Genomic DNA, 72089 nt, shown 5'->3' with positions numbered 1-72089 from the left:
CGAAAGCCCATATCGATGATGTTTCGTTGAATGGTTCGCACGCTGACATTTGTTGATGGCCCAGCATTGAAATCGTCAGCAATTTGTGGAAGGGTTGCACTTCTGTCACGTTGAAAGTTCCTCTTCAGTCGTCGTTGTTCCCGTCCTTGCAAGATCTTTTTCCGGCAGCAGCGATACCGGATATTTGATGTTTTACCGGATTCCTGATATTCACGGTACACTCGTGAAATGGTCGTGTGAGTAAATCCCCAGTTCATCGATATCTCGGAGATGATGTGTCCCATCGGTCGTACGCCGACTGTAGCACCACATTCTAACTCACTTAAATCTTGATAACCTACCACTGTAGCAGCAGTAAGCGATCTAACAACTGCGGCAGTCAGTTGGTATCTTATATAGGCGTTGCCTACCGCAGTGCCGTATTCTGTCTGTTTACATACCTGTACATTTGAATACACCTGCCTGTACCAGTTCCTTTGGCGTTTCAATGTGTTAGTAATAGTCAAGCTTTGCAGTTAATGTGATGATACGCTAAGAGCAAGTAACGGATTTTAATTAATAAACGTTGCAAACAGAGGCTGTGTGTCATTTGAAACATGAGAAATAACTCTTAGAATTTGCTGCTCCATTGTTAGTGTCAACCTGTTTACTTGCTTCGTAAAAATAAGCTGTCTCGGGGAGGCGACGCTATTAGAAGCCAAGAAGAGGTGTCCTCTTTGGAGCAGATCTACGGCCCCAGAGTGCTGCGGCCACGTTTCGCAGCAGCGCAGCTTGTTCGGCGTTCCAGTGAGGGAAGGCGTGGGGTGGGTTGGGGGTGGAGAGTGGGTGGGGCCGCTCCAGACTGGTGTTTACTCAGGCAGCCCTCCAGCCGCCAACTTTGGTCCGCCTCCCTCCGCTCCCCAGACCGAAGCGCCAGAGTAGAAAGTTTTCTGCACAGCCCTCTGCTGGATTTACAGTGGCGCAGGCAGCGCCCTCAGAAAACGATGCTTGTACGCCTGTGTGTGCGTGTGTGTGAGAGAGAAGTGTTTGTTTTTCGGTTTTGGTTTGTCACACACAAGCCGCACTGTGTGAGATGAAAAAGGCAAGTTAGCTCTTTGTCTCGATATGAATTTCTGACAAAAAAAGGGAAAGCGGTGGGCTGAATGTTTTTGTCTATTTCCAGCGTAGCTATCCCGGCCAGCGAGTTACATGGCAGTATCACTCGCAAATTTTTCGGTGCTTGGATGTATACAAGATGTAATGGACGTAAGTGCCGATTTTTCTGTTGGTGTCTGACGACATTGTACTGAACAACATTACATCGGTGCTGAAATCATTGCAGACTAGTAATTGAAGTCATAACAAATAATATGTTTTTAGGTTGGCTGGTACATCTAAAAACACTTGTCAGGTGTAAGCCATTAAACCTTATTTTCCCCTGGATAGCAGGCTAGATGTTGAAGTGTGGACGCAAAACTATTCTGAGAGACATAGTCCACTTACTGGTGCAATACAACCGCAGAGATAGCGTTAGGTCGTAAAGCATATGAATTGTTTGTGAGAAGAATGTTCGATGCAGAGAAAAAATAACCAACACACTGATGTGAGTACACATTAAGGAGGGATACCACATTAGGAGTTTCAAGAAATCCGAATTTTTTTATAACATAAATCGGTAGCTTAACTATCAAAGTATACGCTGTCAAAATTTCAAAGCGAAATTCGTATTCGTTTAGATTTTATGAGCATAGAACAGATGGAAATTCTTCCAATATATGACGATTTATCAAGACATGAATTACTGGAGAGATGTTTAGGTGGCCACACACAAAATGCTAATGAAAGTTTTATTTCCACTATTTGGCGATTAGCTCCTAAACACTCCGGACTAAAAGTCGATGAACTGGCACCGAATTTAGCAGCCAGCTTATTCAATGAAGGAAGTTAATCCCTTCTAATAGTCATGAACGAGGCAGGAATTGTAGTAGGCACGCAAAACTTCAATTATGCCGAACAAATGGATAAACAGCACGTGAGCCGGTAGAATCGACGTAGTTCATTGGAATCGAAGGAAACTCAGGAAGATCGGAATGGTTGGAAAGCACTGCTGCAAGCGCAAAACAAAGCCCAAGAAGAAGGATTTCTATATAGTGCTGGAATCGCAGATTAATCAATAAGCATTTTACATTATTGTTAACTTCCTTTGGACCCAGGAATCAACCTGGGAGGAGTCCTTGTGACGGCCAGTGGGAGTGAAACGCGTCGTTGCCGGTCACCTGCAACCATGACATACTGGATGCAGCGAGAGCATCCAACTAGCCTCTTGCGCTCCAACTCCAGCACGTAATTATAAAAGGTGCCCGTGTTAAGCCGAGCAACCCAGTGGAAGGTTGGGTAACCAATCCCACCGAGAAGCTGGGTTGGCGAGCCGATCAGTGCTGGGGGCTCCAAGGCTCACAACCTTGGCAGGATCTTGGTCGGTGCGAAACATCGTCGACCCCGAAAAACGGGTTTTCAACTGACAAAAGCATGGAAGAAAGCTCAGCTAATGCTACTACCCCAGATGGTACCAAATTAACCATCGTTTTGGACGATGCATACAGGCCTTCGGAGTCTGGGGCGCTGCACCAACAAGCTTGGAGGTATCGGAGATTCCTGCAGTGATTAAGCACAAAGACCCCAATTACTTTGTCACCTTTAATGCTAACTTACTTCTGAAGGCTGGTAAACTGAAAGAACTTACAGATACCCTGCAGAAAGATAAGATACTAATTGTAGCAATTCAAGAAACAAGATTCACAAAAATGGTTCAAATGGCTCTGAGCACTATGGGACTTAACTTCTGAGGTCATCAGTCCCCTAGAACTCAGAACTACTTAAACCTAACTAACCCAAGGCCATCACACACATCCATGCCCGACGCAGGATTCGAACCTGCGACCATAGCGGTCGCACGGATCCGGACTGTAGCGCCTAGAACCGCTAGGCCACTCCGGCCGGCAAACAAGATTCACGGATGAACATACCTTTGAGTCACAGGGCTACAGAATATTTATAGGTAAAACTGGTAAAAGCGTTATAAAATCTATTCCTCATCTTGGCACGGGATTTATAATCAACAAGAAAATTCTAGATTCCATCATAGACTTTAGCTCACCTAATAGCCGAGTATCTATTATTTCCTTCCGAAGCGCAAACAAAATTTGCAGTATTGAGAATGTTCACGCACCTACCAACCAAACAAACAAAGGAGATCCGAAAGGAACAGATGAAATATGAAAAGAACTAGAAGACCTCCTATCCAAGATCCCAGACAAACACATCATCATCCTTGTCAGAGATTTCAATGCGCAACTTGGCAAGGAGAGAAAATTACAAGTCATTGGTGGAAATTACCCATCACAGAAAAGAACCAACCACAATGGAGAGAGACCCGTGGAATTGTGGAAAGCTTTTAACCTAGTCATGAAATCAACCCTTGCCAACAAAATAGAAAACTTAGTCATTCCCAAATCCGAAACCTGGAGAATATCCAACTGATCACGTTGCCATCACCCGAAAAGCACAACGAGAGATCCAGAATGTTAAAGTTCTGACGAATGCCAATCTGGATTCAGATCACTGTCTTTCAAAGACTAAAATTAAGCTAATTCCAAGAAATTCCAGGAAAACACAGGCAAAGAAGATAAACAGATTTGACGTGGAAAAGCTGATGTTCAATTGAGAATTCACTTATGAACTTGAATCCTTAGACCAGACTGCTGGGAAGAATTGCAACAAGCCCTGGGCAGAAATGTAAAGGAAACTGTTCCGCTTCTGAATCTGAAGAAGTATGCTTGGTGGAACAGTGATTGTGAGGCAGCAGTGAAGCAAAGACAACATGCGTGGTATAGATAGAATGGCAAGAAAAGTGAAGCTAACAAAACTAACTTCCTGAATGCTAGAAAACACGCTGCAAAGATCATACGGGGAGTGAAGCGTACATTTGAGAAAATGCAGGTGGCACAAATTGAACAAGACTCCCAGAAGACAAATACACGAAACTTCTATAGAACCTTTAAGGCCAATCTCACCAGGTACAATCCTCCAAGACTATACTTCAAAGCTCCAAACGGAAAGCTAGCTCACGATGATAAAGACAACTGCCAAGATGTTAGCGAATTACTTTACAGCTCTTCTAAATTGTGAACCTCCAAACTCCACATTTCCCTTTACCGACTATGTGAAAGTACACCCAAATTCATCACCACCCACGAAAGAGGAAAGCTAGCTAATTATTTACTCGCTTAAAAACAACAAGGCACCAGGATAAGATTCTATAATTGCTGAGCTTTAAAAGTATGCAAGGGATAAGGCTGTACATAAGGTAACAGAAATTATCAGCCAGATTCGGGAAACTGAAAGACTCTCACATGGCTGGGATTCTGCTCTAATTCATCCTCTTCATAAGAAAGGCAACAAAACACAAGAAAATAACTCTCGTGGTATCTCTCTCATATGAACAACCTATAAGATTCTGTCGAAAGTTCTGCAAACTAGGACAGAAGAATAGCTAGACCCACAGCTGGGAGAGTATCAAGGTAGTTTCAGGAAGGGGAGATCATGCATCGAACAGATAATGAACGTCAAATCCATTGAAACCTGGTGGTAGACAAAGGAAGGCAGGATTCGATTACGATTTTGGACAAGGCAGTAATCAATTATTATTGGTTGCCTATTACAGTTACACATAATTTATTTTACACTAGTTTTTCTCGACTCAACAATAAATTAAATACCACACGTTATTAATGAAGGAATAAACACCTGTGTAAATAACAGTGTTTTCAGTGAGATACAATTCAGCAAATCACCATTAAAATACAGATACAACAGATAATGTTTTAAAAACGAAAAGAAAACTAAATGGGCCTGGTTCACAGAGGTGGAGAAAGATCTTGAAGAAGTAGGGATCACCCATGATGACATCTTGGAGCGTGTCCCACCCAAGGAGAAACTTGCGGCATGGCAGGGTTTCCAAGAAAAGCCAAAACTAAAAACAGGAAAGGCTTGGACCCAGGAGAGGAAGGAGCAACACCGAGAACGAATGCGGGAGCACTGGACAAAAATCAGAACACGTGAAGCAAGACAGTTGAAATAATGTGGTCCATATATGGCCTATAAGAAATGAATGAATGAATGAATGTTAACTTCCTTGAATTTATAGTTTCCGAGAATTTATTTTTCAAACGCGTTTATCTCGAAATGCCTTTTTTCACATTTGCGTGCACTCTAACTCAAGAAGTACAGAACCGATCATTATGAGAATTGATACTATGATTCATTATAAAATTACGAATTATATGACGCAACGTGTGAGAATAAATCTGATTTTAAGGGCATTTTTCTTTTCATAATTAGAGAAAAATGGTGAAAGTGGAAGTAAACTGTTCCAAGGCCAGCAAAATTTTTAATTCTCATTATTTTCACGATATTCTTGGAAAATAAGTTATTAATGTAAAATGAGAACTTTTGTTTTCAGATTATAATCGGAATGGCTACATTGCACACAGCAGAACTATACTCAAAAACTTCAGTAGACATCACAACGTAACGTTGTTAGTTTTGGCAGGAATTATTCAAAAAAATTCGCAGAAACTGTTAGAAATATGAATGAAATGATGTCAAAATTTGATTAAATCCTAATTAATTCTTTTTACCCAAAATATCCTGAAAATTCAGTGTCAAACAGCATCCTAATGTGATTTCCTCACTTAAGGTACCATATATAAAAATGTCTGCATTTCTTTGTATTGAATGACTGTTCCGTCTTTCTTGGTAGAGTATTTTACGCATCATGAATGAAAACATACACAGCACTGGTATAATATTCTACATTATTTGTTATTTATTTCAAAAATCGTGTTTTTATTTGTTACATTATTATCAAGTACAATATGTTGTGCAGTGAAATTTTGTAGGCTCACAGATTTTAATCTGGTACATCTACAGAAAACCTCCGTTTCCAAAGATGAAAAAAAACTAATCTTGGATTTAGGAATAAAACAAGGGGATTTATTTCAATATAAATGACATGTGAGATTATTCGACTAGGATAAAATATGTAACACATTATCTAATGAACTATATACAGATTGCAACAAGTGTTCACGGAAGAAAACAAATTGAACAATAAACTTTGGTGACAAGTTCCAAGCGTGTGCCTGAAGAGAATAATATTGTTAATTAGATGAGATGTACTAGCTAGATTACTCAGGAAAGTGAAGCAGCTGTGACTATACAAAGTATTTTTTTAAGATGACAGTGTAATTTTAGTAACAGAAATAAAGGATAACGGCGGCATATGAGTAAGAGGGGTAACTTGTATAGAGGCCCGGATGGGATTACGTGTAGAACAAGCAGTTATAAAAGGCGAGTAAGGGATCTGTCTCTGGTCATTCAGTATAAGCTTGGACAGATGGACATACGTTCATCAATATCCCTTACTTGAATGTAGTTCATCTTCCTCTCTTTATGTACGTGAATTACTACTTCGTGTTGCGCCTCGTAACTATGTCCTTCTTCAACAAGGTGGTCTGCAAAAGTAAGAGTTTCCTTATCTAATTTTCCAGCGTCTGCAGGTGTATACATATTGCCCTCTCAGACTGATGTACATATAACTTAGAACAATAATCTTTTCCAAAGATCGAGTGCTGTCTTATCCACTGAGCAAAACGTGTTCACCAGTGTTGCTCACATAAAATTATGTTTTATAAGTTCTTTAATATAAAGGGTCTGGCTAGAGTCAGTAAGACATTTCATAAATGTGGAATTGTGCTCCATTTGTTGCGTTATCCAGGTGGCTGGTCGAGAACAGGGTACAGAAGACACTATATATGTTGTTTCTACTGTTTGCACATTAAGTTATGGTGCCCAGCAAAGTACGAGGGTAGCCGTTGTTTGATGCTATTTGTTTGATTTCATTTAGTTCCATTTGGAAGTTGTCTTCACTCATGAACGTTGATGTTAGTCGATGTATCATTGAATGAAAGACAGTATGCTTACGGGTCACTGGGTGTTGAGAATTTATAGGTACTTCAAGATCTGTGGTGGTAGGTTTCCTATAAACCTTGAAAGCATGAATCAGCATTTACAACCATTACACCCTGTAGGCATTTCTGTAAGACTAATATTTACTAAGTGAAGAAATAGTCAACAGTGTGATTCTAGTCATACTTTCAGTACTGCTGTGTAACATATTGCACAATTAGAAATATGAATTTTCATTGCGTAAAGTATTTTTCGTCGTAATATACATAATTACACTCGACTAAGGAAGAAAATTCTGTTGTACAAGAAACAGTTTGGATTTCTTACTGATTTGTGATTTCCTGTTACCTTTTGGAAGCACTGAAAACAGTACAATTAAGGAGTGGAGTGCAGTGCAAGCTTAGGAACTAATGAGTAGTTATTTTCATAATGAAGCAGTTCTGTTTTAAGTGTTGAGTTGCAAAGTCTGGCGAAGTAAGTACTCAGAATTGCATTGAGGGCTCAGAGAATATTATATATTGTTATCATATGATTTGTAAAGACAAAAAACAATGCCAGTAATGTATTCAGAGACAGCCAAAAAATACTTATGAAGTTTGCAGCTGTGTGAGCAAGAAAATGTCTTGTAAATCCAACGTCAAGGTGAATGTATTTTTAATCAGAAATTAGTTTTTCGTCTAAACCTAGTTTCCCAAGGAGGAATCTTTTACTACTGGTATTGTTTGGCACAGATAAGTTCCATGCTACAATATCTTTAAAAACACGCAGTCAAGCATAAAGTGTGTATGTGTGAGGAAAAAATAGAATTGACGAAAACAAGGGAAATAAGGTGTGCCGATGGTAGAGCACAAAAGTGGGTTTTATTTTTAAATGTGGTACTTGAGAAGTTCCTTGTTCTGCCATTATACAAAATAGTCGTCACGCGCTATTGCCGTCAGTAGTACAGTACTTTGTGCGGTCGTCAGTAAAGAAAACTGTCACAGTTGAAACTTGCTGGCAGACTAAAATTTTTTGTCGGGCTGTGACTCCAATTACATATGAGTCTCGGTCCTGTACACATTTTAATCTACTAGTAAGTGCTGCAGGGTTCATTCTACAGTTAGTGTGAAAGAAGGACCACGGATGCTGTACGAAGACTGATTAACAGCATCTGCATACTTCACCGTTGAATGTATGAAAAATAATATCAGTTTTACTGAAATTGTATTACATAATCACTTCATTACATATGAGTCGTTTTTGTAGATAGACTAATAGAAACGGAAGCAATACTGCAGAAGGAATCTAATCTGGTGAAGAAGTTGACTGATCTGGGAAAGAACAAAACATAATATGTCAAAGCTAGCAGATGAGGTGGAAGAAAGGAAACAAAAATATTTGCGATGCGACAAGCGTGGATAGCATTCATACTGAGACTCAAGTACCGGTTCGCTAGTAGTCAGAAAGAAAACTGGTGCGATTTGCCGAAATGGATGCAACTGCAGCTGCTGGCTAGTTTTTCCTTTTTCTGAGTCGTAAAGCTGAAATGTAGCCTAGAACGATAGATACAGTCCTGAAGCTGTACGCCTCCTCAGATTTTGTATTCGTAAAGTTTCAGACAGCTGTCCCGGTCACTCGACTGTTTACTTTAGCTGAGCTAGCTGGGGGACAAGATTCTCAACTACATGTATTTCCAGCACTAGGGAAATTAATCTCTCGGGAGAAAGTTCTCATCACTGATAAATACACTCCTGGAAATGGAAAAAAGAACACATTGACACCGGTGTGTCAGACCCACCATACTTGCTCCGGACACTGCGAGAGGGCTGTACAAGCAATGATCACACGCACGGCACAGCGGACACACCAGGAACCGCGGTGTTGGCCGTCGAATGGCGCTAGCTGCGCAGTATTTGTGCACCGCCGCCGTCAGTGTCAGCCAGTTTGCCGTGGCATACGGAGCTCCATCGCAGTCTTTAACACTGGTAGCATGCCGCGACATCGTGGACGTGAACCGTATGTGCAGTTGACGCACTTTGAGCGAGGGCGTATAGTGGGCATGCGGGAGGCCGGGTGGACGTACCGCCGAATTGCTCAACACGTGGGGCGTGAGGTCTCCACAGTACATCGATGTTGTCGCCAGTGGTCGGCGGAAGGTGCACGTGCCCGTCGACCTGGGACCGGACCGCAGCGACGCACGGATGCACGCCAAGACCGTAGGATCCTACGCAGTGCCGTAGGGGACCGCACCGCCACTTCCCAGCAAATTAGGGACACTGTTGCTCCTGGGGTATCGGCGAGGACCATTCGCAACCGTCTCCATGAAGCGGGGCTACGGTCCCGCACACCGTTAGGCAGTCTTCCGCTCACGCCCTAACATCGTGCAGCCTGCCTCCAGTGGTGTCGCGACAGGCGTGAATGGAGGGACGAATGGAGACGTGTCGTCTTCAGCGATGAGAGTCGCTTCTGCCTTGGTGCCAATGATGGTGGTATGCGTGTTTGGCGCCGTGCAGGTGAGCGCCACAATCAGGACTGCATACGACCGAGGCACACAGGGCCAACACCCGGCATCATGGTGTGGGGAGCGATCTCCTACACTGGCCGTACACCACTGGTGATCGTCGAGGGGACACTGAATAGTGCACGGTACATCCAAACCGTCATCGAACCCATCGTTCTACCATTCCTAGACCGGCAAGGGAACTTGCTGTTCCAACAGGACAATGCACGTCCGCATGTATCCCGTGCCACCCAACGTGTTCTAGAAGGTGTAAGTCAACTACCCTGGCCAGCAAGATCTCCGGATCTGTCCCCCATTGAGCATGTTTGGGACTGGATGAAGCGTCGTCTCACGCGGTCTGCACGTCCAGCACGAACGCTGGTCCAACTGAGCCGCCAGGTGGAAATGGCATGGCAAGCCGTTCCACAGGACTACATCCAGCATCTCTACGATCGTCTCCATGGGAGAATAGCAGCCTGCATTGCTGCGAAAGGTGGATATACACTGTACTAGTGCCGACATTGTGCATGCTCTGTTGCCTGTGTCTATGTGCCTGTGGTTCTGTCAGTGTGATCATGTGATGTATCTGACCCCAGGAATGTGTCAATAAAGTTTCCCCTTCCTGGGACAATGAATTCACGGTGTTCTTATTTCAGTTTCCAGGAGTGTAAATTTAAGACGTAAGGTTACGTCCAGAGGCATTAGTAGATCTGTAGAAAACAAATAGGTTTATGCTTGAAAGCAAGCAACCAAAATATAATATTGTTTAACAATACAACGGAAAAACGTATAAAGTTGAAAATTTCGCTTTTATTAACTTGATGACTAGTTTCTGATCCAGCTCTATTTTCACATCATTCCGGATAGTCAAAAGTGTTTCTCAAAATATAAGGATTATGTCAAGATAGCAAACAGGCATGTATAACTAAGTGCAGATAAGGAGTTAAATAGTTATCTGCATGCTCTGTAACGGCTCTTTTGCACTTGTCATACACCTACGTTTGTCAACTTGACATGGTTATTGTATTTCGGAAAATTTCATTTTCATTATCTGGCGTTATTTAAAAATGGGTTGGACCCATTCATCAAGTACATGAAAAGTGATATTGACAACTGTGGCTATTTTCTGTTGTATCGGTAAAACTATTTGCTGCCCTGAAATTACTGCAGCATGCTGAAAGTTCGTAAATGTTATTTACTCTTGACAATGAATAATAGATGCAATGACACGATTCAAAGATTTTTAAAGTGCTCAAGAAAACGTAATTGACGTGTGTGCCGTCCCAGCGACAACGGTGCCGTAATTACCTTAAAAAAAAAAGAAAAAAAAACTTAGAGCGAGTTGTATCTCGCGACGAAATAAATGTACACGAACCTTCCGTGTTTCACCGACCACATAGCCGTAAAATTTTCCTGTTTTATGGTAAATATTAAATTTAATCTTAGTATCAAGGAGTAAACTCATGAAACACAATAACTTATATGCAATTAATAAGGGCGAAGAACGCTCCTAGGTGGTTCTTACTCTCTCTCTCTCTCTCTCTCTTCGCTTGTTTCTAGTAATAGGAAGCAGACATATTGTACTAAGAAAATCATGTAAGCATTTGTACAGTTAACCTTGTTAATACAGTACGTTAAATCATACAATGTAGGCTTTCACGGCCGGTGGTGTCTTCAGTTTAAACTTCCGGGCTGAGAGGCCGTGGTCGATGCATAAAATTTCCAACTACTGCCGGACGACCTCAGAAGATGTCTCCCGCAGATGGAGACGAAACGTTAGGTGGAAATTTTATGCATCGACCACGGCCTCTCAGCACGGAAGTTTAAACTGAAGACAGTTCGTTGAAGTTTATATGTGAGTTATTTCGATGTACAGTGAACCCTCTGTTGTGTTCCTTGCATTTAATTAATTTTTCTTAAGACGTTTCCAGCTTCACAGTTTTAGTGTTGTCCTACAAAGCGAAAGCATAGCGGAAGCGCAGAGATCGCCCTCTTTAACGAACGTATTTTTTACAGCAATGAGCCGCAGCGAAGAGCAACATTAGTTTTCAGATTTTACTTTTCAGCTTGGAAGTAAGTCAGTCCATTATGTTTGATGATTTTAATGCTCAGTTGCGAGTTACGTAAAAGTAATTTTGTAAAATAGTTAAATAACTCAAAAGTCAAAAATCAAAGTGTATATTTAAATCTCTTTGAATGATAGAGTTCAAATAAAACACCATTTAAATTTTTTTGCGTACTGGACCAGACAGTTACATTCACGCGTGTTTTTTAAATTACCTACCAAATAAGAAAAATATAAATAAATAAATAAATATACTCCTCTCGAAGAGTCACTTCACATGGTCAAGAGTCCTAAGAGATTGAGCAAACAGGAAACAGTAGTCCTTCAGCACTCTGAACGACTTCTAAGTGAAGACAAACCATTTTTTCATGTCTTTCACACGATAATTTTACAGCATAGCGACGTAGAAAAATACGTATTTTATGAACATCAGGAAGGTATTCATTTAGACTACAACAATAAACTATCTGTAAAACTAAAACCAAGCATGAAGGGAACAATTAGAGAAGAAACAGGAAAATATTCACAATTAGCTAATCGGCAAAGATTAAATCGACGGCGGATTGTTAAAGCTCGCGGTACCACATAAAGTAATAAACGACTTAGTTCACTACAAGACTATATGCTTGTTAACGGATTAGACGGAAACCTGGAGCCGTAAAGAGTATTTCGTCGAATCCTCTCTGTCAGACGACATATGATTATACTCATGGCCCACCGAAAAGCTCGGTAGTTACAACAGCTACATAATTACAGTAAAATTCTAATACTCCCACCGGTTATATTTATCCTGAACTTTCAAATTAACCGTTCGTTATTCACTGACAGCCGAGAATTCTGATGGATTGCACAGTTATGCTTAAATCCGAAATTTTTCTAATATCTTAATTTTGGCTCGTAGTAACTTGACTTTCCTGTCACTTAAGGTATTACACCGAACAAATAACTACTCCTTGCATAAACTGAGGAATAATTATATGTAAAGGAAGACAAAAACCTCACATGTATTAACCATTGTAAATGAACATTAGGTGACATCTGAGAAACCGACTGTCAAAGAGAGACAGAGAGAGAGAGAGAGAGAGAGAGAGAGAGAGAGAGAGAGAGAGAGGGAGAGGGAGAGGGGGAGAAGGGGGGGGGGCGACAGAGAGAGAGAGAGAGAGAGAGAGAGAGAGAGAACGCATCCACATGTGATTGTTCCCCAATACCTAATGGCCGTGTTTGCAGGATGAACTGGTTTTGCTGCTGCCCCGTAAGTCAAACATTCGCGGTTTCTGCCTCAGTAATTTTTGCAGCATGACGAACGAGCACACACTCACAGTGTTGGGTGATTGTTTTCCACTGTGGCTCCCTCTTTTGTTTGCATAAGCAAATTGGAAGGCTAGGTGACCAGCTCTGCAACGCCAACAGCAAATGACCGTAACGTTTGCTTGTGGTGTTCAATACGTATTCTACCGTCCCTCTGTACCTCCGCATGTCCATTCAGAAAATACACACGTGAAATATATCGAGAAAGAACGGCAGCTTAAAATAACAGAGATATACTGTTATTCTGTGGTATGGAGGTGCTGTATGCAAGCGAAACGCAGTGCATATTTTTATGACTAAGCTACCGTAGCAAAGGAATAAACAATGCTGATCAAATAACGAATCTAACATGTTACTGAGCAACAAACAGAGCATTATATACACTGTCTACATCGGAGGAGCAGCTCGAAACTGCGAGAAGTAAACTGGGTGAATCAGTAGCCCCTACTGACGTCATTTTATGCAGGGCGTATTGTTATATCCGGCCTTTAAAAACGTCGAGTAAAATTTTTATATTCTGTCACTCGCTAAGCGCAAACTATTAATCTTACAGGGAAAATGAACAAGTATTTTATGCGATATTTAATGTAGTTAAATATAGTTCTAGGAAACGTTTTCACTGAAGGCCATAGTTCTCTAGATATTCAAGAAAAACGTATAAAAGTGGCCTTCAAACACATCTCTACCCCTACCCTCATCCCATAGCAATCAGAATTTCTATTGTGTTGTTCGTGGCACTCCCTCGTACCACTCTACATATAGTTTCAACTACGTGAACTACAGTATGCGCAATATTCGAATTTCTTTGGCTTCTATTGACTGGGCTATCACACCACCGGCACTGTCAGCTGTTTCGCTGACATTCTTACACTACTGGCCATTAAAATTGCTACACCACGAAGATGACGTGCTACAGACGCGAAATTTAACTGACACGAAGAAGATGCTGTGATATGCAAATGATTAGCTTTTCAGAGCATTCACACAAGGTTGGCACCGGTGGCGACACCTACAACGTGCTGACACGAGGAAAGTTTCCAATCGATTTCTCCTATACAAACAGCAGTTGACCGGCGATGCCTGGTGAAACGTTGTTGTGATGCCTCGTGTAAGGAGGAGAAATGCGTACCATCACGTTTCCGACTTTGATAAAGGTCGGATTGTAGCCTATCGCGATTGCGGTTTACCGTATCGCGATATTGCTGCTCGCGTTGGTCGAGATCCAATGACTGTTAGCAGCATATGGAATCGGTGAGTTCAGGAGGATAATACGGAACCCCGTGCTGGATCCCAACGGCCTCGTATCACTAGCAGTCGAGATGGCAGGCATCATATCCGTAAGGCTGTAACGGATCGTGCAGCCACGTCTCGACCCCTCAATCAACAGATGCCGACGTTTGCAAGACGACAACCATCTGCACGAACAGTTCGACGACGTTTGCAGCGGCACGGACTTTCAGCTCGGAGACCGTGGCAGCGGTTACCCTTGACGATGCATCACAGACAGTAGCGCCTGCGATGGTATACTCAACGACGAACCTGGGTGCAAGAATGGCAAAACGTCATTTTTTCGGTTGATCATCATGATGGTGGCATCCGTGTTTGGCGACATCGCGGTGAACACACATTGGAATCGTGTATTCGTCATCGCCGTATTGGCGTATCACCTGGCGTGATGGTATGGGGCGCCTCGGTTACACATCTCGGTTACCTCTTGTTCGCACTGATGGCATTTTGAACAGTGGACGTTACATTTCAGATGTGTTACGACCCGTGGCTCTACCCTTCATTCGGTCCCTGCAAAACCCTACATTTCAGCAGAATAATGCACAGAGCGAATGTTTCGGGTCATATACGGGCCTTTCTGGATACAGAAAATGTTTGACTGCTGCCCTGGCCAGCACATTCTCTAGATCTCTCACCAACGTCTGGTCAATGGTGGCCGAGCAACTGACTCGTCACAATACGTCACTCACTACTCTTGTTGAACTGTGGTATCGTGTTGATGCTGCATGAGCAGGTGTACCTGTACACGCCATCCAAGCACTGTTTGACTCAATTCCCACGCTTATCAAGGCCGTTATTACGGTCAGAGGTGGTTGTTCTGGGTACTGATTTCTCAGGATCTGCGCATCCAAATTGCGTGAAAATGTAATCACATATCAGTTCTAGTATAATCTATTTATCCAATGAATACCCGTTTATCATCTGCATTTCTTCTTGTTGTAGCAATTTTAATGGCCAGTATTGTACTTTAAGCGTGCCCATGAGGTTAATGAGAATGACATTTGTGAACGTTACGCTAAAGATAATTACAGATACAGTTCGATTCAAACATACCCTTCAAGCACATTTGTCTCGTATTCCGAAGACCTTACGAATACAGAACCTTAATTACTTCTTTTATGAGGTTAAGTTCACAAACTGTTAGGTAAAATTTACACATACGTCAATCGTACAATTTGTAAGTGCTCGACTATGCCGGAAGTGTAACAAGGCCAGTCAGTGAAGACGAAGAAAGGTCGACTGTGGGATATAATTCATGCAGTAACATATTTTATAACATTCGTAGGAGAGAGATTCATTAACAACATATTAGAATTTCCTACAAAACGGGACATATTCTTTTTTTTGGGTGGGGTTGGGGGGGGGGGGGGGGCAGGGATGACAAACGATTCGGCCGTATCGAGCGACAGACTATTAACATTTCGCGATTGTTATTTGAAGGCTAGATATTACGCGGTGGATTGCATAAAACAATATCCACAGGGGCAGCTGAATCAACCTTTCGACCTTTACCTTGAAAAAAAAAACTGCTCGTATGTCATTTCTATGTGGTTAGTACTTCTTCAGATAAGGTTGTAATTGTAAGACTTCTTTAAGAATGGTTAGTTAGTGAGCTGAACTGGACTAGTCAACCTAGTACATTCATTATAACGATGGAGTTGTATCTGATAGAAGATGGGATAGAATCCTCCAAGTTTATAATCCCTTTGGGTACACTCATCTGCCAAATGATGACATGTTAATGGTTAACAAGTATATTTTTCATGCTGTATTAGTTGGCATACACAGATTTATACCTCGTATTAAATGTCTCAAGCAGGCACATATCTACAAATCATTTTTCAGTCTGCTGACAATGATAACTGAAACACAAGAGCATTCACTTTTAAATTTATCCGCATAAGGGGATGTAACAGCCATTGAGGAGTGATAAAACAGAATTAGTTGTGGAGAAAAGGGGCAACGAGTGCAGCCTTCATTGTTGCCATATTTATTCAAAATACCAGACTTTCCCCACATCTGTGCCCCCTACCCTCTTGTGTATATGTGACCATATCAAACTGATGATGTCATGGGTTTTCCCCTTCTCCCTTCCCACCTCCCCTCCTGTACTTCCCCAACACTCTCCTCTCATATCCAAACCTCTCCCCACGTAGAAAAATGGCGGGAAAATTTCTGTCTGACCTGAACTGTTGGTGTGGAGTGCCATATCATAGTTCTTTCTTTGCTTTAGGTGTTATCCTGTTCGAAATTGGAAGAAAACCTTATAATTCCCTGGTACTTGTTTAATTTTGTAAAATGCATGTATTGCAAAATACTTCGAAAAAAATATTGACCAGTCAAAAGGTAATTAATTACGCAAATAGATAGCTTTTTCCGATGTTGTAGGCAATACTGCCAAAAAATCGGTGTCTGAGTCAACAAAAACACTCACTGCACTAATTACACTGCTGTAAATCGCAGTTGTGGCATTAAATACAGTCAATCCCGACATAGAGGCATAACAGAAGTCTTTTCGAAGGTAATTCATACATACTGTGAAAAAAGTGGTTGTTGAAAACATTATCACAAGTAGAAACAATCACAAGAAACTGAACTAAAACCGATCACACGCAACGAAATTGGCAGTAAATCATACATATCACGAAAAAATAGTACTTAAAAACACTACAATACCAAGAGCTAAAGATCTCAGAAGAAGAAATGTAAGTTTACGAATTGCAGGACATTTGCATCTTCCACAGAAGTGGAGCACTCCCATGTGCTTAAAAACATATGCCAACCACTGCACAATGCCGCCCTTCATCTGCTTGCATCGGAGTCAGGAGGATAACAATGTAGTTTGGCTTGCGACCGCTAGAGGATAGCAGCTGTGACCTGTCTTTGCGGACTGTTTTTCTTTTTTTCCTTTTCTTTTTTATCCTACCCCGACGCCCTGCAGACCAGAATCGGTGTCTTGTGGCAATTGTATCTGTGTTACTTTGATGTGGTCTGTCAGCTTGTAGTGGTTCCGTCAAAGGAATTTCCTGGAAGGCATGGTCACTTTAACAACGTAGTTCTTTCTGTATGAAGTATGCTCTTCTCCTGTGAACCACCCCATCCCCCAGATTGTTTGAACCAGCACACCTGAAATGACAGACAAAGAATGATGCGTTTACTAAGTGTTTGCTTCAAAGGCATCTGGGAAAGCTGTATGGCAAACACCAGGACATTTACCTTGGCACTTTTGTAGTTGACACCTGGTTTTCCAGGGTGAAGGGGCGAACGCCAACAATGACTTTCCCTTTCTTCCCACTTGCGTCCTGTGCATAGGTGGTCCTGAAGGATGTGAACAATACCTGTCCCAGGGGACTTGGACCTGTTTTGATGTAGCCGACATCAGGTTTTCTGGCAAGGACTGGTGAACACAAAGGCCTTCCATGTCTTCCCACCTGCATTCTTTGTGTGAGTAGTAATGAAAGATGTGAACAATACCGCGACCTGTCACATAATGGGGAAGTTCTGCAGTGCCAACCGTAACACATACAGCCTAAAGTCCTAAAGTATAAATTACCACGATACATACCTGTTTTATCCCAACATTTGAGGGGGTGTAATGCTCACTTTTTTGTGGAGTACTTACATTATTTTGATAAGGAGAAGGATCCGTTTAGTGTCCTGCGTGGGAGTGTTGAGAAATACACTCCTGGAAATGGAAAAAAGAACACATTGATACCGGTGTGTCAGACCCCCCATACTTGCTCCGGACACTGCGAGAGGGCTGTACAAGCAATGATCACACGCACGGCACAGCGGACACACCAGGAACCGCGGTGTTGGCCGTCGAATGGCGCTAGCTGCGCAGCATTTGTGCACCGCCGCCGTCAGTGTCAGCCAGTTTGCCGTGGCATACGGAGCTCCATCGCAGTCTTTAACACTGGTAGCATGCCGCGACAGCGTGGACGTGAACCGCATGTGCAGTTGACGGACTTTGAGCGAGGGCGTATAGTGGGCATGCGGGAGGCCGGGTGGACGTACCGCCGAATTGCTCAACACGTGGGGCGTGAGGTCTCCACAGTACATCGATGTTGTCGCCAGTGGTCGGCGGAAGGTGCACGTGCCCGTCGACCTGGGACCGGACCGCAGCGACGCACGGATGCACGCCAAGACCGTAGGATCCTACGCAGTGCCGTAGGGGACCGCACCGCCACTTCCCAGCAAATTAGGGACACTGTTGCTCCTGGGGTATCGGCGAGGACCATTCGCAACCGTCTCCATGAAGCTGGGCTACGGTCCCGCACACCGTTAGGCCGTCTTCCGCTCACGCCCCAACATCGTGCAGCTCGCCTCCAGTGGTGTCTCGACAGGCGTGAATGGAGGGACGAATGGAGACGTGTCGTCTTCAGCGATGAGAGTCGCTTCTGCCTTGGTGCCAATGATGGTCGTATGCGTGTTTGGCGCCGTGCAGGTGAGCGCCACAATCAGGACTGCATACGACCGAGGCACACAGGGCCAACACCCGGCATCATGGTGTGGGGAGCGATCTCCTACACTGGCCGTACACCACTGGTGATCGTCGAGGGGACACTGAATAGTGCACGGTACATCCAAACCGTCATCGAACCCATCGTTCTACCATTCCTAGACCGGCAAGGGAACTTGCTGTCCCAACAGGACAATGCACGTCCGCATGTATCCCGTGCCACCCAACGTGCTCTAGAAGGTGTAAGTCAACTACCCTGGCCAGCAAGATCTCCGGATCTGTCCCCCATTGAGCATGTTTGGGACTGGATGAAGCGTCGTCTCACGCGGTCTGCACGTCCAGCACGAACGCTGTTCCAACTGAGGCGCCAGGTGGAAATGGCATGGCAAGCCGTTCCACAGGACTACATCCAGCATCTCTACGATCCTCTCCATGGGAGAATAGCAGCCTGCATTGCTGCGAAAGGTGGATATACACTGTACTAGTGCCGACATTGTGCATGCTCTGTTGCCTGTGTCTATGTGCCTGTGGTTCTGTCAGTGTGATCATGTGATGTATCTGACCCCAGGAATGTGTCAATAAAGTTTCCCCTTCCTGGGACAATGAATTCACGGTGTTCTTATTTCAATTTCCAGGAGTGTATATTTCATTCTCAAGAGGAATTACACTCCACTTCCTGGTTAAGTTTTATGCAGTTACCACTCCAGAAACTAGTTGAAACTGTTTTCAGGAGGACATGCAAATTACTCGAGGTGCTTATTCCGATGACACAAAATTTCACCTGGTGATGAGGAAAGGGATTTTCCTATATCAGTATGCGGACTGTGTGGTAAAACTACACGAAACCACACCACCCAAGATAACGGCATTAATGAGTAACCTTACAGACGATGCCTTACCCGATGCAGATTATGAGCAGGTTGAGAATATTTGGTAGGAGTTTAACACCTCCATTTTAGGAGAATATGTAGATCTTTCTATGGGCACAGGCGTGCGTTTGCTTGCTTGTTAAAGCTTCAAATGCTCCTCGTGTGCTACAGTGATGTGAAGCATTTCGTGCATTATTTTATTGAGGATGATGTCGTTCTCCTCTTGGAATTCTTGAATGTATGAGTTGTTATCCGACGCACTCGCAACCAGAATAGCCTCCTGTTTAGCATCCATGATAATTCGTTGAATGTCCTCAAAGTATCCCATAAGCAGTCTTAGAGGTATGCCGGCAGTAAATCGCTAGCACTCATCCATTGCTCTAAGCACTGGCTTGTCTATGAACCATCCTGCGTTTTCCAGACCATTCAATTTCGAGTGTGAGGAAGAGACCTATGTTTTGAGAATTCATGCCATCGCTACGTTATGTGTACAGCCAATCTCAAGCCTGAAACTTCCTGGCTGATAAAACTGTGTGCTGGATCGGACTCGAACTCGGGACATTTGCCTTTCGCGGGCAAGTGCTCTGCCAAGTGAGCTACACAAACACGTCTCACGTCTCGTCCTCACAGTTTTAATTATGCCAGTACCTCTTCTTTTACCTTCCAAACTTTACAGAAGCTCTGAAAGGTTCCCAGGAGAGCTTCTGTAAAGTATGGAAGGTAGGAAACGAGGTACTGGCACAAGTTCAGCTGTGAGGGCCGGGCGTGAGAGCTTGGGTAGCTCAGTTGGTAGCCGGCACGGTAGCTCAGCGTCTTCGGTCAGAGGATTAGCTGCCCTCTGTAATAAAAAAAAAACTGAGTTAATCGATCAACAACGAACTTAACAGGACGTCTCCCGACGTCCGCCCCGAGCAGATGTACCGAACAAAAGCGAACAAAATGAGATTAAAAAAAAAAAAAGTTGGTACAGCACTTGCCCGCGAATGGCAAAGGTCCCGAGTTCGAGTCTCGATCCGGCACACAGTTTTAATCTGCCAGGAAGTTTCATATCAGCGCACACTCCGCTGCAGAGTGAAAATCTCATTCTGGAATCTCAACCCTCTTAACTCCATATCATATCTCCTGAAGCAGGAATGCTAAAGCATTACGTGTAAGCTTCGACCCCACTGCAGGAGAACCATCCTTTTTGCTAAACACCTCTCTCAAATGTACGAAACTCTTGCATGGAAGGGTTAAAGCGTCCTGGAGCTGGATGACAATCTTAATTTCGATGGTTTTGTTACCTGTGGTGGAAGCAGAAGGTTTACACGTGAAGTAGGCTATTCCTGGCGTATAATTCGCTCATTGTATTCTGCTGGCACCGTTATGTGGAATGATGTTGTTACACGGTTTCAGGCCCACTGATTTAAGAAACTCACAGTTAGCTTGTGTTATCACCTTGCGGTCCTGCTGAGAAGCTCTGTGCTGCGGGTTGCGTGCGCTGGTTTTATGCCTTTCGCCCAACCAGTTTTAGGGAGGCCACGACCAACGGCTGGCCCTGCCTGCAGCTGCTGAGACCAGGACTGCGGCTGGCCGGCACGGCTGCCAGTCCCTTGGACGCAGCTCAGTCGCACGCTGGAGATCACGGAGACAGCAGCGGCTGTGTGTACCTCTGGCAGCGTCAGGCGAAACGGAAGAAGTAAAGATGCTGGGTACATCCTATGTCGCAATCCCGCTCTACAAAGGATATGTTTGTTACTTTTTTTGTGAACTTCGTGATCAAGAAAATAAATTCTTCAATTTCACTAGAATGTCTATAAAAACTTTTCATGAAATATTAAAGAGAACCGGAGACAGCGTACGAGGTACAGACACAGCAAAGTGACAATGCCTAGGAAAGGAAGAGAAATTGCTAATTACATTAAGGTAAGTTCTATTAAACAAAAGTTTTACCTATAATGAAATTGTTAATGTTAAATTATGTAGTAACTAAAAGTAACATGATGATTCACCGAAACATATAAGTAGTGGTGACGTAACACTTTTATCAGTACTGCCGTCATCGGTGGTTTCTGGTGGAGACTGTGGTGAATTATTATTTTGTGAAGAAGAAGAAGAAGAAGAAGAACGAGACTGTGTGGGATAGGTTTTCTGAAAATATCCAGTTCCATCACAAGATAACGATGTAGATAGAGGCTGGTGTTGTGAGGAATAGTCGGCTGATGATTGTGGACGGTGAAGAATGGTTCAAAATGGTTCTGAACACTATGGGAATTAACATCTGAGGTCATCAGTCCCCTAGAACTTAGGACTACTTAAACCTAACTAACCTAAGGACATCACACACATCCATGCCCGAGACAGGATTCGAACCTGCGACCGTAGCAGCAGCACGGTTCCAGACTGAAGCGCCTAGAGCCGCTCGGCCACATTGGCCGGCGACGATGAAAAATGTACGCTGGATAATGTTTGTAGGAAGATGTGTTTGCACAGTTAGGATGCGGTTGAGCTTCTTCAGTATTGCTTAAGATTCGTCGTTTTACGAACAACTTCAAATGCTCAGGTATTTTTTTTGAAGTCGCTGACCAAAGACAAGAAGAAAAGCCTGTCCTCATCTGTCATCATTTGTGTTTCCAGTTGCTGACTGGCTTCTGCAGATTTTTGAAGAACATCGATCAGTTGTCTTCCAATATCGTTTTCTGCTTTCCTTTTCTTACCGAGCACCCTACCCTGGTATGGTCCATTTCGAACTTCCGTTTCTGCTGTGGCCTGATTCTCATCATTCTCAGGTGACACGCTGCCATGTGTATGCGACGGTGGATTGGTAGTATTCAGAAATGATAGGAGATTAAAATACAGATATGGCGTCTTTCTCGCAGCTGCTGAACCACTTTTAGCGGTTAAACTCCGTTTTTCTGAACCACTTTTAGCGGTTAAACTCCGTTTTTCTTGGTTGTATAAATCTTTAACGTTACGCCATTTCTTCTGTGACGACATACCTGTAAAACTGAAATATTATTTTAGCTACCAATAATGTCTGTTGTTTGTAAAGTGAAGTTACAAGTAGTGATACGTTAGATGAGTTTCCGCATACCATATGTGGTAGGAAGTGGTGGGACATACGTTAATTTAAAGAAAATTATTGGAACAATCCTGTTTATTAGATTATCTTAGAAAAATATTTCAACATTTTGCCTTAAAGCTAATCAATCTTGCAAAAGTGTGAAGTAATTTAGTAAATTTCTCCCGTTCACATATCTAGCAACTGGAAATTCTTTCGTTGATTTGCATCGTGCTTTCCGACTTGGAGTAACAACAATCAGAGTAATTGTAAGAAGAGTATGTTCATCAATCTGGATTATCTTAAAACACGAATGTTTGTCAGAACCGACCAAAAACGACGGGCTGGAAATAGCAAAAGCTTTTGAAACTAAGGCAATTTCCCAAACTGTCTCCACGCCTTTGATGGAAAGCATGTGCGACTGGTAAAACCAGCAAAAAGTGCGTCAATGTTCTTCAACTATAAGAAATATTTCTATATTGTATTAATGGCTGTTTGTGATGCTAACTATAAATTTGTCGCTGTAGATGTGGGATTGCGTAGTAAATGTGCTGACTCAACGGTATTTCTACAATCAGTGTTCTTTAAGCGAATAATGCCTAATAACTTGGACATTCCGGAAGACAAACAAATTTCAGACGTAAACAAAACGCTAGTGCCTTATGTATTTGTTGCTGACGATGCGTTTTCGCTGTCACACAGAATTATGTGTCCATATGTAGGTCTGCGACTTGACAGAAAAAAAGGTATTCAACTGTCGCCGTTCTCGAGCAACACGTTTCGTAGAGTGCACGTTCGGGATAATGGCAAATAAGTGGAATATCTTTCACAGACCATTGAATGTGGAAGTCGATTTCGCCATAGAGATTGTTAAGGCATGTTGCGTTTTACACAACTGTGTACGAAAGTGTAATGGTGTTCAAAATTCAGATACACTGTATGAATATCCTTCGGTTCATGAGGGTATTCCACTACGAATACGTAGATGTTTTAGTGCTCTGCCAAGGTAGTTGGATTACATTCACTGAAGTCTGAATTATTTGTACAAAGATAAATAAAAGTAATAGAAACTACACAGCGTCTTTGGTACTGCGGTGTTGCACATTCTGTACCCCCGAACATCATAGTCACTCCCTCCCACGTTCTCTTTTTCATATTTTTGTCACCATATTCTTCAGATGACAAGTCCCACAAAGCAGACCACTCCCTTATGTTTATAATAAATTTCTCCGTCTCAGAGTCCATAATGACAGAAAGATCCTTCTGCAGACACGCAGCAGCAAACAATTAGTAAAACGTAAAATATCTCCACAGCTGGAACCGCATTGACGGCAGCCTACACACTTGCACTGCAACGTGCGCGCTGCTGCATTCAACTGCGTGTAACTTTGGCCTCAGCGGATCGCTGGCTGGAGGCTGGTCGCATGACAAAGTGCTGGCCGCACGGGAGGCTGCCGCAGCCGGCTCAGGGCGCGTTGCGCGGCACCTCTCCATGCAAACCTGGCCGCATCCGACTAGCTGCAAGTCTGGCCGTGGCCGCAATACTGCGCTGTTGCCCTTAGATGTAGTTCAGATGGTTCAAATGGCTCTGAGCACTATGGGACTCAACATCTTAGGTCATAAGTCCCCTAGAACTTAGAACTACTTAAACCTAACTAACCTAAGGACATCATACACACCCATGCCCGAGGCAGGATTCGAACCTGCGACCGTAGCAGCCCCGCGGTTCCGGACTGCAGCGGCAGAACCGCACGGCCACCGCGGCCGGCCTTAGATGTAGTCGCACAACGATTTCCACGCCACGAACTCAACAAATTTATTATTCTAGTCCACAATACACAGCTCCTGACAGGCCAGTGCCTGAACAGTCACTGAGAGGTATATGGCGTTACTAGGAGTCTCAACAATCTTATACCCGGAAACAGCTGACGGGAAGAATCCGTAAATGGTATGAAACAATCTCTCGTTGAAATAGGAGTTCGTTGTACTGTTATACTCGGCATTGTCTGATCAGATCTGTGAAATTTATTACTTTTGTAGAACCCAGTAGACGTCCTATTGTGTCTTTCGGGTTAAAGTCTATCACTGCATTCACCTCATTTATTTTTGGTTTAAGTGTAATGATGTTTGTATATAGCATAACTCCTTTTACATACTGTTTTAAAACTTCGCTTACATCATCAATATCGTATGCACCAGGTTTTATTTCCACAATTTTGTTTTCTACCATTGATTTCCAGATGCAATTTATTGTTGGCCTCTGTGTTGTTTGGGATGCTGTTGTATGTCTCCAGCCCGATCAGCATAATACTCCATTCTCCAATTGTTAAACCAATTCGTGGAAAGTATTTTGCACCTAATCCTTCTTATAAATAATCCTTCTTATAAAGTCAGACAATATGACATTGCATCTGAACTTCAACTGGTGAATGGATGCTTAACGCACCTCCTTATATATCCTTGTTCGTAGATGTCAAGAGGAACATGACGTGTCGATGACCACACCGGTATATAATCAAGTCTTGGCAGCGTTGAAAGTTGTAGAACACTTGTCCTCTGCTTGTGAAATAACGTCGGAATTCCTCCGGAGGTTGCAGGTCCCCAAATGAGCCGAAACATTACACGATATTTGTATTTCTATCTTTTTTTTTGCATACAGTATCCAGTGGGTTCCAGATACTCCAGCCAGATCTAAATCCATAATTCCACATTCCCTAGATTCTCAAATAGTCTTCTGTAATGAATACCACAGAAATGTGGAATGTTAAATTAATTTCTAAGAATCTTAAAGAGACCTGTATTTGTAATCCCTCTATCTGCTAGGATGGCTAAGGGGCTTCTTGTAATTATAAAGAGACCTAGACCTTTCTTGTACGGTTTCAGGTGTAGTCCTTTCCCGATGAATGCTTCGTCCATCATGCGTTTGTGTATTCTCGCTTCCTCTAGTTGCTCGGAGTTCTGTGCGTTCCGGACTGTCCTATATAAGGAGATGCATTAAGCAATGTCATATTCTCTGACTTTATAAGAATTATCGTCAGTATTACGTGCAGTTTCACCAGCCATTTAGTGCTGGCTGAAGTGAACTTTACCAGAATCTCAATTTGGTGCTGGATACCACACCGATTACAGAATATATCTCACATTGTCCGGAGGATACATTGACTGCAGGAGTGCAGTGGTGGACGGGAAAACCGGGGGTCTACGGTGCTGCCGCATGTGTCCCATACCTAGATGCGCGTTAGACATCCATGTGGAGGTCTTAAGTATTCGTATAATTTTGAAATGTTATCGGTGAAACTGAATTACATAAAAAAATCGATTTGAAATAATTTGAGATGTCATTTTAACAAGTTAAATATACTAAAAAACTAAAAGCACTAAAGCAGTCTATATAAAATTATTTGAAATCCATCGCAGGCCGGACTGGCAGAGCGGTTCTAGGCGCTTCAGTCTGGAAACACGCCACTGCTACGGTCGTAGGTTCGAATCCTACCTCGGGCATGGATGTATGTGATGTCCTTAGGTTGGTTAGCTTTAAGTAGTTCTAAGTTATAGGGGACTGATGACCTTAGAAGTTGAGTCCCATAGTGCTCAGAGCCATTTTGATTTAGAAATCCATCATTCCTTGTTTCTGCAGAAATTTCTGGGTTACTGCTTCGTAGAACTTGAATTTGTCTTCTCATCAGTTGACAAATAATTCTTTCTCCATGGAGATAAGACTGAAGTTAGTCATCCAGATCTACTCTTGAGCAGAGTGGCAGTTACGAGAATGACTTCCCAAGAGATGACTCGTGGAAAGAATTGTTGAGACCAGCAACGCTAATTTGTATATTTTTGTAAATCCATTCATTAAACTCATTTCCAATAGATAACTTGCAATCTGAACTGATGTTTTGTCGAAGCCTTCGTTAGAATTATTCCTTACATGCAGCTCGTTTTGGAGTTTGCTCATGTTGAAAACACTGCCACAAATTTGGTTCGCTTTACTGAATATATCGTTAGAAGAAATCTCTCTCTTTTTTTAAAAGAAATTAACCATTATTGCTGGATTTATCAAATTAAAAAAAAAATCCGGCTTTCCAAATGCTGTAAATGTAATTGTTAAGTAATTGCTATCGTTATCACTAATTTCATAACAGATTCGCCTGAAATAATCTTGATGTGCTTCAGTGTCCAATTTTCTCCTTTTTGTTTCAATCACCTCTTCATTTCTCAACGTAACATGAACGGAAGACCACACTGCTTCGAATCTGTCTCTTTCCTTTTGCAGTTGCATTTGAAATTCGGTAACTTTCGTACTAACATACCAAATATTAAAGTTTTTGGTTTGAAGTATACCAAATAAAACATCTGAATGGGTAAGTTGGACAAAATCTTTAATAGAAATATGTTCTGGAAATCCTTCAGGAAGCTACAAAACCTGTTTTCAGTCATTTCAGTAACACGTTCGAAGTTTGCTCTTTCATGAACGTATTCAAAGAACATTATCAATGATTCTCTGTTCTCCGAGACTGTATGGGTAAGTACAGAGGTAAAATTACATTCGGTATTAGAAAATGATGGCAGTTTTCAGGACATGAATGAAGCTCACGGAACCTCTTAGAAGAATGAGAAAAAAATTCAGGTAGTGATTAAAGACCAGAAAAAATACTTTATGTCCTTGTTACATTATAATGGTTGTTGAAATAGCGGGTTCCTTACATGATCACAGCAGTGTGTAAACAGAGCCTTAGCATAGTTTTCTAGAACTTTACTTTGTAGTACATTTAGGTGGCCTCTCATGATAGCAGCGCCATCACAGGTTTGAGGAATTAGTTTACCCCTACAGTTCCATTGTTCCACTGTTTCATCGACATGATTAAAAAGAGCTGTTCCAGTTTGGTCAATGCTCACATCGAGAAACCCAAGAATCGTTACACGACTTTTTTCTGTGATTTATTGCCTATATCTGATATTTCATGAAGCATAATATACACAAAATCCGTAATCTTAATTTCATCTCCCAAAACGTCAGCTACTGCAGTTGTTGAGTCATTTTGAATGCTTGGCCAATGTGCCGCGGAAAACTATGGACGTTATAAAATGTTCTTTCAACGGAGGATAAAACTGGGCAATTGCAAGAAGAGACTCCATATAATTTCCTTTGTTGACAGTCGCAAAGCCAGGCTGATGGCTCATAAAACTCGTTAAGAAAATGCCTTTCAAATCCAATTCCAGTAGAACCACACTTTACTTTTACACACATTAATACTGCCAAGTCGGGACATGGTCTGCCATTGTCAATAATTTGTTTTCTTCTCCGTCCAAGACAGTAATGAAAAAGGATTGTTTTGGCACAATTCGTTCACTCTCATTTCAAAACTACCGCAATCCTCATGTACGCAAGGAACACGAGACATAAGCAACATAACAGCGGTCAGCCTGACGAATGCGCAGTGACACTCGCTCAACGAGGAAATGAAATGGCGAAGCCGTGCCAATGACTTGGCTCATGTTTAACGCATTGCCTACTGCCGGTAGCTAGGCTGGTAGACAGTTAAGTTGAAGCACTATCAAGAAAAATCACAGGCATAATATAGTTTATATTGATTACAATTAATAACAGAAATTCCTAACTTTATACAGAGGTTGCAGGGAGACGCCACTGGATGGGGTATCCCGTTATTCTTCTTCTTTTTCTGCTCTCCCGCACCATCAAGGAACCAGTAACTTACAACAAAGTCCCTGTGACAAGTATGCTCCAACCACCCTGCCATATTACCGGCTACATCAGGTATTGGCATGCAGTGCACTTTTACAGAAAATTTACAATGAAGGCCATTGCCACTGCTTCAAGTCTGGACAAGCTGGAGGTCACTTCAGCTGTTGAACAAAGAAGAAGAAGAGCCATTACATGTGGGGCAAAGAAATGGAGCTGGACAAAAAAGAAGCAGCAGAAGCAAAGACATGTAATGATTATTTACTCTTCCACTGCATCCTATTCTGTCAGGAGATTCTGGACTATCTCGGCTGCTGCTGCTGTTTGTGCTTCAAGGTCCTTGTGCTGACCGAGGTACTGTGTTCGCCTTATATTCCATATGTCATGATTACGTGAACAGATGCCGCATTCGTATTTGTTCCCATCAAATTTTTCAGTAGTGATGTCACTGCTTTGAGTGCCCTCTAAAATGTTCAAATGTGTGTGAATTCCTAATGGATCAAACTGCTGAGATCATCGGTCGCTAGATTTACACACTACTTAAATTATCTTAAACTAACTTATGCTAAGAACAACACACACACCCATGCCTGAGGGAGGACACGGACCTCCGTCAGGAGGGGCCGCGCAGTCCGTGACATGGCGCCTCTAACCGCGCAGCTTCTTAGCGCGCGAGTGCCCTCTCGTGGTTGAATTGTGAACTACCTCAGTCAGCCTGGAGTTGTTGAAGAGTGCACATTCATCTCTTAGGCATATTGTTGGGCCATTTAAAAAAAAGATAGACAGTTACAGCGGAAACAACTATCTGTGTGCAATGCAAAATGCATCTTCAAATTCTTTCGCTGCATCACCATTATTTGCTTAAAAGTAATCTTCTTCATACACTCCTCCATTATCTTGCCTTTCCAATCCTCATGTGGGGTGCTACGGGCGCAGTCCTCCGTTGTATCCTTGTAGGTAATACAGTTATTAAAGTCCCCTCAGTTGAGCACCATTGTCTCGTCAGTTGAACATACTGCAAACATCTGCCGCCAATTTAGAACATCATTACACCCAAAATAAAGAAAATAAACCAACCTGTAACACATCCACTCCAATAGCTCAGGACAGACTGAGGAACACTTCTCATCATTTTTCAGGTAGCTATGGGTGAGGGTGGGAAGTGGGAGAGTTGGGGATTGGGGGAGGGGAGGTGGGGGAGCGGGGAGACGCTAAAACCCAGGATATCACCATTGCGACGTTGCATTCTCCACACGACAGGAAGGCAAAGTGGTGGGGCATGATCCGTCATCTTGAACAGATTTGGAAAGGATGCAGACTGCAATCATTGCCCTCTTGCCACACTACTGATATTTGCTGCAAACTGTGTAGTAAATAATAGTATGATTATGACAACATCATCACTAAATCGCTGAAAGAAGAAAATTTCTGAGCTGTCCGGAAATCTAATCTAGGTCCCCACCGTCTAGAGACAGTGACGCAAACCATTAAAAATATTCTCACTTTATTTTAAATTATGAAACTGCACTGTACTTCTACATAAACATGAAACTTTTCCTCTTATTTTGTGTTTTTATTTTTATATACCCTTATCTTTATAAAAAGTGTAGGACTGGACCAAATTTTTTCTTTTTCCAATTGATGATAACAATTTTGTTCCTTTCTTGGTTCAAATATTGTTTGAATTCAGTTACAGGTTCACATCGATCATCGATGGTGTACTTTATGTGTGAATATACTGAGTAAAGAAAAACAGTTTGAGCAAAAATGTAGAGCGGAAAGAAAAAATGAAACGAAGAAATTTGCGTATAGAAGGTAGAGGTTACAGTTGCATATTTACGGCGCTACATGTATCAACAGTAATTCCGCTGTGTGATGGCCTTCCGTCTGAAACATTTTTGTGTTTGACATATGCAAACAAACTGCACTCTCCTCACTGTCAGTATGTGGGACCGACATGTAATGCAGATTTTTTAAGTACCCCTTAACCGTCTTTAGTAGGTGCAGTGGTCCTACTAGAGCAGGTACCAAGGAGTGAGTGAGTGTTGTGCAGCAGAAACATGGAATTTGGTTTCACATGGAATAAGCTAAGTGACATGCACTTGGACTATGGCACTGCTATTGGCAGTGGAAGTGCGGCTCGTAGGATTTGCCAGGAACGCTATCCTCATCGTAGACTGCCTCAGAGAAAAACTTTTGTGTCAGTTGATAGACGTATGGTAGAGACAGGACCTCTGCAAGCTAATAAGTACGATTCAGTCAGGAGGCCCCCTGTTCGTACACTTGAGACTGACGAAGATGTGTTACATCGCATTGAGTAAGATCGAATACCAAACAGATCGCTCAGTAATTAGGCGTGGACCGGTTTCACGACTCTAATATCGTTCGTCAGTTTGGTGTGTATCATTTACACTTATAGTGACCAGAGGTACAAGCTGTGGGTCCGGACGACTTCCCTAGGCGCCTGGAATTTGTTGACTTGTTCCTACAACGAGTAGTGCGACTGTAACATTCCATGAACATGTATTGTTTATGGAAGAGGCTCGCTTTAGCCGTGAAGGCATTTGGAATTCACTTCAACAGCCACGTTTGGGCACTGCTGAATCCTCCTACAAGAGCAGTTCGCTGTAAATACGTGTGCGGGAATTATGAATGGTGAATGACTCAATCATTCGCCCTGACATGTTACCTCAAAGGTTGAATACCTACAGTACGTTGTGGATTTGCAACAAATATTACCTGCGCTGCTGCAGGATGTACAGCTTGGAGTTAGGCAGAACCTTTAGTCCATCATGACCGTGCAACTCCACATTTTGTGCGCGCTGTCCGAGATCATATAGAAAGGACTTTTTTTGACAGATGGATTGGACGCCGTGGACAACGTGGTGGCCTGCACTTTCACCAAATTTGAGACCGCAGGATTGTTTTCCTCTGGGGTACCATGAAAGACGGCGTGTGTGCAACACTAGTTAGGATCAATAGGACTTCGCAGGTCGCATTATGGCGGCAGCATAAGTGAATCGGACTACTACTGGTGTATTTCTGAGAAAACACCATTGTCAGCATCGCCGCTATGCTCTGTAACAACATGAAAATGGTGGTCATTCTGAACATCTGTACATTTCTTTGCCATTTATGGGCAATTTTAGTTATGAGCTGGCAAAACTTTTCCGGCGAGTGGGCTCTCGTATAGTTTTTTCCGCGGCTACCACTCTCCACTTTATGTACTTACATAATGAATCACTTAAAAAGAACAATCTTTTGGCATCAGGGGTATATCTGCTGGAGTGTCGCGATTGTAATGCAGGATATGTTAGACAAACAGGCAGAACCTTCAAAATTAGATTGCAAGAACATCTTCTTAATAGATGGGGACAGGTAAAACAGAACTCTGCCTTTGCCCAACACCTTAAAGCCAGTGGCCATAGTCCTCCGCAAGTACAAAATCTTAATATTTTGCATTTTGCGCAAAAGGGTAAGAAGTTAAACATTTTGAATTGAAATATTTAGGCATATGGAAGACAAAGATTTGTCTCTCCTTAACGGCCAAATATTTGGCGCCAGTCAGGCCTTTTTGGAAGTTATGAAATCGATGTTATTAATATAATCCTGGAGCTCTCGCAATTCTGCCCAAATATGAGTCCCTCTCTGGACTTATGTCGTCTTCTTAGCCAAGCCATTTGGATTTTTTTTTTTACTCAAATAGGATACTTGCGAGTTTGTCGCTTTAAATGATGACGCATTTTACACATTTCAGTGTAGCTATAAAAAAAAGGGGGAAGGGGAGTTTACACGCATAACGTCCATCTTCCACGTTGGTGTGTATTTTTAAGCCTAATAGTTTTACTTGTATTTTATAATAAAGTTTTCTTGCTAGAAGTTGTAGCTCCGAATGACGGCCTCTTTATCTGAAATTACAGTTCTGTGTTTTTAATGTTCTCGTTCTAGTGGTATATGATACGAAAAATATGTTTATGTACTGCACATGTTTGTTGTATTATACACCTTGTTTTCTCATTTAAAATTTAACGCCTTGATTTACATTTTACTTTGTCAAAATTTTAGGATAAGTTATGCACAGGTGTTGCCCCTAGTAATACCATCTTATCAATGTTTTATGTGCATTACAGTTATAAAGTTTTAGTGGGTATGTACAATTCTGGAAATGGAAAAAAGAACACATTGACACCGGTGTGTCAGACCCATCATACTTGCTCCGGACACTGCGAGAGGGCTGTACAAGCAATGATCACACGCACGGCACAGCGGACACAGCAGGAACCGCGGTGTTGGCCGTCGAATGGCGCCAGCTGCGCAGCATTTGTGCACCGCCGACGTCAGTGTCAGCCAGTTTGCCGTGGCATACGGAGCTCCATCGCAGTCTTTAACACTGGCAGCATGCCGCGACAGCGTGGACGTGAACCGTATGTGCAGTTGACGGACTTTGCGCGAGGGCGTATAGTGGGCATGCGGGAGGCCGGGTGGACGTACCGCCGAATTGCTCAACACGTGGGTCGTGAGGTCTCCACAGTACATCAATGTTGTCGCCAGTGGTCGGCGGAAGGTGCACGTGCCCGTCGACCTGGGACCGGACCGCAGCGATGCACGGATGCACGCCAAGACCGTAGGATCCTACGCAGTGCCGTAGGGGACCGCACCGCCACTTCCCAGCAAATTAGGGACACTGTTGCTCCTGGGGTATCGGCGAGGACCATTCGCAACCGTCTCCATGAAGCTGGGCTACGGTCCCGCACACCGTTAGGCCGTCTTCCGCTCACGCCCCAACATCGTGCAGCCCGCCTCCAGTGGTGTCGCGACAGGCGTGAATGGAGGGACGAATGGAGACGTGTCGTCTTCAGCGATGAGAGTCGCTTCTGCTTTGGTGCCAATGATGGTCGTATGCGTGTTTGGCGCCGTGCAGGTGAGCGCCACAATCAGGACTGCATACGACCGAGGCACACAGGGCCAACACCCGGCATCATGGTGTGGGGAGCGATCTCCTACACTGGCCGTACACCACTGGTGATCGTCGAGGGGACACTGAATAGTGCACGGTACATCCAAACCGTCATCGAACCCATCGTTCTACCATTCCTAGACCGGCAAGGGAACTTGCTGTTCCAACAGGACAATGCACGTCCGCATGTATCCCGTGCCACCCAACGTGCTCTAGAAGGTGTAAGTCAACTACCCTGGCCAGCAAGATCTCCGGATCTGTCCCCCATTGAGCATGTTTGGGACTGGATGAAGCGTCGTCTCACGCGGTCTGCACGTCCAGCACGAACGCTGGTCTAACTGAGGCGCCAGGTGGAAATGGCATGGCAAGCCGTTCCACAGGACTACATCCAGCATCTCTACGATCGTCTCCATGGGAGAATAGCAGCCTGCATTGCTGCGAAAGGTGGATATACACTGTACTAGTGCCGACATTGTGCATGCTCTGTTGCCTGTGTCTATGTGCCCGTGGTTCTGTCAGTGTGATCATGTGATGTATCTGACCCCAGGAATGTGTCAATAAAGTTTCCCCTTCCTGGGACAATGAATTCACGGTGTTCTTATTTCAATTTTCAGGAGTGTATATCCAGTTTATAATCTCTCATTTTATCACTTCTGCGTCGCAGCGCCACCTCTTGAAGTGATTCTGTATTAGGCTTCAGTACTGGCACACGACGCTGTGGCGCATTATGCTTACTACCTGAGCCCCCATCTTACTCTGTTACTCGCTCCTGTGAACGGGAACGCGTTATGCAGATCTTTGGTGCCTCTCGCGTCCATCTAGCAAAGGTAATGATTTTACTATTTTATATTTCTAGTTTTTACTGAGTTTAACGAAGGCAATGTTGGCCTAATACATTTGAGGATGCCCTTTAGCTATACTGACTAAAGGATTCTTCTAAGAAATACCAAATTAAGGTATTTGCTCTTTTAATAGGTGATCTGTTTATACATTCTTATAGGTTATCCATGTCTGCACAATGCGATCGCGATTCTTAAATAGATGTAATTGTTCTCTGTTTTCTATATAGATAACCTGAAGATGCCTAAATAAAGCCATACGCGTCGCTGAAAAAAAAAAAAAACTAAAATTTCAATCAAGACTGTTTTTAGCCAATACTTTGCAGAACACTGTTTGTGCCCACTCAAAGCTGAGCAGGCTGCAAGGGCCCCTTCCCTATAATAGTGGGGAAAATCTATGATTTCGATGATACCTGCGTGGTGGTCCGAGAATCTGGCGGAGATAACTTCACAGTCATGTACATCTATTCCCGTCGTGGTGTAAAACTGCCCATTCTCGAAGTTGACTGTGCATACACATACGTATAGTGATGGCTAGTCGATCTGTGACTGTCAGTTTTAGTCTTCCAACTATGTTGCGTGCGGGACCAACAAGCAGACCACAAATTATGCACAACATTGCATGTGATAAACGTAGAGCATTATTACATGCGTATTATTGGCGAGAGCTAAGATAAGGTTGAGTTATATTACGCGAGAACATGAGAAAATTATGGTATTTGTATCATTCTCAAAAAACAATGCTCTCAAAAGTTGAATTTCAGTGGAATTAAATCTTAGAATGATATTTATTTTATTTACGAAATCTGCATTACACTGAGGTAGAAAGAAGTTGCAACTACTGCAAGAAGCAAGTGGGTGAGGCTGGTAACTAGATGCGAAGGAGCACATAGCATATTTAGGGATGAGGTCAGTGATACCAATGTTCAGCTTCTAGTAAAGTTCCACAAACGCTATTTTGACTTTAATGTGTAGCTCAAATAACAAGACTGCCATAAAAAGTCGTGTATGAGACAATAGATATGACACCAGACTCACAATGACCGAGATAACAGCCTAAATGGCAGTTCATGTTTTGATTGAGTGCTTTGTCAGCACATTGGAAGAAACGCGTCGCCTTATCTGTCTAATGAGATGGCGACATACGAGAGCAACAACGCTTCTCCATCTGAAAGAAAACGTCAGGTCTGTGAAAGGAACGATTATTTATTAATTCCGCTACAAAGATGAAAGTAATTATAGAGGTAATCTGAATGTGTGCGTCTTCACAGCTGAAAATTCGCACGTCAAGTAAAAAAAAGAAACTACAACTGCTGAATGTAGGGGAGAGTTGGCTACATTGTACCGGCTCCTTATTTGTACTAGCTATAAAATTGGTACCTCTTGTACGATCCAACATTTAGTGACGTCAGAGTGAACCAAGGCATTTTGAAGCCATATCGTTAGCTATGAGTCCTGTGTGTTGAGGAACAGATCTTCTGTAGGCAGGATTCATTTTGTTATAGTTTCCAGCAAACTTTTTGTATATATGGCGAAGTAAATTACTGTTATAAGGTAAATTACAACATAATGTTCTACCTATGGGTTAGCATAAGTGAAATAATTTTAGCTACCACACAGTTAGAAATCTGTATTCGTCGTATTTCGTTTGTAGGAAACATATAAAAAGGAAATGCCTATAATTTATCACAGCAAATATCCAATATTGCACTGGTACAAGGCAATAAACTTGCTCGTTAAGAGAGCTTTAAATAATAACTTCAGCATTTTTGGTGCAACATAACACACTCATGTTCAGAAAAAAAACAGAGTATCTTGAAAGACTAGAGATAGGGCTCATATTCACAGGACATGTAAGTTAGTATATTCTGCAGAAATCATTAGCATTTCAGTCACCCCGGTTCAGCATGTGCCCTGTTGCCAAGCAGGCACAGGATCCGACATGGGTCCTGATAGCTTGCTCCATGCTTGATAGCATCGACGTGTATAAGGCGTGAATGGCGTCCTGTGTATAGCCATCAATGCTGTATTCACTTACTTCCCAAGTTCATCCGTGGTCGTTGGCATTGAGTCACAATGCTATACCCGTCGTTTCACCATACTCACACATTTTCGATTGGCTACAGGTCTGGTAACCTCATAGGCCAGGGCAGAAGGCTTACATCCGTGACACCATACGTTCGTGCAGCAACATGTAGTCATGCATAGTCTTGCTGAAAAATAACGTCTGCGTCGTTTTGCAGGAAGAGTATGGCTACGGGTCGCAGGGTGTCATTCACGTAGGCCACAGTGGTCACAGTGCCCTGGACACTCAAAAACTTTTGTGGTTGTTCTCAATGGCACACCACACCATAAGGCCTTATGCTGGCGCTGTATGCCTTGCCCGAATGCAGTCACCACGATGCTGCTCGCCTTGTTTGCTGCGAACCAAAATGCGGCCGTCATTATCAAACAAACAAATCGAAGATTGTCATTCGGATAAGGTGCCGATCTTCTCGGAGGATGGTCTGCGTGGTTGGACTTGACCCATCACGTGGTGCTCCACAGTCTTCCGTTAACCATTGTGCACACACCCGTTGAACTGCCTAAACACATCTTCTCACATGAACATCAATTTCCCGGATGGAAGCATCACATTCTCTCATTACAATAATGCACCATCTTCCAAACTCAATGATTTGACGGTTCGGATTGCGCATACGTCTGCGAGGCATCCTGCACATCTGCTTAAGTCCCACTGATCCAATACTTTTGGTTCATAGCGACAACCAGAGCCACAGTTGGTGTTGCGCTGCGGTATCGATATTGATCTTGAACCCGTGGGTCAACACAGTTCAAATGCTAATCATTTCTGCAGAACATACTAATGTACATGTCCTGTGAATATGAACGTCCTATCCCTAGTCATTCAAGGTGTTGTGTTTTTTTTTCTGAATGTGACTGTATTTAGAAGTGATGTGGCGAATTTCCTAATGCGTTGTCTGCCCTAAGTTATTAATTAAACAATTATTTTGTATTACATTACGGCAATAGAAAGATGTAGTAGCAAGCATAGCACAGATGAATACCTTTTAGCCGCAACAGTTTATAATGTCGTTTGAAAAGATTAAATCACAACCGGCTTAACAGTTAGACATAATGTGTATGTGTGAACATTCATTTATGCTGGAGACGCATAGTGTAGCCGCACGGGCTAGGGCGCTTTGCGACGGTTCGCGCAGCTTCCCCCGTCGGAGATTCGAGTCCTCCATCGAGCATAGGTGAGTGTGTTATTCTTAGCGTAAGTTAGTTTAAGTTAGATTAAGCAGTGAAGTCCGATAGGAACTTACCACAACCATTTATGCTAGAAATAAAAACCAAAGGTGCATGAGGGATATAAATTATTTTGCCACAGTAAAGTGTTCTCCAACGAAGTTGAAAAATGAATTTTTACATATGAAGACTTGATGTTCGGTTAATATGTAAGATATATTCTTTCCATTCATTTTCAACTTCGTTTGAAAATACAAGGAATGATGTTCCAGAGTGTGATAATTACAACACAATCAGCTTAACAATTCATGTTCGCAATCTGGTCGCAAGAATAATATACAGAATAATGGAAAAGAAACTTAAGGGGCTGTAAGATGACTATCAGTTGGGCTTAGGTAACATAAAGGCAGAGAAGCAGTTCTCATATTGTGCTTTAAAAAGGGTGCAAAGCTTAAGAAAAGTCGAAACGTGCTCATAAGATTTGATTAAGAAGAAAAAACAGTTCGACAGTGTAAAATAGTGGAGGAAGCTCGTATTTCTGAGAAAAATAGCAGTAAGGTATATGGAATCAATAGGGAACAAAAAGATTGGAAGATCAAGAATGAAGTATTCAGATTCAAAATGACTTTCGCTGATGATCTCTATCTTCAATGAAAATGAAGAAGAATTACAGAACCAGTAAAAAGGAATGTACTGTCTAATGAGCACAGAATGTAGACAGAGAGTAAATCGAAGAAACGCAAAATAATGATAAGTAGCAGAAATGAGAATAGCGAGAAACTAAACATAAGAATTGGGGTCACAAACTAGACGAATTTATGGATTTCTGCTACCTGGGCAGCAAAATAAACCATGATGAACAAAGCAAAAAGGACACAAAAGGCAGACTAGCACAGACAAGAAAGACATTCTTGGCCGAGAGAAGTCTACTGGTATGAAATATAAGCTTTAGTCTCAGGAAGAAATTTCGGCGAATGTACGTTTGGAGCAAAGCATTGAATAGCAGCTGAATATGGACTGTGAGAAAACTTGAACAGAAGAGAATCGAAGCTTTTCAGATGCGCTGTTACAGAAGAATGTTGAAAATTGGGTGGAATGGTAAGGTAAGGAATGACGAGGTCTTCCACAGAATTGGCGAGGAAACGAATATATGGAAAACACTAACAGGAAGAAGAGGTAGGAAAATATAACATGTGTTAACACATCAGGGAATAGTTACTAGATGGAGCTGTTTAGGGTAAAAACTGTAGTAGAGGACAGAAATTGCAATACATCTAGGAAACAATTGGGGACGTAGGTTGTAAGTAGCAGTTCAGAGATGAGAAGGTTGACACAGGGGAGGAATTCGAGGCGGTTTATGTTCGGGCGTAACCGACCTAGCTTTAGATAGTGCAGAATGAAATGGATTGCCCCATAATTTCGATGCACAGGAAGCCACAAGCAAAAAGTGAGGTAAATATATCCATTGAAATAATCCCACCGAATCCGAGTAAAATCATAAACGCTCAAAGTAAGAATGAAGACCTATACGAGGCACTTGTAAGTCCGTGTAAAAAAAAGAAAAGAAAAGAAAAAGAAAAGACTACCTGAAGCAAAGGAAAAGGAGAAGAAACCGGGAACTGTAATTCCATCTGTGAAAACGAAATGTTTCGAGGAATCTAAGCCACCAAAAAATCTCGTTAGTAAATCAGAGGCATGATATAGCGATTTGTGAAAGGAAAATCGAATGGAAGAAATGATGAAATCACGAAATGCAAAATGAGATTCGTGCAAACCGTGCAGGGATGGAGAATGGAGGGGGAAAGTTGTATTGCAATGCAGAAAGTAGTGGTGGACGAACTCAGATATCGAATATTTTCTTAAATTTAACCTAGTACATATCCATTAGCTCTAAGATATAGTTTATGAGCTTGGTACAACTTATCCACTCACTGGTACAAATTAGGAAACCAGGTTTCTAATTTGTACTACATGTAGATAGTTCGAAAATTAATTTTTCTCACTATTTACATTCATTAAATCAGGTACTAAAAACAAATTCTTGTATTTGAGGATTGTATGGTTTAAACAGTTAACCTCCGTTTTAGACTCTAATAAAGAGAATGACAAATGTGGTACAACGTAGGCTACTCTTACATCTTCAGGAAGCCTTTAATTCAGTCATTGTACTCTAACCATACAATTTTTAAATTACTACTGAGTATTAACGTTTTGAAATGGCTGTTATATGAGAAAACGTGCCATCCCGTTCCATGGGTACAAATGAACGAAATATTATTTATACAGAATGCCAGACTGGGCGAGCTCTGTGACGAACTCGGCTATACAGCTGAAGAAAACCGAAGAGGACACTGACAAGATTTTAGCATTTCTTCTACACGGTGACACGTGATCTGAAAAAGTATCTGAGGAAATCCGATTGCCTACTAAAACCCGGAAACCGAAATGTCAACGGCCACGAGGCAGAAGATACCGCCTGGTGAATTTCCATAACAGGGAGTAAATTAAATTTCATAGGAAGACGGCAGGAATCTTGCTGTTGTTGTTGTTGTTGTGGTATTCAGTCCTGAGACTGGTTTGATGCAGCTCTCCATGCTACTCTACCCTGTGCAAGCTTCTTCATCTCCCAGTACCTATTGCAACCTACATCCTTCTGAATCGCTTAGTGTATTCATCTCTTGGACTCCCTCTACGATTTTTACCCTCCACGCTGTCCTCCAATACTAAACTGGTGATCCCTTGATGCATCAGAACATGTCCTACCAACCGATCCCTTCTTCTGGTCAAGTTGTGCCACAAACTTCTCTTCTCCACAATCCTATTCAATACTTCCTCATTAGTTATGTGATCTACCCATCTAATCTTCAGCATTCTTTTGTAGCACCACATTTCGAAAGCTTCTATTCTCTTCTTGCCCAAACTATTTATCGTCCATGTTTCACTTCCATACATGGCTACACTCCATACAAATACTTTCAGAAATGACTTCCTGACGCTTAAATCTATACTCGATGTTAACAAATTTCTCTTCTTCAGAAACGTTTTCAATGCCATTGGCAGTCTACATTTTAAATCCTCTCTGCTTCGACCGTCATCAGTTATTTTGCTCCCCAAATAACAAAACTCCTTTACTACTTTAAGTGTCTCATTTCCTAATCTAATTCCCTCAGCATCACCCGACTTAATCCGACTACATTCCATTATCTTCGTTTGGCTTTAGTTAATGTTCATCTTATATCCTCCCTTCAAGACACCATCCATTCCTTTCAACTGCTCTTCCAAGTCCTTTGCTGTCTCTGACAGAATTACAATGTCATCGGCGAACCTCAAAGTTTTTATTCCTTCTCCATGGATTTTAATACCTACTCCGTATTTTGCTTTTGTTTCCTTTACTGCTTGCTAAATATACAGATTGAATAACATCGGGGAGAGGCTACAACCCTGTCTTACTCCCTTCCCAACCACTGCTTCCCTTTCATGTCCCTCGACTCTTATAACTGCCATCTGGTTTCTGTACAAATTGTACATAGCCTTCCGCTCCCTGTATTTTACCCCTGCCACCTTTAGAATTTGAAAGAGAGTATTCCAGTCAACATTGTCAAAAGCTTTCTCTAAGTCTACAAATGCTATAAACGTAAGTTAGCCTTTCCTTATTCTTTCTTCTAAGATAAGTCGTAAGGTCAGTATTGCCTCACGCGTTCCAGTATTTCTACGGAATCCAAACTGATCTTCCCCGAGGTCGGCTTCTACTAGTTTTTCCATTCGTCTGTAAAGAATTCGCGTTAGTATTTTGCAGCTGTGGCTTATTAAACTGATTGTTCAGTAATTTTCACATCTGTCAACACCTGCTTTCTTTGGGATTGGAATTGTTATATTGTTCTTGAAGTCTGAGGGTATTTCGCCAGTTTCATACATCTTGCTCACCAGATGGTAGAGTTTTGTCAGGACTGGCTGTCCCAAGGCCGTCAGTAGTTCCAATGGAATGTTGTCTACTCCGGGGGCCTTGTTTCGACTCAGGTCTTTCAGTACTCTGTCAAACTTTTCACGCAGTATCGTATCTTCCATTTCATCTTCATCTACATCCTTTTCCATTTCCATAATATTGTCCTCAAGTACATCGCCCTTGTAGAGACCCTCTATATACTCCATCCACCTTTCTGCTTTCCCTTCTTTGCTTAGAACTGGCTTTCCATCTGAGCTCTTGATATTCATACAAGTGGTTCTCTTATCTCCAAAGGTCTCTTTAATTTTCCTGTAGGCAGTATCTATCTTACCCCTCGTGAGATAAGCCTCTACATCCTTACATTTGTCCTCTAGCCATCCCTGCTTAGCCATTTTGCACTTCCTATCGATCTCATTTTTGAGACGTTTGTATTCCTTTTTGCCTGCTTCATTTACTGCATTTTTATATTTTCTCCTTTCATCAATTAAATTCACATATTTCTTCTGTTACCGAAGGATTTCTACTAGCCCTCGTCTTTTTACCTACTTGATCCTCTGCTGCCTTCACTGCTTCAGCCCTCAAAGCTACCCATTCTTCTTCTACTGTATTTCTTTCCCCCATTCCTGTCAATTGTTCCCTTACGCTCTCCCTGAAACTCTGTACCACCTCTGTTACTTTCAGTTCATCCAGGTCCCATCTCTTTAAATTCCTACCTTTTTGCAGTTTCTTCAGTTTTAATCTACAGTTCATACCCAATAGATTGTGGTCAGAGTTCACATCTGCACCTGTAAATGTCTTACAATTTAAAACCTGGTTCTTAAATCTCTGTCTTACCATTATATAATCTATCTGATACCTTTTAGTATCTCCAGGGTTCTTCCATGTATACAACCTTCTTTCATGATTCTTAAACCAAGTGTTAGCTATGATTAAGTTGTGCTCTGCGCAAAATTCTACCAGGCGGGTTCCTCTTTCATTTCTTAGCCCCAATCCATATTCACCTACTACGTTTCCTTCCCTCCCTTTTCCTACTGACGAATTCCAGTCAACCATGACTATTAAATTTTCGTCTCCCTTCACTATCTGAATAATTTCTTTTATTTCATCATACTGCAATCTTTAAATACACACACATTGTTGCTCGCGGGAATGTCCGAAAAGCCACAACCAGGATGAAACAAAGAAATGTAAACAGTTGAGGCTCGATAATAAGTTGAGGACTCAACTTTCTTGTCCAAGATCGGTGGGCGACGAACTTCGTAGCACTCGCAAGCAGCACCTCACACTCCAACCGCGCATGCACGCCGCCAGCGGCTCCAGCCCGACGCCGGGCGACGGGGACTTGCTTGCTGCTCCATGCGAACCGACCGACTGGACTGCTGGTTCGTCCGCGATTGCTGCTCCGTCGCGACTGCACTGCTGGTGCGTCTCCCAGTCACTGACTACCCGACACGCGACCCGGAAATACTATCGGTCGTTCCTGAGATGTTACGACAGTGCGCTTATCGATACACGCTGCTGCTGCCACTCACAGGCAAGTAAGGCAGGAAGTTAGTGACGCCAGTAAATCTAATAAGAAAACGAGCCGGCACTACCGTAACAGAAGATGACAAACAATTAATGGGATGAACACGGGCCCTGCGCGGCTCATTGCTGTTAGTGGCTGTGGTCACACACAAATTATGAACAGGCTGAAGTCTTCTAATTTCTGCCAGTTCAGAAGTAAGGAGTGCAGCAATCACGTGATTAATGAACAGTAAGTACAATGCACACATTTTAACTTGGTTTGTTTAATGGGGTTGCAGCGGGCAGATCAAGCAAGTGCCACAATGGAGAGGAGTAATGCAGGGGTAGTATCGTCATTCATTCTAAGAAACACACATAAATTAATATCATTTATCTTTCATCATTTTAAAAATGTTCCAAGGAAAGTCTTTCAGTTTACGGTGTAGTTAGGTGCTAAAGTTGGTGATAATGTGAGGGAGGGGAAGGGAGAGGGTAACAAATGGCAGGGGAGTGGGGGGGGGGGGGGGCGAGCGGGAGTACTACGTAATGACTGATTGCGCTCAGTGGTAATGGTCTAAGAAAGGTTAGGGAACAATGCTCTAGACTGTCAGATATTGACGACGAAGTACACATACTCACTGCTTGAAAAAACCGCTGAAAGGTGGAAAATTATATGGTATCAGGTGGATGTGTATTTTAAGAAGGAAACTTGTTTCCTCATTTCCACCCACATTCTGCAAACTACTGCGTATTACATTGGAGAAGATACTTGCCATTGCGTCACATATTACGGTTTCTTCCCACTCAATTTGCAAAAAAAGGAAGAATAACTGAAACAATGTTTGTTTGCTATAGTTGTGGACTGACTAGCCTGCTAAATGATGCCAGCAAACTATACTCAGAAACAGTGGAAAGGTGGTATGGCAAATCTGGCTTTTCCACGATAAGTGAACACCACGCTTTTAAGGCAGGAAGAAATGACATAGATAACAACAGAAGCTGAGACATCCAGTAGACTACACTCGTCCGGTCATATATGTCGGTACTTTGATTGTTCCTGGAGATGGTTGATCGGAACTACAAACGTTAAATATCAGTTCATTTCATTATAAGAATGATAAAAGATTTACCCAGTTTTATATAATCAGTAGTCACAGGAATGTTACAACTGTCTTTGAACACTAAAGCAGCCGTTGATGCATACATTTACTAAACTCTTCTCTTGAACTATACACATCACAATTTGAAATGAACAGCACCATCTACGACATGAACAACACTTGTGTCCTAACTAGGCAGTGTTGCCTGCTCGATCTAGGCCACTAACTGGGGAGGGCCTTTCCCTCCTCGGCTGTACAATGTATTGGCCTCCGCGCAGTGGTGCTGTGGAGATGGGAGCGAGGCGGTAGCTCCGCCAGCGCACATTGCAGGAAGACATCACTAACATCGATGAGAGCTGCTGACTTCAATATGTCACTGTGATCTTTGGACGATATAACAAGAGGAGTACTGTGAGTCAAATAAATGAAATTTTAGTTTTAGATTGTATAGGTGTATTGGCTCGAGTAAAGAGATGAATAATTATCAGCACTGTGGAAGGGAAATAATCCACAGTTAACTAAAGTGGTTAAAATTTTGAACATGACTCCTACAAGGAGCGGCTGACAATGCTGACAGCGAAAAGATTTAATAGGTTTCAAGATATGAGTGTATATCATTTAATATGTTTAGAATCGGAACGCTAGTCGAATGAGTCAATAGTTTATTCTACTATTGATTTAATGACTCTGTGTTATGACACCGGAACTCTCCTGCGACTAGTTTGTAACATCTTCAAGCTAAGATTGGTTGCAGCGCACTAGACGCCGTTTACATATAATATCACCAAAACGTAACTTAAGCATTTCTGATTTAATGACAACAGATTATAAGAAGGGAGCTGCATTATTTCTAATAAACGACATAACTAAAGAGCAAATCATCACTGTCGTGTAGTATGTCGAAACTCTTGCACAGATGAGATTTGAATACAACGCTTAATAAAAAAAGAACCGACTTTGTGAACAGTACAATGAAATGGAAACTGTAAAAGAAAGAAAAGGCACCACGCTAAAATTATACAAACTAATTTCTAGGTGTTTTTATTGCATGAAATTAACACGTGGGTACTAACAAACACAAAACGTAGAAAAATTGCCGAAATGTGTTTAACAATTGCTAGTCCTGAATATACACGATGAGATAAGAACAGACGTAGAACAATGGAATAAGTAACGGACGTGACGTCTACTTTGCGTAGTTATCATCTCTGCTGGTGTGCAACAATAAATCCAAAAGCACTATGTGCATACGAATTTAGGGTTCTGTGCGCTAGTCTTTTCAGCTACCTAGAACAATGAATGATAACTGAAACGGCAATCGTATATCAAAATCCCACACTGTTTCGACTGGCCAAGCGAGGAACTTCATTTGATAATGCACTGTGAATGTATCGTTAGAAAGGTCTCTGTTGGATTCCTTTCATGTTGATTTCTTAAATCTGTTGTCATTTACGGCATACATTCCACTTCTAAATTTACTGTGGTGTTTCTGACTCTATCTGTGAGGAGACTGAGCAGTGGAACGTGTTACTTTTACACGTAATCAAGAACGATCTGTCACACTACTACACTTTAAAACACAGTTTATATGTAATTCATGTCACACAGTCTCATACGGAACCTACATCCGCTTTCTTTTATATACTGTATATGATAAGATACTGTCATCCCATTCCCTTCTGTGTGAACGGATGAATGAGCAAATGTATTTCTACTTGCATGATCTATGGTAGCAGACAAGCCGGTCTGCTAGAGAACAGTAGGACCAACGTCGGATCAGGTAGCTATGCTTTCTAAAAGCAAAGAGGTTTATATTCTTGGTATGGTCCTGTCCGTCCCTTGTCATGTTGGTATAAGAAGCTGCCACTATGGTCACTTCCGTTAGTATCTGTGAGGTACCCTCGGTAGGGGTCCACGCCAGTCTGTCCGCGGCGAGCGTCTGAAGTGGTAAGATCTCCGGCTAAGCGCGTCTCTGCTAAGTCTGTAGGATAATGGATTTCTGAAGTTCAGCCTAACTGAAAATTTAATCACCTTTATTTCAGGTTTAGATCTAAAATATCTTATGTTATCTTAAATTGCAACACAGTGTAATTCGAGTGTGAAGTTCAGATTATCTTCCAGTAGTTGCTTTGTCACTTTGTTGTTGATCCATAACTCTAACTAAGATCATCAATCTTAAATGCGAATGTGCGTGAGATTATTACGTCTCGTCTTGACAATATGTTTCAATATAGCAACTTCTCTTTATGTTCAACCCACGTGGAGTGTACTTTGTGAGACAAGTACCATGTGCTTATATAATTGTTTGACCCATCAGGTTAATAGTATGACGATAGTAACAAGTTCATGGTTTTTCTTTTCGATGTAATTTATTTTAATTCTCAAAATTATTGTGGAGTTACACTCTTTGTGTAAACCAATTTGACCACGTGAAGCATGTGGTATATTCATCAAAGTAGCCCTCAGCTATTCTTTTCGAGAAGATTTCACAGACAATTAGTATGAATTTAGTATACCAGTGTGTGGTAATTTCATGACAGACAGGATTGCGCTACGAACGTAACTTCTTTGGGTGAAAATTGAATCGGTTGGTTATGCTTAATTTCCTCTTGCATATGTTTCAACGTTCTTCGTGTGTTATTTTATGAATGCAGTGCTGTATGCAGTCTCCTAATCTTGGCTCCATATTTGATGTGTTCCGTAAGATTACAATGTCACATTTTCACAATCCTAAATAAGGCACCAGTTTAGTTATGAATCAAGTTTGATATGCTGAAATTTTAACGGTACAATGACCAATGTTAAAATAAATGTCTAAATATAAACTGATTTATTTCTTTTTATTTAAATTTTACATATATATCATCGGTGGTCGTAAGATGAGTATTAAAAGATTATAATTAATGTTAGTCTGGTTGGGAATTTGGTAAGCTAGACTGGATACCTGGTGAAACAGTTGCTCAGTAAAGCAAGATTAACTTCCCCAGATAGCTCACAGCTTTTAACCCGCTTTTATTGTCTTGAATAGCACACCGCTTTCAGAACAACTTAATGCTTCAACATTACTCGTTTAAGTATGAATAATTGACGTTTAAGTCAACTTAAATGTCCAGCATACATGATTACATATAAACAAGACATTAATATCAAAGTTCGGTAATGATTTATAGCAAGTGGGAAAAAATAATGGTAGGGTTCACAGTCGATCTTATAGTGCGTGCGACGCATTGTAATTCTGTCTGATAGGTGCAACTATTAAATCAGCATACAAACATTAATTTTCTTTCACGACATCGAATCTCCACTTATCAATAGATTTCTCTTTCTGAATATTAACTTCATTTTTTCGTTACGTTAAGGTCAGATTTATTTATGAATACTACCACCAGACAGGACAAGTGTAGTACAAAGAAACGTGACATTCTGCTTGTTGTATGCGTGGAGAATTATGATAGGACAAGTGGCACTAAATGGAAAAAAGTGGTGTACACGCGACATAACTGCAAATAAGTTATAAAAGAGATGAGGACTGATAGTTTAATACAGATCTCCACGTTTACAAGCCACAGAGAAAGAGAGTCATAGGAAAATTGAAAACTAGATTATATCATTAATGTATGGGTGATAAGTAGCAGCCATGTAAGTGTCTCCGAGAATACGAAGAAGAAAACGATTATAACGATGATATTTGCTATTTTAGTGCGGCAGTACGTGGGTTTGGTGTGACAAGTCACAGTCTAGCTCAAAAGCCATCATCTTGAAGGTAATGCTTCCTTCACATTCCACAGACCCTCCTCAGTTAGATATTACGAACATTACAGTTTAAAAATGTGCTGCATTTACAAGTAAGAACATGAGTACACCAAAATGTTGCTGCCAAACGCACGCTCAAAATGCTTCCGGCAATGCAGCACGTGACCAGATTAACATCGCCTGTGGCTGTCGCATTATTAACGCTTGTAAAATTTAACGATGAGTTTGTCAATACTTTTCACTACAAAACACGCGTGCAATCAGCCGGATGTGCGTGCAGCCAAACAATAATACGATATACGCTCCAACAAATCCCATTATCCTGGGTACGCACATCGATGGCGAGCACCTCCCTCCAGTTCGTTTCGCTGTCTGTCTGTCGTATGCCTGTGGAACGCTGGAGTTCACACGGTAGTGCGTCGCTGCTACGCATAATGTTGGGTTTCCCGGCTGTAATGCGTGTCTAAAATAATGGTTGTGTTTCGCACATCAGAGTGGTGCGTAAATTGATATACATGTCCATTCACTTCAAAGCTCCATGTTACCAGCATTCCCGGCGAAACTTGTTAACGGGCAAAGCAGATACAGCAGCAAAACAGTATTATTTTTAACCTCTGTTTTCTATAACAACGTGACTCATTACAAGATGAACCACAACATTTCTGGCTACACGTTAAAAGTCCACTAATTGTTTAGTGCATGAGAAGAGAGCAGCGTTTGGTAGATTTGAAAGTAGAACTGAAAGTCAATTATAAGGAGGGAAAACGAGATATAGACCGCACAATGAACGGTAAACTGCAAAAACTTATCAAATCATAGACTTTTTTTGTATTTAGCAATGCTGGTGACAGTACTGCTTTAAATTTCGGAGATTTGTGGTAAGTTCCTATGCGACCATACTGCTGAAGTCATTGGTCTCTAGGCTTGTACACTACTTAATCTACCTTAAACTAACTTACCGTAACGACAACACACACACACACACACACACACACACACACACGCCCGAGGGAGGACTCGAACGTCCGACGGGAGGAGCACATTAAAATTTACTATAAACAGAAAAGTCAGATTGTCTTGAAGAGGTTTAGTCAGACCTAACAATGTTCTCAAAACGTAAATGGCTCTGAGCACTATGGGACTTAACAGCTATGGTCATCAGTCCCCTAGAACTTAGAACTACTTAAACCTAACTATCCTAAGGACATCACACAACACCCAGTCATCACGAGGCAGAGAAAATCCCTGACCTCGCCGGGAATCGAACCCGGGAACCCGGGCGAGGGAAGCGAGAACGCTACCGCACGACCACGAGATGCGGACTCTCAAAACGTAAGTTTCGTTGTGTATGAAATGGGATGTTCAAAATCAGTGAGTATTATTTATGAAAGTGAGACACGGATTTGCAATGCGAAAACCATTCGAAGACTGGTGGGTTGCTCAACAAATAAACGAGTGTGATTGCTGGGAAAGATACGAAGTCAAGCAAATGGATCGTAAAGACGTCGATTGTAACGAATATGAAATGGGTAAAAAATAAGGAAGGATCAGGGTTTCCACATCCTTTCGACAATGAGGTTCAAAAGTGGTTACTTTGTAGCGAGCACTGTTTATACATCGCTCAGCTGTGTTACTCTTAAGTCACTTGTTGACACACAATCAGTCCCTAGTCGTCAGTGGGAGTGGCTCATCTTCACCCAAACATAGGAGTCTCTTGCTGCAAATGTAGAGCTTTCACCGATGCTAGCCAGTTAGAGCGTTAGCAGCACATAGTTCCATTCCTCCCCTCATGCTTTTCCAAGTACAAAGGCACTCTGTTCTTCTATCAACACCATTAGCACGCTGTATCAGAGGCATTCAAACTTCTGTGTTGCGTATCTGATATGGCGATATTCGACAAACAACTTTCAAAATAAACGGCAGTCAAATGAAAATAATGCAGGTGAAAGGTAAACTCGCGCACCTCTTCATTCTAGTCAAATCGACAGTCGCGAATGTTTTTCTTCAGGGCTCCAAAATTATAGAACACAATGGAGAGATCTGGAGGACGTGTCAGGGGTTCCCAGATATAAAGGAAAATAAGGGCTTCCCACCGAAACTTCTGCAACGTAGTCGAAGCAACATTGTCAAGATGTGCCTCCCTTCTTACACATTCCATACAGTCTTGAACTCTTATCATGCGATTTCCGTGTTTTTTGATTCCTGAAGAAAGAAATTCGTGGCCATCGATTTGTTTTCGGTGAACAGATGCACCCATGAGTATAATCGTAGTTCCTTTGGCAACCGCAAACACTTTTACTTGAAGGCACTGACAGCCTTGTCTCACAGTGGGATAAATGTATTAAGAGTTATGATGATGACTTTTGAAATAATAAACAGTTTGCCACGGCGTCCTGGACAGCAGGTGCCGACGACACCACGTGCAACATATAGATTGTGTTGGTGGCAGCAAGCTCTGTCCCTACAGTTCAGACGATGTGGGACTACACAACCCCAGAACTCAGCGGCCCGTCCGACAGAGGGCATCAACAGCACTCTAGCCAGGCCATCAGGTGACGTAAACGGTGACGACAGAGGTCGTCGACAAACCGCACATCTTCATGATCTGCCATGTCGCATGCTGAAAGTAGACCAGCAAGCATTCTCCCGCGAGGCGGTTGTTTAGGTTGGCGGATGAGCTCAGGACAGCAGTTCTGTCACAGCCAGCAACTAGAAGATCTTGCCCTGTGCCACGGCAATGATTCAGCCGCCACCCTCGACAGCTTGTCGCCTCCATGGCTCTGGGATGGTGAGCCTATTGAGACTTATCATTTGTTCTGTTGTCCTATTGACCTACACGATTGTGTAAAAATTAAAGTTTCTATCCTTGTCAAACTTTCGTTACTGTTGGACTCTTGATACTTCAGCAAGTGAAATGCCTATACTGACAAGTGTTCGTTCTTTCTATAATCTGCAGCTGGCCGCAATCTTATTTACTAAAAATGACTCGAAGATACCATTTTTCTGTTCAGTTCAAAGTACTGAACATTGCGTTCTTTGGTAACGTAAGGAGATTGACTATTATAAGTGTTGTGGAACTTCATTATTTGTTTCGTGAACATGGGACATTAAACTAATTTCATTGTTGTACTTGGAGACTTTTGTTCTATTCAGACTTACAGGAACTTAATAAATGATGCAACTGTATTTATCAATAAATTTGTGTTGGTGTGACTAATTACTGTCTTTTAGGGATATCTCCCTAGATTGGGACCCAACCGCTGGCGACGAGCAGTTAACGGATATTTTCTACGCAATTTACTGCCGATAACCCTTATCTGTAAAGTCACTGTCAGTTATGGAAACAGCTGTATCTGGTGATCATTCTGTTTCGGAGGACGCCATGCACCAATGATCTTCTCATTGTGACTAATTGCCTTCTTTTGTTGATGTCTCCCTAGAATGGGACCCAACCGCTGGCGACGAGTATTTCACAGATATTTTCCACGCAATTTACTAGCGGTAACCCTTGTCTATATAGATACTTTCGGTTATGGGAACAGTTGCATCTGACTATCATTGTGCTCCGGAGGACGCCACACGCCAATGATCTTCTCATTGAGTGACTGGTGGCAATCAGAAGTCGTCACCAGAATTCGCCGGACTCCTTCTGCAGGCGGACCCTTCCCTAAGCAGACATCTGGCCAACGCCGCCTTTTTCAACAGAGCGAATAGGAAGTGGAGCCGTTGTCCTGTTACATCACCTGACACCCAGCAAAGCAAATTTATACTGGGCAATGTGGGACTGTCAGTCTTCCAGCTGATGTAGCAGTTGCACTCCAAAGTTGGGCACTATGCCCTCCCTTACACCAAGTTAAGAAGAAGTATTTTGGATTATTTTGACTCTCAAGTGCAGGAGGCGACAAAGTTTTCACTTGTCGTAAGTTGTCTCCTGAATTATATATGGAATGGGTTGTGCATCTGAAGGTTTTATCCTTGGAGTGTCAATTCCATTGTGCCAAAAATCAGTGCATCCTCCCTGGTGAGAGACATGGCTCATACACCTCTGAACTCATCTCCAAGTTCCCATCGGCCTTCCACGAGAGTCACTAATTTCGAGGCACCCATGATCTCAGCACTCACAGCTATCTCGAAATTTTACAAAGCTCGTACAAATTCTGCCTCGTGTTACTGCAGCTTCAATGCCAATTGGCACCCACCATCATTGTCGTTGAAAAGCCTAACGGCACCCTACGGATTTATGGTGATTTGAGCACTACAGTAAATTATCCATCGGTGATAGATTCCTACCTCATTCCGAAGGTGGAAGACATTCTGGCGATGCTTGTTGGAGGAAAAGTTTTGGCAAAAATTGACCTCTGGGACACATACCTTCACATTCCAGTTGACACTGCATCCCATGAAGTTATCAATATTCCCTTAGGCTTGTATTACTTTTCTCGTTACGATAATGAAGTACCAGGTTCAAAAATAATTAATCTTCTAATTTTTCCACTTATTCGTTAATACGACTATACTGATAGATCCAGTTCCTTAGAAAATTAGAAGAAATTTCGTATGTAAGAGTGGATGTAACGGTTTGTAGTGTTAAAAATTTATGATTACAGAACTCTATACCACAGTCTCATACAAGGATAATTAATTATTGTATTCGAAAAATAAGCCATTTTTCACTATGTTAAAGGTCCGAATGTCACTGTATCTGTCACTGACAATTGGAACCACGAGGTGCATTCATGTCAGTAAAGTTCGATGTTTTTTCCTCACAACCTAATCACGCCAAAATTGGGAAACTTGTGTCACGTATCGATATAATTTCCCTTCAGCCATGCACATTATTCACTGAGTTGACACCATGATTCCATGGCTCTTCTTTAGGAGTCTGGTTTAGGCACTGGTTTGTTGTCACACGACGTTGAGGTTTCTTCGAGTAACCGCACCACGAACGCACATTAGACTACGACATCATAATCACATGTCTTCCTCAGCTGGCGAGGATTTTCAATCCGTGTCATACCGCACAAATGGAGAAAACGAATGGTTACACGCTATTCTTGGAGAGGAAACGTCGTCATGCTGAGTATCAAAAACAGTTCTCACTTTCGCCACTGTTGTTCGTGTTCTGTGCGCCGTATACTGCTGGCATCTCAGTCTCTCATTCACATGGAATACATGCACAGTTTAAAACAAACCTGAAGTTTCTATATGTTCCTAATCATGATAAAAACATCACAGACATTATACCTTGAATACACTTAAATTGTGCCTTCCTGAATTTTAAGCGTGTTGTTTCGCAACATAGCCCTTTATTCCTCGCGGAAAGGCGCTACTCGATACAGATATTCGAAACTGTTAACTTACTAGAAACACTGCTTCCCGCAACTTGGCGAGTTTGAGGTGCGGGCGAACTTGGGCTCTTCAGAGTTAGCCAAGCTTTTATTAAATTTCCTGCCCGTACCTCAGACTCCTAGCAACCCCCACCTACCACAAATTTTTTGCAGCTGCCGCTTGTGAAGGTGCTTTGAAACTATATTCGGCGATACCGGAGTCATAACAACTTTTGTTGGGAGACAGAAGCAAAAAAAAATTCATGTATTTACATCTACTTCCATATTTGTACTTCACAAGCCACGCTAAAATGTGTGGCGGAGTTAATGTGTGAAACCACTGTCTTTTTCCCCCGTTCCTCTTGTGTCGACGAGTGAAGCATGGAAACAATGGCTGTGAGTAAAGCTTCGAATGAGCTCCAGTTTCTCTGATTTTCTCACTGTCCAGTCATTTCACGAGACTTACATGTGAAGACCTGCCCGATTGTCGTTGGAGCGTACGCTCTCGGAACTTCAACAGTAAACCGCTCCGTGATGCGCTGTTCCTTTCTTGGAGCGTCTGCCATTAGCGTTCGTTGAGCATCTCCTTAACCTGAATAAACGGTGGCGTGTCGAAACGCACCCATCTATTGTCTATCGTCACTATTCGATCAATGCACCACAGTAAGCGCCTCAGATTGACGACCAAAAATCGATAATCACTCGAAAAGCTGTTTTTAAGCCACTTATTTCTTGGAAAAATTACATTTCCGTAAGTGTCTGCCGATGAAACAGCTTGGCATTTGCTTTTGCTACACTGAGTGTTAGGTAGTTATTACACTTTAGGTCGCTCCTGATGCTTATTCGTGGAAGTTGAAAGATATTATTTCCGGTGATTTCTCGTCAGGAATGTAATAGAACGGTAGTAGATCTCTTCGGGCATTAATTTTACCTTTCATCTCAGAGTAGCAAATAGGAGTGTTTCATAACCGAAACAGTACACAAACCCTACTCTATACAGGAGGTATCCTCTTCCGGCATTTGCCTTGAAAGAAAGGGAAGCCTTCCGAAAACATGCCGGAACTGAGGAAATGAAACCACTTTTGGGTTCAAATTTTCTGGCTGGTTAAAACTCTGTGCCAGACCGAAACTCGGGACATTCTCCTTCCGGGGGAAAGTGTTCTACCGACTGAGCCACCAAAGAATGACACGCGACCCGTCCTCAGCTCCACTTCCACCAGTACCTCATCTCCTACTTACCAGATGTGCAATTTCTGTGCCAGTGCTGTGCACTGTCCCACACGTGTACACTGATCAGCCAAAACATTATGACCACCGACGTACTATTTATATAAACCAGTCGAGGTGATAGCAGTGTGCCGGCCGAGATGGCCAAGCGGTTCTGGGCGCTCCAATCTGGAACTGCGCGACCGCTACTGTCGCTGGTTCGAATCCAGCCTCGGGCATGGATGTGTGTGATTCCTTAGCTTAGTTAGGTTTAAGTAGTTCTAAGTTCTAGCGGACTGTTGACCTCAGCAGTTAAGTCCCATAGTGCTCAGAGCCATTTGCACCAGTTTTTGATAGCAGTGTCACCTTGTGGGAAATGGTTGCTAGTGAGACACACGCACGATGCGTGTAGTATCAGTGAGAGCATTGTCGGTGTGTTGAATGGGGAAAGTGCTCGATCTGTCTGAGTTTGACCGGGGGCAGATTGTGATGGCCCGGAGGTTCGGCACGAGCATTTGGGGAATTGCACCACCTGTCAGTAAGGAATGCTGTGGCGAGTGTCTTCGATACGTGGCGAAGCCAAGCTTAAACTACTACCGGACATCGTGGGTTTGAGCGCCCACGCCTCATTACAGGTGTCGGACGTCATAAGCTGGACAGACAGGTAAAACAAAATTGTACAAATACACTCCTGGAAATTGAAATAAGAACACCGTGAATTCATTGTCCCAGGAAGGGGAAACTTTATTGACACATTCCTGGGGTCAGATACATCACATGATCACACCGACAGAACCACAGGCACATAGACACAGGCAACAGAGCATGCACAATGTCGGCACTAGTACAGTGTATATCCACCTTTCGCAGCAATGCAGGCTGCTATTCTCCCATGGAGACGATCGTAGAGATGCTGGATGTAGTCCTGTGGAACGGCTTGCCATGCCATTTCCACCTGGCGCCTCAGTTGGACCAGCGTTCGTGCTGGACGTGCAGACCGCGTGAGACGACGCTTCATCCAGTCCCAAACATGCTCAATGGGGGACAGATCCGGAGATCTTGCTGGCCAGGGTAGTTGACTTACACCTTCTAGAGCACGTTGGGTGGCACGGGATACATGCGGGCGTGCATTGTCCTGTTGGAACAGCAAGTTCCCTTGCCGGTCTAGGAATGGTAGAACGATGGGTTCGATGACGGTTTGGATGTACCGTGCACTATTCAGTGTCCCCTCGACGATCACCAGTGGTGTACGGCCAGTGTAGGAGATCGCTCCCCACACCATGATGCAGGGTGTTGGCCCTGTGTGCCTCGGTCGTATGCAGTCCTGATTGTGGCGCTCACCTGCACGACGCCAAACACGCATACGACCATCATTGGCACCAAGGCAGAAGCGACTCTCATCGCTGAAGACGACACGTCTCCATTCGTCCCTCCATTCACGCCTGTCGCGACACCACTGGAGGCGGGCTGCACGATGTTGGGGCGTGAGCGGAAGACGGCCTAACGTTCTGCGGGACCGTAGCCCAGCTTCATGGAGACGGTTGCGAATGGTCCTCGCCGATACCCCAGGAGCAACAGTGTCCCTAATTTGCTGGGAAGTGGCGGTGCGGTCCCCTACGCCACTGCGTAGGATCCTACGGTATTGGCGTGCATCCGTGCGTCGCTGCGGTCCGGTCCCAGGTCGACGGGCACGTGCACCTTCCGCCGACCACTGGCGACAACATCGATGTACTGTGGAGACCTCACGCCCCACGTGTTGAGCAATTCGGCGGTACGTCCACCCGGCCTCCCGCATGCCCACTATACGCCCTCGCTCAAAGTCCGTCAACTGCACATACGGTTCACGTCCACGCTGTCGCGGCATGCTACCAGTGTTAAAGACTGCGATGGAGCTCCGTATGCCACGGCAAACTGGCTGACACTGACGGCGGCCGTGCACAAATGCTGCGCAGCTAGCGCCATTCGACGGCCAACACCGCGGTTCCTCGTGTGTCCGCTGTGCCGTGCGTGTGATCATTGCTTGTACAGCCCTCTCGCAGTGTCCGGAGCAAGTATGGTGGGTCTGACACACCGGTGTCAATGTGTTCTTTTTTCCATTTCCAGGAGTGTAGCTCTGAGCACTATGGGACTTAACATCTGTGGTCATCAGTCCCCTAGAACTTAGAACTATTTAAACCTAACTAACCTAAGGCCATCACACACATCCATGCCCGAGGCAGGATTCGAACCCGCGACCGTAGCAGCCGCGCGGTTCCTGACTGAGCGCCTAGAACCGCTAGACCACCACGGCCGGCACAGGTAAAACAGGACAGACGGCGAACTGTGGCGGAATTAACATGAGACGGTAATGCCGGGTGGAGTAATAGTGTGTCTCAATACTCAGTGCGCCGAGCACTCCTAACGATAAGTCTCCGCAGCCGGCGACCCATGCTTGTGCTAATGTTAACACCACGACATCAGCAACTACGACAGAAATGGGCACGTGACAATCAGCACTGGGTGTCGACGCAGTGGCGGAGCGTTGCATGGTTTGATGAATCCCAATACCTTCTTCACCATGCCGATGGGAAGGTGCCAATGCTTCGTGTTCCAGGGGGACAGCTCCTTGATACCTGATCTGCGGGATGGAGACATGCTGGGGTCGGCTCCATTACACTCTGGGGAAGGTTCACGTGGGCATCCATAGGTCCAGTGGAGCTCATGCAAGACACCATGACGGCCAAGAAGCATCGCACACTGGTTGCAGACAACGTGCACCCCTTAATGTCGATCATATTTCCCGTCGGCAGTGGCATTTCTCAGCAGGATAATGCTGCCAAGTAACAAAGGCAGGAGTGTGATGGAGTGGTTCAAGGAATACAGTGGCGAGTTTTAATTGATGTTCTGGCTCCCCAACTCGCCAGATCTGAATCCCTATCGAAAACATCTGGGATGTGATTGAATGTTGTGTCAGAGCTCATCGCGCTCCTAAGCGCTATTTACTGGAATTAGGTGACTTGTGTGTGGAGATGTGGTTCCAACACTCTCCAGCGACCTCCCAAGGCCTCATTGCTTCCTTGCCACGATGCTATGCCACTGTTGCCCGCGCCAAAAACGGTCATACTGGCTATTAGGTAGGTGGTCATAATGTTCTGTCTGATCAGTGAGGGAAGTAATGGGTATAATTGCAGATACTCTGCTGGTGACAGGGAGGTGTACTGAACGACATTACACCATTGTTTACGTTATTTACAGACTAACAATTGTAACTCTTACACGTCGTATGTTTTTAGGTTCGTTAGTACCTCCACGCATGTGTGGCAAGAAGAAGCCATTAATGTTTATGTTCTCTTGGGCAGCAGATCAGGTGTTGAAGTGTGGGCACGTGGACGCAAAACAGTTAGTCTATACTGATACGTGTAGCCCACTGAGGGTGCAGTCACGACTACACAGAAAACATCAGGTCGTAAAGATTGTGACATTTGTGGGAAGAGTGTTCCTTGCAGAGAAAAAACAACCAACACGATTATGTGTGTATATGTTAAGGTACCACATATACAGATTTACACGCTGTATATATAAAGCCTTTCAGAGGGTGGTAGGGCAGGCTGCGCTGAAAAATAATCGTGAACAAAAAAAAAAAATCGATGCATTGCGCCTTCTCGGCGTTAATTAACATAGACATTAGATAATCAGATTTTTTGTTACGTGCACTAATTCAAGAGGCCCGCCAGATACGGTTAGTGTCTGTTGTTATTATAGTGTATATGATAGCGCACGAGGCTGCTTTGGCTCGAGTTCAGTTCCTACTGTCGTCCCACGTCCAATTTTTGTTCCGCTCTCTTGTTCGGCCTTAGGAACCTAAACGATAACTTTTGACGGCACCATCTCTGATGGGCCAATTGAACTGGTGCACGCAATGGCCTGATTGGCTATGTATATCTTTGGATGAATCCGTGTAGAATGTGTGTGTGTGTGTGTGTGTGTGTGTGTGTGCATGTGTGTGTATGTATGTGTGTGCTTATGTTATGAAACATCCCCTTAGAACAATTATACAGGACTGAGCTTAAACTGACACACAATATTTTTTAGCGCAACGCAATCTGACTTTAAGAAATCCCTACAAAGAAATGGCCCTGACTAACATTAACCTGTACCTTTCACAAATCACTTACCTCACAAAAATCTTCGTTACTCAAGCTACTGCAATACAGCGAGCGCCACTACTGCCAGCTAAATAAAAGATTCAAACTACAGAAGGCACTAACTACTGATAGGCATAGTTAGCAATTGAAAGACGTTTATAGAGAACAAACAATGTATTTACCTTAACAGTCATAATATATATAGTAGTTCATGACATCCAGTGTTACAAATTTCAAAACTCCGCCATCTCTCTCTCCCCACATCCACCACTGCTGGCGGCTCACCTCCAACAGCGCAACGCTACGCGCTGTTCACGTCCAGCTGCCCAACACTACAATGGCAGACAACAATGCAAACTAGCCACAGACTGCACACAGCACAGCCAGTGATTTTCATACAGAGAGCGCTACGTGGCGGCGGCGTTACCAATATAAGAACCTACACAGCCTACATATAAGAACCTAAACAGCCTACTATATGTTTGTGTACCCGTGTGTATTTGTGTTTTTCCTGTCTTTATGTGTTTAGCTGATGAGAGCTATGTTGTAGAATTTTTCTAATACTATGTTATTTACTTTGTAAAGATGTTTAGACATTATTTATTCTGTTTTGTTTTAATGCTCATGTGTGAAGTTGATGTTTCGAAAGATATTCTGATCTTTTATGTATGTACTCATGTCATAATTCCTGTAACACTGATGTATATGTTATTTCGATTCTTTTGTAAAGCTCGTATTACTACAAATGTTATCTGTATTATTATGTTTTTAATGATGTATTCTGTACCTTTGTTATTGTATTCTTATGTTATAAAATTGTAATTGACACCAGTTCATCAACTTAAGTAACTTGTAAGTTCCATTTCACTGCACACGTTTCTGTTGGTCGTAGTATATGGACAATATGTGAGAAGTAGGGACTGTTAGTGTTTGCACGTGTGTTAATAATTCAGCAAGTGTGAGTGTACAAGTGGTGATTCATGGACTTGCTATATTGTCCACAAGATTCTTCGATGGTGATTGTGGCACCTGCACAGTCGCAACAGATGGCTGCTGGACACCTCTACAAGGACTACAGTGGGTCTACACCTTTGATGATCCACCTATACCGTAATCTCTACAAGGACTGCAGTGGGTCTGCACCTCTGGTGGCCCACCAATACCATACTCTCTACCAGGACTACAGTGGGTCTGCTCTGTGATGACCTACCTACCAATATTCTTCAAAACGTCGAATGACTCTGCTGTGGGTTTCCTCTGTTGTGGCCCATTACCTGTCTGCATGTCGAGAGTCAGCACTGTCTTTCCGTTGGAAGGACAACACTACTTCTTCAAGACTGCATGGAAATCCACTACTTCCGTGTGCATTGTCTTTTACTGTTCAGACTTTGAGAAAAGAAACGGCGGTTTTACTGTGATTAATGTTCAGGACTGTCTTTATGGACTGTGAGAAAATTTTAGCTTTTGACCAATATTGTATTGATAAGTGTGTGCATTTCATATCTTTGTTATTGTAATTATGAAAAATTTTATCAAATCATTATTGGCCACTGCCCAAAACAATTTGTAAAATTTTTTGTGGGGAGCATGGGGGCTATGTAAGTAGGCTGTTTATGTTTTCTTTATGTAAGTAGGCTGTTTATGTTTTCTTATAGGCAACGTTACGTAGCGCTCTATATGAAAATCACTGGCTGTGCTGTGTGCAGTCTGTGGCTAGTTTGCATTGTTGTCTGCCATTGTAGTGTTGGGCAGCTGGATGTGAACAGCGCGTAGCGTTGCGCAGTTGGAGGTGAGCCGCCAGCAGTGGTGGATGTGGGGAGAGAGATGGCGGAGTTTTGAAATTTGTAATACTGGATATTATGAACTGCTATGTATATTATGATTTTTCAGCACTATTAAGGTAAATACATTGTTTGTTCTCTATCAAAATCTTTCATTTGCTAACTATGCCTATCAGTAGTTAGTGCTTCCGTAGTTTGAATCTTTTCTTTAGCTGGCAGTAGTGGCGCTCGCTGTATTGCAGTAGTTCGAGTAACCAAGATTTTTGTGAGGTAAGCGATTTGTGAAACGCATAGGTTAATGTTAGTCAGGGCCATTCCTTTGTAGGGATTTCTGAAAGTCAGATTGCGTTGCACTAAAAAAATATTGTGTGTCAGTTTAAGCACAGTCTCGTATACAATTCTTCAAAAGGGGACGTTTCAATGTGTGAGTGAGTGAGAGAGAGGCAGAGAGAAAGAGAGAGAGAGAGGGCCGTGACATTTATGACTAATTGGACGCTTGTGAGCCGTGACGCTGTACAGTCTTAAGCCTTACTATTACACTTCCATACACATACACTAAAACGTCGTCGGGTCAGGACTCTGTGCAGGCCAGTCCATTACAGGTACGTTATTGTAGTGTAACCCTTCCAACACAGGTCGTGCATTACGAACAGGTGATCGACCATGTTGAAAGATGCAATCGCCCTCCCCGAATTGCTCCTCAACAATGGGAAGAAAGAAGGTACTTAAAACATCAATGAAGGCATGTGCTGTGTTAGTCCCACGCAAACCAAAATGGTCCATGCAAAACACGACCACACCGTAACACCACCGCCTCCGAATTTTACTGTTGGCATTACACACGCTGGCAGATGACGTTCACCGGGCATTCGCCATACCCACTCCTTGCCGTCGAATCGCGACACTGTGTACCATGATTCATCACTCCATACAAATTTTTTCCACTGTTCAATCGTCCAACGCTTACCCTCCATTCACCAAGCGAGGCGTCGTTTGGCTAATACCGCCGTGATGTGTAACTCATGAACAACCGCTTGATCATGAAATCCAAGTTTTCTCACCTCCAGCCTATCTGTCATAGTACTTGCAGTGGATCCTGATGCAGTTTGGAATTCCTGTGTGATGGTCTGGATAGACGTCTGCCTAGAACACACTGCGACCCTCTTCAACTGTCGCCGGTCTTTGTCAGTCAACAGACGAGATCGGCCTGCACGCTTTTGTGCTGTACGTTCCCCTTTTTTTCGCTCTTCTAACTGGTTTGGTGAAGCCTGCCGCGAACTCCTTTCCCGTGGCTCGTGCCCCCAACTCTTGCGCTCAACGTCTTCAGTTATTTGTTGGATACACTCCAATCTATGTCTTTCCTTTATGTTTTCGTTTTCTACAGGTCCCTCAAGAACCACGGACGTTTCTTTGTGATATCATAACACGTTTAGTTACATCCTGACGCTTCCTCTTGTCATTGTCTTCAACATGTTCCTCTCCTCGGTGATTCTGTGGATAACCTTCTTATTTCTAATCATACAGTTCACCTACGACGACTTAGTCCGTCTTATATAGCTACTCCTTCTCCCTGAAAGCCTCCTTACAATGTGATTTGAATTTATTTTGTATCCCCACCTGCTACTGGTTGTTACAACCTTCATCTCTTGATTTAGTTATTCGTTACTATCCTCAAGTCTTGCAAAATCCTGTGCTACCCTGTCGTGCCGACTGCTACCGCAACGCAGCGGCGCTACTGCGTCGCTGTTGGAGTACTGGTCATTCATCCTGTTTTATTGTTCCTGGTAATAAATTTCGGAGAAACGAATAACTAAACTGATATGGGAGCGCTCTATCGAACGGGCACGTAAACTTTCGCCTTAAAAATCATTCTGTTTGTATCGCTCACTTGTAACTCAGCGTTTAATGAAATAAATGAAGAACACCGTTTGTTTCGCTTAACTCCATCTACATATTGCCAAAACTAAACTCCAAATATCGGCCGGAACACCAAGGAAAATGTGCCTGACGACTCTTAGGAGAGACACTGTATCAGACTCTTTGCATCAAACATCTAGGGATGGTAGATACGAGATCACATAGTGACGAAAAATTTTTGTCAGAGAGAACAGCTTCACAGATTCACGGTGACCTTTAGTGTTCGAAGGCCCTTGTACGACAAGGTTTCGCCGAACTAGCAGGGCCTGTTAACCAGGTGTACTGTGTGCTGCCTGTTCCAGTAAATTGATATAGTGATTTTCAACAAGAGAATATTAAGAACGAGTGTGTCTAAGAGGAGAAAGGAATTTAAGTAGCGAATGAGACACTTCAATTATTTTGAAATGATCCCCTTTTGGCCGGCCGGTGTGGCCGAGCTGTTCGAGGCGCTTCAGTCTGGAACCTCGCGACCGCTACGGTCGCAGGTTCCAATCCTGCCTCGTGCAGTAGTTCTAAGTTCTAGGGGACTGACGACCTCAGATGTTAAGTCCCATAATGTTCAGAGCCATTTGAACCATTTGATCCCCTTTTAGGGATCAGATGACAGGATTAAAGACAACGCACGAGGCAACGCACCCTGGCACCTCTCACAAGAATAACTAATAAGAAAGGATGCTTAGCGTCGGCAAACATTTTTGTCTCTAACAAAGATAGTTTCCCGAGACGTGATCTATCGTGTCTAGGTAAAACTAAAATCACTATTGCAAATCTGTTGGATTTGGAAAGTACACCTCACTGTAGTAATAAATTTAATATCTATTAAACGTAAACGCAGCTGCGAGAACCAATAAATAGTGTTTTAACTTACCGAACATCAACTGTTCGAGAGAAAAGGGAAACCATTGCTGTAGCTCTGCGTTTGTGCACTCTTTGTTCTGACGCGAATGTCAGTGGTTGAGATTGTCAGCGGTACATAAACGGGCTTTAGGATGTCAATCTATCGACAAACCAGTTGTTCGGTGAAGCTTTAAAATGATATGACATAATGTGATACGGAAAAATAAATCATAACACGTAAATTTTTACCCTCAATCGACAAGTCCATGATTAATGATCTGTGATACGATATGAATGAACAAACCCCGCCAACTTCGCGTATCGTTATTCATTAAAGTGTTACGTATAACGAGGCATACACGGAAAAAGGATCAAATGAAGTGGATTTAACGCACTTTGCAGTGGAACACACACACATACACACACACAAAGAATCGTATGGATGTGAGCATTGAGTTTTCGGGTAATGCTTATGTTTGTTTTCTTTTTGTTCCCGTATCATGATGTCGGCATTACTGTACGTCATGAATCGTATAACACTTCTCGTGAATATCATGATTTACATTCATAACGTAAATTTATGTGAACTCGATTAGCAAAGCATATATGAGGATACACGTAACATCTACGGAAAATTCAGATCAAGAGAGATATACTCACTTTCGATAGTTATATGTTCAGTTACTAGCTCTACCAATGAAAGCGGCAGAGACGAGAAATTTTTTTTAAAAAATACCTCACTAAAGCTGGCGAACACCTATATCTATATTTAGGTTCCACTAGACAACATAGGGGGTATAGCCAAGACCCTTAGTTGTTCACGGATATCGCAAGTGACCTTCAGAATGTAAACATATGGGTGTGTTCTAATGTCACTAATTTTATCACCGAGGTCTCTGTGTAACATACAAAAAGAATCGACTGGTAAGACGTATTGCCTGTAGCTTTCTTTGTCGGGTTCCTTCGCTGACGTCCGTTTATCGATTTTCTTAGCGTTTTGCCAGCATGGGTAGCTGCAGATGTAAGATGTTCACCCACAACTGCTAGTGGTGGCTATCGACTATAGTAATGGTTATGAAAAAATCCGTGCACAAAACTTCAAATGATAATGTCTTCGGTGAGGAATATAATGTCAAGAAACTGGAAATGAATAGGTACCTAACGGAGAATATGGGAGCCACAGTTTGATAACGTGCTGCCCTAATGAGAGTTAGTTTCTATTTTATTTCGTTTTTTTTTTATTATTTCCCGTGAGCCACAAGAGTCACGTGACGGTTGCGGTCGTCGCTTTGAACTGTTACTATAAGCTACATTGCTGCTGTGCAGTGGACGGTGTGTATGTTCATAACACAAAAAATATGCATTTCGCACCATTTGTTTCCTACCTCAGCATAATCGGTTGTGGATCCACTATCAACTGTTTGACTTTTGACACACACTGTGTAAACATCTGAATATTGGTTGAATATAAAATGAATATTGTCTCAAAAACCCGTGTTCTGCGGCATAACTTGCTGTCGTGGCGTGTCGGGAAAGGGGTGCCATTCATGTCGATGGGCTGCCCCATAAACATTAACGTCGCTTACGCTATAGTTTTGCCTTTACATGCTAGGCGCGCTGCTGTCTACTCACGTGACAAAGCAGCCAACGAGCTTCAGAAAGTATGTGAATCAGGCTGTGGGTGACCATATGTTGCCTATGCCGGACTTGAATCATTTCGTGTGAGTTCTGACGTCTCCTATTTTATTACGATAGTTGAAAGAACTTTAACGGGCTGCAGGAGCCTCTACCTAATCCTTGTAATTCTTACGATGATCATTTCTGTCTATGTAGGTGTGCGCAAAGCCGGCCGCTGTGGCCGAGCGGCTGCTGCTGCGGTCGCAGGTTCGAATCCTACCTCGGGCATGGATGTGTGTGATGTCCTTCGGTTAGTTAGGCTTAAGTAGTTCTAAGTTCTAGGGGACTGATGGCCACAGATGTTAAGTCCCATAGTGCTCAGAGCCATTTGAACCATTTGGACCAACCATTTTGTGAGGTACTTGCCTATCACAAGGAAATTTGCTTTCCTTTATGTGTTTCGGTTTGCATTCGGAACAGAAGCAATTATTCACCAATGACGATATTAACTAATAAAAGTGAAGCAGAAAGTAACGGGTTTAAAATTAACGTCTTGCTCTTTAAGTAGAATGTAAACAAACAGCATTATGCAATAGTCACGTAACAGTCCGGTTTTGATTTTGTCCTTACAGGCAGTACAGTAACCTCACTTCATACAGTACTCTTACGTACAGGGTATGTGAGAGTAGTAATGAGAAGATTTTTTTATCTAAAATTTTTTTTTTCAAACAAAAATATTATCCTCTTCAAAGTAGTTCCCTTCGACAGCTACACATAGTCGAGTTGCTCTTCACAGTCCTGGTAGCAGTGCTGAAATTCTTCAATTGGTAACATCTTTAACATGTCGATCACATTCTTTTGAATGTTCTCCTGAAGCCCAAAATGAATTAATTTTAAGATAGTTTACAGTTTCGGGGAAAGAAAAAGTCACAAGGACTCAGAGTAGGTGAACAGGAGAGGGGAGGAGGGACAATGGAACAACAGGAGTGTACTTTGAGATCAAAAATTCCGTGTAGAAGTGGTCGTGTGACATAGGGCGTTGTCTTGATGCAGCATCCACTTGTTTTGAATGTCCAGTCTCATTTAGCTTGCCGTTTTCCTGAGCATTTCAAGGACAAATTTGTAAAACACTTAGCTGACTGTTTGTCATGGAGGAACAAATTCTGGACTTTTCGCTCTAGGAGATGTCTCAGTGTGCCACTTCTCACTTTACTGAACTATTCGTGGTCATTGGCAATCCTCCCAAGAAGATCAACGCACACGTTTCTTCTATTTTCCCTCGGTTTAACTATGAGGCTTTTCGGCACAATTTTGGCACAAACGTTTCACATACGCAAAACTTGGTTAAAATTTTACGTACGGAAAAAAATGTTTACGTACGTATAAGGGTCACCCATCATTCTTATGTCATACGTCGGTCTGATCTCACAGGAGCACGCACGCGTTCGACGTTTTCGTCGTTTTTTTTAAGTTGAAGGTCTCCAGGGGCGAGGTTCAGCTTCAACGTGTTATCAGTCTTCCAAAATGGATTTGTGCGAACGAAATACTTGTACTCTTGATAAGGAATGTTACCTTAGGACTGCTTCAACTTCACAAAGATCACAACCGCCGATTCTCGAATTTTAACACTTGACAGCATAACCTTACTCTAAATTCCATTGTTCCATTTTCTTAACACACAACAAAAACATAGCTTCGCTGATGGCGTTCTTAAAAATCAAGTGATGGGTGTAAGGAGCTGAAACTCTGACTATCTGGAAGGGATGAACATATGGGTGTACACAGGTAGAATAACACAGCGTTGTTAGATCGCTAGGAGTGTTGTCAGTCTACTTTTCTCAAACACGTCGTATGATGACCGCGTGGTATGTAATAGATATATCGATTTTTCGGCTGCTATTGCAAGCGAATTTATCAGAGTTAGTAGTGATTCAGAGACGGAGAACTACTTTTCATAGAAAGCCTGGCGCCATTTCCGATCCGTTCCACTCGTTTTTAAATAAAACCTTATGCATGTGTTATCGAGTCGTACATGGTTATACTGCCGACGTTTCGGCAGCCACTGTTACCAGCCTTCATCAGGATGTCGACTGATGAATGCTGGCTACAATAACAGTCGAAACGTCACATATGACGCTTTCACACATTCAGAACAATTTTATCGAAAAGTGGTTAAATTAATTAAGGAAGCAGGCAGGTTCCTTTTGAAAGTGTTTTTTCGTCTCTGGATCCTATTCCCCTTTACGCTGCACATCGGACAAACTGCGATAGTACATTAGGGGTCGCTATCGTTCTACGTGCTCCGCATACGCAATTGGAAGGATCATGCTTTTGCTTGCGGCAAGCCGCGTTCTTCTAATTAAGAAACGCCGGAGAGATTACTGGACGTGGGCCGCTTTTCCGCCCATCACGCCGGATTAGGAGTGGCCGCCATCGACGGCGTGTCTGCTGCTCCGACAACCGCCCCCTTCGAGTCTTTCTTTTGCCCTGCTGTGACACGGGGGCAATACGGGGCAAACGTCGTCCGACTAGAGATAGCCTGGTTCGCTCCGAGGAGCGTCGCTTGTCCAGTAGCTGACCTCCCCACCTCCCTCCGCCACTCCTTCCCCCCACCCCACATACGGGACACTAATTACGAGTAGAGTGCACCTATTAGTCGCGTCAGCGGAGTGATGGCCCTCCGGAGCGCTTATCAGCTGAGTACGGCCGGGACCTAAGTGGTTCCGCTGCTGGTAATGGACTGGCGATGTCTCCAGGTAAGAGGCAGTGCTACCTGCGGCCGGACCTCTTATTGAGACAACTGTCACACAGTAGCTGCCGGCCATTATCCTACCCGGACGGCACCTAGAAGAGTGTTCAGCACCGACACGTGGCGAGTCGCCCTGCCTTTGTGGCGTTCCGGAGTTCTACAACTCTATCTGCGGTGCAGTCCGAGAGAACACGTGTAGTGCAAGACACCACTCAGCAAGTCGCACTTACTCACATTCTCACTATAATGGCCGATGGTTAACATTGACACGTCTGTATGTCCCAGGGATTGATAAACAGTAGTAGAAATGAGGTTTTTGATAAACTTAACATTGAAATTGGATGGCTGGATCTGAGCACTATGCGACTTAACTTCTAAGGTCATCAGTCGCCTAGAACTTAGAACTAATTAAACCTAACTAACCTAAGGACATCACACACATCCATGCCCGAGGCAGGATTCGAACCTGCGACCGTTGCGGTCGCTCGGATCCAGACTGTAGCGCCCAGAACCGCACAGCCACTCCGGCCGGCTTGAAATTGGAGACCACGAAGTACAGGTTATGAAGTTACTTTGCAATCTGTGAATTACAGTAATAAGTGACTGACGAAGCAAGAGAAAGAGCAGACTCACAGGTAAACACGGCATGTTATTTTTGTTGTGGGCTGCAGTCCTGAGACTGGTTTGATGCAACTCTCCATGCTACTCTATCCTGTGCAAGCGTCTTCATCTCCCGGTACCTACTGCAACCTACATCCTTCTGAATCTGCTTGGTGTATTCATCTCTTGGTCTCCCTCTACGATTTTTACCTTCCACGCTGCCCTCCAATACTAAATTGGTGATGCCTTGTTGCCTCAGAACATGTCCTACCAACCGATCCCTTCTTCTAGTCAAGTTGTGCCACAAACTTCTCCGCAATCCTAATCAACACCAACCCATCTAATCTTCAGCATTCTTATGTAGCACCACATTTCGAAAGCTTCTATTCTCTTCTTGTCTAAACTATTGATCGTCCATGTTTCACTTCCATACATGGCTACACGCTGTACAAATACTTTCAGAAACGACTTCCTGACACTTAAATCTATACTCGATGTTAACAAATTTCTCTTCTTCGGAAACGCTTTCCTTGCCATTGCCAGTCTACATTTTATATCCTCTCTACTTCGACCTTCATCAGTTATTTTGCTCCCCAAACAGCAAAACTCCTTTACTACCTTAAGTGTCTCATTTCCTAATCTAATTCCCTCAGCATTGCCCGACTTAATTCGGCTACATTCGATTATCCTCGTTTTGCTTTTGTTGATGTTCATCTTATACCCTCCTTTCAAGACACTGTCCATTCCTTTCAACTGCTCTTCCAAGTCCTTTGTTGTCTCTGACAGAATTACAATGTCATCGGCGAACCTTTATGTTTTTATTTCTTCTCCATGTATTTCAATAACTACTCCGAATTCTTCTTTTGTTTCCTTCACAGCTTGCTCAATATACAGATTGAATAACATCGGGGAGAGGCTACAACCCTGTCTTACTCCCTTCCCAACCACTGCTTCCCTTTCATGTCCCTCGACTCTTATAACTGTCATCTGGTTTCTGTACAAATTGTAAATAGCCTTTCGCTCCCTGTATTTTACCCTGCCACCTTTAGAATTTGAAAGAGAGTATTCCAGTCAACATTGTCAAAAGCTTTCTTTAAGTCTACAAATGCTAGAAATGTAGGTTAGTCTTTCCTTAATCTAGCTTCTAAGATAAGTCGTAAGGTCAGTATTGCCTCAGGTGTTCCAGTTTTTCTACGGAATCCAAACTGATTTTCCCCGAGGTCGTCTTCTACCAGTTTTTCCATTCGTCTGTAAACAATTCGTGTTAGTATTTTGCAGCCGTGACTTATTAAGCTAATAGTTCCGTAATTTTCACATCTGTCAACACCAGCTTTCTTTGGGATTGGAATTATTATATTCTTCTTGAAGTCTGAGGGTATTTCGCCTGCCTCATACATCTTGCTCACCAGATGGTAGAGTTTTGTCATGACTGGCTCTCCCAAGGCCGTCAGTAGTTCTAATGGAATGTTGTCTACTCCAGGGGCCTTGTTTCGACTCAGATATTTCAGTCCTCTGTCAAACTCTTCACGCAGTATCATATCTCCCATTTCATCCTCATCTACATCCTCTTCCATTTCCATAATATTGTCCTCAAGTACATCGCCCTTGTATAGAACCTCTATATACTCCTTCCACCTTTCTGCTTTCCCTTCTTTGCTTAAAACTGGCTTTCCATCTGAGCTCTTGATATTCATACAAGTGGTTCACTTTTCTCCAAAGGTCTCTTTAATTTTCCTGTAGGCAGTATCTATCTTACCCTTAGTGAGATAAGCCTCTACATCCTTACATTTGTCCTCTAGCCATCCCTGATTAGCCATTTTGCACTTCCTGTCGATCTCATTTTTGAGACGTTTGTATTCCTTTTTGCCTGCTTCATTTACTGCATTTTTATATTTGCTCCTTTCATCAATTAATTTCAATGTTTCTTCTGTTACCCAAGGATTTCTACTAGCCCTCGTCTTTTTACCTACTTGATCCTCTGCTGCCTTCACTACTTCATCTCTCAAAGCTACCCTTTCTTCTTCTACTGTACTTCTTCCCCCATTCCTGTCAATTGTTCCCTTATGCTCTTCCTGAAACTCTGTACAACCGCTGGTTTAGTCAGTTTATCCAGGTCCCATCTCCTTAAATTCCCACCTTTTTGCTGTTTCTTCAGTTTTAATCTACAGTTCATAACCAATAGATTGTGGTCAGAGTCCACATCTTCCCCTGGAAATATCTTACAATTTAAAACCTGGCTCCTAAATCTCTGTCTTACCATTAGATAATCTATCTGAAACCTGTCAGTATCTTCAGGCTTCTTTCATGTATACAACACGGCATTTATGGCCAAAAGAAGTATGAAACACCAGCTTTAATCGGTGGAAGAATTTCTTGAGAAAAAGCGTTGGGTGCGCCGCAAGCATTGTGGCTTTAAATTAAACAACAAATTTACTGTTAGCAGTCACCAGTGACTGGTAACAGTAAACTTCTTGTTTCATTTAATGTCAATAGCAGTCACGGTAAAGCCTAACCTGAAATGTTCGCATTTAATGCATTGGTGGCAACTGGAAGAAAAGATATGGAATATTGTGTTGAATGATAAGACGAGAAATAAGAAGATACTCCTCAGAATCTACTAGGAAAGGAAAAATGCTGACAAGAATAACGGACAAGATGACAAGACCTGAGTTAGACATACGTGACTAACTTGCATGACACCGCAGAAACGTGAAGAGAATGATAACAGTAGAGGCAGACAGAGATTGGAAGATATACAACAAACAAATGAGGACGTTGGATGTAAGAGCTACACTGAAATGAAGAGTTTGTCACAAAAGAGTAAGTCGAGGAGGGTCACGCCATACCGGTCAGACACAACCCCTTCCACCCATTCTCCCCCAAAAAATTATCTCCATCTACGACTGCATTTCGGAAACCACCATTCGACAGGTGATTGAGGGTAGTTGGTGAACCTAAATCATTGTCTTCCCTTTGTGTTCCGTAAGAAGAAGGTGCTGGGAAGAAATATTATCGGCAATTGCCCTTTTACGACATCGTTTCTCTAATGTTTCTTTAGTACTCATTATGCGAGTTATAAGTCGGAAGAAAAGACCGATTCTGAGGCCTACTAGCAACCAGAGTAGATCTCTAACATATACTAAGAGGTGCTCGAAGCCTCTATTCCAATAACGTAATACAATAGCAAGCACAAATAACACTGCATATATAAAAACCCAGTAAAATTAATAAACTTGACAAAGGTTCAAATTTCCATTGTTAGATGCTCAAGAGATCTTGTGACTAGGGTACTAGTTAGGTAAGCTTAAGAATGCAAATAAATAAGTCTGGGTTTTAGTTGAACGTAGGATCATGTGTTGTGATTATCGCTTCTTTCACCTCAGGTATGCTAATGTGAAAAAGTCAAGCTGGATATCGGTTCGAAGTCAGTGGTAGGCTGAAGATAGGTCCCTCTACAGCTGCCTGGGCGTATTGATTCAAAGTTCAGAAGATGCCAAGGGCATGCCACCTTCGATTAAGAGCACATTCAGTAAATCATTACGATGTTACCACAATTCAATTTAGGGCAACTCTGTCTTACCAATGTGATTACTGACCAAAGCATTTTTCACGTTGAATGAGTACTGCGTTCATTAAGACAATATTTTTTACATCCTTAACCGGCAATGGATCAAAACGAAATAGCGAATCAAATCACAGACAATTTATTTCAAATAATCAGACGGAGACGTCAACCGTAACTCAAAGAAATAGAAAATTCACCGAAATTTTTAAAATTATGTCTGAGGAATTGTGTGATGGACTTTGGAAGCAAATATTCTCAAAAGTATGTTACTGATATTCTGTTAAGGGTATGAAACGTCCCCTTAGAACAATTTATACACGACTGTGCTTAACCTGACACACAATGTTTTTAGCGCAACGCAATCTGACTTTTAATAATCCCTACAAAGGAATGGCCCTGACTAACATTAACTATACCTTTCACAAATCACTTACCTCACAAAAATCTCCGTTACTCGAACTACTGCAATACGGCGAGCGCCACTACTGCCAGCTAAATAAAAGATTCAAACTACTGAAGGTACTAACTACTGATAGGGATAGTTAGCAAATGAAAGATTTTAATAGAGAACAAACACTGTATTTACCTTAATATTCATAATTAACATCCAGTATCACAAATCATAAAAACTCCGCCATCTCTCTCCCCACATCCACCACTGCTGGCGGTTCACCTCCAACTGCGCAACGCTACGCGCTGTTCACATCCAGGTATAGCAGTTCATGACAACAATGGCAGGCAACAATGCAAACTAGCCACATACTGCACACAGCACAGCCAGTGATTTTCATACAGAGCGC

Source organism: Schistocerca cancellata, chromosome 8, assembly GCF_023864275.1.
Source record: "Schistocerca cancellata isolate TAMUIC-IGC-003103 chromosome 8, iqSchCanc2.1, whole genome shotgun sequence".
Lineage (NCBI taxonomy): Eukaryota > Metazoa > Arthropoda > Insecta > Orthoptera > Acrididae > Schistocerca > Schistocerca cancellata.
Note: the sequence above shows the minus strand (reverse complement) of the source record.